Below are 72,089 nucleotides of genomic sequence, written 5' to 3'. Positions count from 1 at the left end.
AAATGGAGATGGAGAGGTACATCTATCTAGTGAATCACCTAGGGCTTGTCACTCACCCCCATGCCTTAGAACTTCCCCAACCAAGAAGAAAAGAAGAGTAATTGTGGTGGGTGACTCCCTTCTGAGGGGGCAGAAGGGCCCATTTGTCAACTGGATCTATCCCACAGGGAAGTCTGCGGCCTACCTGGGGCTCGGATTAGAGATGTTAAAAAGAAACTCTCTGATCTGGTGCAGCCCTCTGACTACTATCCGCTGCTGGTTTTTCAGGTTGGCAGTGATGAAATTATTACAAGGAGGGCAAGGGCAATGAAGAGAGACTTCAGAGCACTGGGACGTCTGGTTAAAGGGTCTGGAGCGCAAGTGGTGTTTGCCTCTGTACCTGGTACAAGCAAGGGTGAAGAGATAAATAGAAAGATTCTGCAGATTAATGTATGGCTACATGACTGGTGCCATAGGCAGGGTTTTGGGTTTTCAATCATGGGCTGCTGTATGAGACACCTGGTTTGCTGGTGGCAGGTGGGATACACCAGTCCCAGAGGGGGAAAAGGGTTTTGGGGCAGGGGTTAGCAGGGCTTATTGAAAGGGCTTTAAACTAGATATGAAGGGGGCAGGGGATTTAATTGGGCCTGTTAGGGACAAGCCCAAGAGAAACATGCTAGGCCTTGAAGGATGGCGGACTAGGGAGGACTATCAATCTATTGTTTCATTTGTGGGAAAGGATAGTTTAGACCCTGTACCGCAGGTGAAAAAGGGTACTAGGACAAGAGTTAGCAGACCTCACTCAGAGAGCTTCAGGTTAGATTCAAAGTGCAAGGGGGTCGTAGCTGAACTAGTGAGGCATTGTTCTACTATTAATGAAGACGAGAAGGCCTCCCACCTCCCAAGGGTGCCATCAGCATGCTCTGCTCGCTCTCTGGAATGCCTGTACACCAATGCACGCAGCATGGGGAATAAACAGGAGGAGTTAGAAGTCTGTGTGCGGTCTAAAGGTTGTGACCTAGTGGCAATTACAGAGACATGGTGGGACAGCTCACATGACTGGAATGTGCTCATGGATGGCTATGTCCTTTTTAGGGAAGATAGGTCAGCAAATCGAGGTGTTGGAGTTGCTCTTTATGTGAGAGAGCGACTAGAATGTATTGAGTTCTGTCTGGGGTCAGATGAGGAGCAAGTGGAATGTCTGTGGGTATGAATTAAGGGACAGACTGGTATGGGTGATACAGTTGTGGGGGTCTATTATAGGCCTTCTGATCAGGACGAAGGAGTTCATGAGGCTTTCTACAGGCAACTGGAAGTAGCCTCGCGACTATGTGCCTTAGTCCTCATGAGGGATTTTAACTACCCTGATATTTGCTGGAAGACTCACACAGCCGATCATTCACAGTCTAGGAGGTTCCTCCAGTGCATTGATGATAACTTCTTAATGCAAATGGTGGACAAACCAACTAGGAGAGGAGCGCTGCTAGATTTAGTACTCACCAACAAGGAGGGTCTGGTTGAATTGGTGATGGTCAATGGCAGCCTTGGCTGCAGTGACCATGAGATGGTGGAGTTTAGGATCCTGTGTGGGAGGAACAGAATACCTAGCAAGGCCACAGTTCTGGATTTCCGAAGGGCCAACTTTGGCCTCTTCAATCAACTTCTAAGGGACGTCTCATGGGAAAGGGTACTAGGTGGTAAAGGGGCTCAAGATAGTTGGTCAGCATTCAAGGACAACTTCTTCCAAGCTCAGGATCAGAGCCTCCCAATGGGTAGGAAATCAAGTAAGGGATCTAGGAGACCAGCGTGGTTAAACGTGGCAGATGAGGATTGGGTTAAGGGTCAGCTATGCAATCTGGATATCTATAAATCCATGGGTCCAGATGGAATACACCCACAGGTGCTGAGGGAGCTGGCGGAGGTCATCGCTAGACCACTCTCCATCATCTTTGGTAAATCGTGGGAAACGGGAGAGGTGCCTGAGGATTGGAAGACGGCAAATGTCACACCAGTCTATAAGAAAGGCAAGAAGGAGGACCCGTGTAATTATAGACTGGTCAGCCTTACCTCCATCCCTGGAAAGGTGATGGAACAACTTATTCTTGACGCCATCTCTAGGCATATTAAGGATGAGGGGGTCGTTAAGAACAGCCAGCATGGTTTTATCAGGGGGAAGTCATGTTTGACCAACATTATATCCTTCGATGAGGAAGTGACTAGGTGGAGGGATGATGGTAGAGCAGTAGATGTGGGTTTTCTTGATTTCGGTAAGGCATTTGATACTGTCTCCCACAGCATTCTCTTAGATAAGCTAAGGAAGTGTGGGCTTGATGATCAGGTAGTGAGGTGGATCAAGAAGTGGTTGAAAGGAAGAAGGCAGAGAGTTGTGGTCAATGGGGCAGAATCTAGCTGGAGGTCTGTGACTAGTGGAGTCCCTCAGGGGTCAGTGCTGGGACTAGGGCTGTTTAATATTTTCATCAACGACCTGGATGAGGGATCCGAGTGTACCCTCAGCAAGTTCGCTGATGACACTAAACTGGGAGGAGTGGCTGACACACCAGAAGGCTGTGTTGCCATTCAGCGAGACCTGGACAGGCTGGAGAGATGGGTGGGTAGAAACTTGCTGAAATTCAACAAGGATAACTGTAGAGTCTTGCATCTGGGGAAGAACAACCCCATGAACCAGTACAGCTTGGGGGTTGACCTGATGGAAAGTTGTCATGGGTTCAGCAGTAGCTCATGCTCTGCCAGGGAGGAAGGAGAGACAGGACACCTGACCCAGGCTAGGCAATGAGGTATTCCATACCATAGCACGTGATGCCCAGGATGCATACTGGGAAAGGGAGAGCTGGAGGGGTAGAGCTGGAGAGGAAGATGGAGGAGGGAGAACATGGTGCTCGGCCAGGCAGGGTGGAGTGAGTTATGGGTCGGTGGCTGGTGGGGTGTTGTATTCTTTTCACTTGCTGTTTGCTGTATTATTATTATTTGTAGTAGTAAATGGCAGTAGGGTTTTTGTGTTATGCCTTAGCAATTAAACCGTTCTTATCTCAATCCGTGGGGGCTACATTCTTTGGATTCTCCTTCCTAAATATCAGGGAGTTGGGGGACTTGGTTTAAACCACAACATTTTTGGCGCTCAACGTGGGGCCTGAAGGTTTGAGTTAAGAACAGATCTGAGCGGATTTATGGTCTCTTGTCACAATGCTGATTTATTGGCTCTTAGAGGTTTTTCTCTGGATCTCACAGTTTCAGGATTTTGCCAGGTACTTTAAGTATGGATTAGCTGCATTGGTGTTTATCAGTCATGGCGCTTGGGTAAAGTTTTTGTTTCACTGTGCTTTCTGTCAGAGGCTTGTAATATGGTGGGGCTCCGGCAGCAGGGGGGGATGGACGTGGCCATGGACTTGGACTTGTACCAGGACGTTCCACTGCTCTTTGCCATCCTTGCCCTTGTCCTCACTTCCGTCTGCGTGAGGCTGCGTGAAGCTGGGAAGGAGCGGCCCTGGGAGCTGCCGACGGCTGAGGCTGCCAGGGAGAGCGGCACGGGGAGCCAAACAGCTGTGGCAGAGCAACGGGAAGAGGTGGAGGAGGAGCAGAGGGAGGCAGTAGCTGAGCAGTGGGACCAGGCAGCGGGGGAGGTGAGTCCCGCGGCTGTTTCTGACCCCCCGACGGCCAAGAGTGTCCCCCGGAAGTCGCCCGCTGTGCCCCAGCAGGATGCAGGAGACCACGCAGCACTTCCCAGCAAGGCAATGGAGGAAGATCCAGACTCAGGAGAAGAGAAGCTGGTAGTGGGAGAACTGGCAAGCAGGGCAGCTACATCAGCCCCGATCCCAAAAGTTGAGCAGAGTCAGGTTTGGGTCTTTTCCAAGGTTAGACAAGTATATAGGAGCACCAGGGGACTGTCCCCAAGGCTGGACAGTCATGAGTGGCAGGGCATGTGGGACAGTATGGCCAGGTATCTGGTCCACTGGGCCCCTCCAGTGCTTTGGAAGCATTGGAAGTGGAAGGCACCTGTATGGAGTCCCTAGCAGCAAGCTGTAGAACTACTGAAGGGGATGGTGAATGATTTTGAGCCTGGTGGGCCCAGATACTTCAGGCTATAATTCCAGAGATGCAGCATAGAGATTGACTCATGATCAAGGGGTGGACTTAAGAGTGATGGTGTATTGGAAATGTGGGATCTGGGCATGGCGTGAATGGTATGGAATAAGGGGTGGATAATGTCATGGCTTCAGCTGTAGCTCATGCTCTGCCAGGGAGGAAGGAGAGACAGGACACCTGACCCAGGCTAGCCAATGAGGTATTCCATACCATAGCACGTGATGCCCAAGATGCAACTGGGAGAGAGAGAGCTGGAAGGGGGGAGCTCTGGAGGAAAATGGAGGAGGGAGCACGCGTTGCTCGGCCGGGCAGGGTGGAGTGAGTTATGGGTCGGTGGCTGGTGGGGTGTTGTATTCTTTTTCGCTTGTTATTGGCTGTATCATTATTATTTTTAGTAGTATTGGCAGTAGTGATTTTTGTTATGCCTTAGCAATTAATCCGTTCTTATCTCAATCCGTGGGGGCTATATTCTTTGGATTCTCCTTCCTAAATATCAGGGAGTTGGGGGACTTGGTTTAAACCATGACAAAAGTAATGAAGGGGAAAGGGATCTTTGGGTCCTGGTGGGTAGGAGGATGACCATGAGCCAGCAATGTGCCCTTGTGGCCAAGAAGGCAAATGGCATCCTAGGGTGCATTAGAAAGGGTGTGGTTAGTAGGGCAAGAGAGGTTCTTCTCCCCCCTCTACTCTGCCTTGGTGAGGCCAGATCTGGAATATTGCGTCCAGTTGTGGGCCCCTCACTTCAAGAAGGACAGGGAATTGCTTGAAAGAGTCCAGCACAGAGCCACAAAGATGATTAAGGGAGTGGAACACCTACCTTATGAGGAGAGGCTGAGGGAGCTGGGTCTCTTTAGCTTGGAGGAGACTGAGGGGTGACCTCATCAGTGTTTACAAATATGTAAAGGGTGGGTGTTAGGATGATGGAGCTAGGCTTTTTTCAGTGATATCCAGTGATAGGACAAGGGGCAATGGGTGTAAACTGGAGCATAGGAGGTTCCATGTTAACATCAGAAAGAACTTCTTTACTGTGAGAGTGACAGAGCACTGGAACAGGTTGCCCTGGGGAGTTGTGGAGTCTCCTACGTTGGAGATATTCAAGGGCCGCCTGGACAAGTTCCTGTGTGATGTACCCTAGGTTTCCCTGCTCTTGCAGGGGGGTTGGACTAGATGACCTTTGAGGTCCCTTCCAACCCTTGGGATTCTGGGATTCTGTGATTCTGTTACCCGCTCTGCTCTCATGCTGAAAATCAAAACACATCGCTGCACCAGATACTAAGAAGGAGAAAAATTGACTGCTACTTCTAAACCCAGGACAGACTTTAACCCTGTGGTAGTCCAGATGAGAGAGTCAGCTCCACACACACAGCCATGGGTGATCAGCTTTTCAAGTTCTACTGACAAAGTTGATAAAATTTCACTGTCTGCCAAGATATTAGAAGGCCAGTGCTCCTGACTCCAGGTCATCAACGTGGAGATAGAATGTCAGTTTCAGTATCATGAACAGGCAATTGCAGCTATTGCTGCATCAAGCCTGCACTGTGCTCAGCTTAGTTAAGGAGTATGGAAAGCAGAATATCATCCTAACATTATAACATGACTACAAAAAGTCATGTTACAATTACGCAGACCAGTGTCAAGTGAACCTCAACTCTGTTCACACTACCTGGACAGCCATGCACTCCTGGCAGTCTGTCTGCTGGGTATGAGGTGGACCTCTTCCTTTTCTTACCTGGGATAGGGCCTCACAGAGAATGGTGTGGGACTGTAGTTCTCAGGCAGGGCCAACCCCTTTCCTGTGGGGATTAATTAAAGCTAAGCATCTACAGTTGAAATCTGGGTGCATGTCAGATCCAGACCTTTGGTACCCTCATGGAGCCTGATCCTGACCACACCTGTAGACCCACATCCCAGCCAGGTCTCAGTCCATCCCAATTCCCAGGTAGCTACCTGATCCTCAGGATGGGGCTGTCCTTGGTGCCCCTACCTATCCTGGCCCTGTTTGACGTGGTAAAACCAGCTGCCAGACCCTACGCTAGACTCCTGGAAGCCCCCACTGCTCCCAGGGAACCGGTTGGTCTGTGCACATGTAACTTCACTGTTTAAGTTCCTGTCTTAGTTTCAGCTGGGATAGAGTTGTTTTTCTTCCTAGTAACAGGTGCAGTGCTGTGTTTTGGCTTTAGTCTGAAAACAATGCTGATAACAAACCCATGTTTTAGCTGTTGCTCAGTAGCACTTACCCCAGTCAAGGGCTTTTCTGTCTCTCATGCTCTGCCAGTGAGGAAGGGCATGAGAAGCCTCAAGGAAGCAGAGACAGGACACCTGACCCAAACTAGCCAAAGTGGTATTCCATACCACAGCATGTCATGCCCAGTATATCAACTGGGGGGAGTTATCCAGAAGGGGTGGTTTGCACTTAGGATAGGGCTGGATATCAGTCAGCAGGTGGTGAGCAATTGTATTGTGCATCACTTGTATTTATTGGCATGTTTTTCTTTCCCTTTCCCCTTTTAGTTTTGTAATCTCTCCCCTTATTTGTCTGAGTAGTAGTAGTATTATGTTGTACTTCATTTTAGTTATTAAACTTAACCTGTTACATTCTTTTGATTCTCCTTCCCATCCTGCCTGGGGAGGGGGAAGAGGAGAGTGGTTGAGTGATTGGCTGTGTGGTCCTTAGTCGCTGGCTGAGGTTAAAACCACAACAGTCCCTTATGAAATTTTGAATCACTATAGAAGCATGCTTGTTTTATGAAAATCACTTATGATTTTAGAATAATAATGTTTTCCCATGTGAAGCAGAATTTCGGCTATAACATTTTAAAAATATCACAACTTTACTGTTACATACCACTGTTGTGGTTTAAAACAGTGAACAGGAGCACTGAGTCAATGGTCTTCCCACACTTCAAAATGATAGAGCATTCATATGTATTTTGGAACTCTTGTCAACAGCAAAGAGCAAAGGAACATTATCAAGAGTGACTGCACCTACTGCTATCATTTATTATGTTGGTAGGATGAAGAAAAACTTAAAGATGGTAAAATTGCCATGAACAACTGAGTATATGGCTGCAAGGATCATGATTTGTTTGTTCTTTATTGTTTAGTACATATTTAAGGTTGTATTTGTTATTGATAACATCTTGAAAACAGCATTTGCAATTGGAAGAGTTTGGTTCAGCCATGTTTTTCTAGGCAGTCCTCTGAAGTTTTATGTATACATGTAGAGGCTTAAATATTTACAGTTTAGAAAATGGAGGTTAATAAGAAAAAATCCTTGTTTTCTAATAACTCTGAAGGCTTCAAACGTTTTTGTGAATATGACTGCTTTCCAATTATATCTATGCCTATACCTCAGGTGATGCATCTCCAGTATATTAAGTTGCGAAATTTAGGCTCTTGTGATGTTCAGATGAGGCCCCTGCAAAACTAATAGTCTTTCTTTTGTCTCAAAAAACTCGTTCTATTTGCCCTTTCTTCCCAAGCATGAGGAAAGACTTGATAAAGAAGTGAATTTTCTATTTTTTTATGACTTTTTAAAAAGTAAGTCTTCTAGTTTTATTTTTTATGCTTATTGATTTACCAGACTCATGTACTGGTGAGCCCTCAAAGAATACACTAACTTTAATTGCTTGACATAAATCTTTAGAAAGCACCTTTATGCAAAAAAAACTGTTTATAACACTGTTGTTCTAGAGGTATGATTATATTCATAGCTACCACCCTATTAAAAAACTATATTCAGTATCATTTATCAATGAATATATAAGATGATATAAATTTCACCTGGAATATGACTGCATTCAGCATAAAATGGCAAATGCATGTGTGATTTGTGTTGCTTAGAATGTGGATAACTTAATTTCTTGGTTGCTAGAATTTCTGTATGACCTTCAGGATTAGTTCCAGGTAAACTGTGCTGAAGCAATCTAGCCTAGATATACATAATTGTCTAAAAGCTTTAGTAATATCCATCAGTCATTTTATGTACATTTTATGACTGATGTATAACTTTTTTATGACTGTACAACAGTACAACTTTTACCCTCTCTTGTTTCAGTTTATACCCTTCATCTCTCATCCTTTTGCCATACACTGTTGTGAAGAGTCAGACTTCATCTGCTTATGAACATCTTCTAGGTGTTGGAAAGCTGCTATTCTTAAGGTTAATGAAGCTCCATTTCCTGTTCAAGAGTTTCTCTAGATCCTCAACAATTGCAGTAGCTCTCCAATGAACTTGCTCCAGCTGATCAATGTTTTTCATGTATTGGGTGGCCTGAAACTCAGCACAGTATTTTAAAAATATGCTGAGTTATGAGGATAAAATCTTCCCTTGATCTACTTGCTACGATCATGAGAGCAGTAACTCTGTTCACAGAATATTGGAGAATATTTTGTGTGTGATGGTTTTCCTAACATTAACCATATTCCTGGTACTGCAATATTAGCCTTTATTTTATTGTACTCGGCCTTTTGCCAGCAACCATTCCCTCTTACAGCCTTCCAGTTGCCATCTTAGAGACTTGTTGCTGCAATTAGGTCCTATTGAAGCACTCCCTGACCACCTCAGATGGCTGAACTCATTACACTTTATTAATATTTTTCTTTTATTTGGGTTTCAAAACTGTACATAGCAATCTAGACACAGTCAAGCATGATTTATCCTCAGTGAATACATGCTGGCATGCTGGCTATTCCCAGCCACTTTCAGGAGAGGAGAGAAGAGAAGGAGAGAGAAAAACTGGGAGAAACACAAAACCACATCATTTAAAGAAGTTTAAAAAAGAAAAGAAAAAAAAAAGGCTTTCAAGCTCAGTTTCTACATTCATATCCAGCAGAAATAGGACCACTTTTAAGAAATCAGGTTTGACAGTTTCTCTTTACATAAAGAATAAAAGAAACTTGAGCAGGGAGATACTGAAGAGTATTTCCATATTGACAAAGCCAGGGAATGTATTCACACTCTTTGAGTGTTCAAATAGCTGCTCTCTGTGTAACTAAAAAAAGGTGATTCTGGATCACTGACAGAACAGAAACATCCCAAATTCCTCTGTTCATCTGAAGAAAAAGAAGTCTGGCTCAATGACACTAACATTTTTTCTGTCATATCTGGGTTCTACTAAGCTCTAATTTCATATCTAAAAATACTTTGAGGGATGTTGTTATAATGTTCAAAGGTAGATAAAGGTATTCTACAAGAATTTTTTTACTTGTAAATACTCTTTCAGAAACTTATGAACAAGGATTATATTACAGGTAAAATGGATTCTTTTATTACAGATGAATTAAGTGTGTCAAAAGTTATAACAATTATTTTACATCTTTAGCCAATTCAATAGCTCCATCACACAGCAAGTAGATATCATTATAGACATAACTTTTTTTAGGTGCTTGGTTTAAAAATTCTTATCTGAAATTAGAATGAAATATTGAGCTGAAAAAAGGAACTTTTTTGGCACAGTGTGAAGAAAACCGACCAAAGTATTTTTAATGATAGGTAATTTTTAAACAGTCTCACTTGAATATCTCTAACATATTTTTCTGAGGTTTTTAGCTTAAAACCATCTTGTTAATTATTACTGTTTACTCTGTTGTTCTCCTCTACACATGCAGTTCATTGTCAAGCTTTACAATCAAGAACTCTTGCTCCTTTGCATGGGCTTTCCTCATCACAAACTCTAGACACTACTAACTGCACCAAAAAGCCAAGAATAACAAGCACTGTAATTCTTCTATCATTCCTCAGGATTTTGCATAAACCTTTTTTTTTTTTCAAAATATAGCTCATAATATGTCACTCAAATATGTATATTATGATTGTAAACATCAGATTTGGGGATATGTGTGGAGATTATTTTATGTACTTTTTTAAACTAGTTCATAAGACCAAACTAGCACACTGAAAAGCTGAATAGAAGTCTGAAATGAGAGAACCATCAGGAGAGATATGAAGTTCCCTTGGGGAATGCTCTCAGATGCTCTTTCTATCTTAAGTAAATCTTATCCTCAAGGTTTTTACATATTTAGAACTGCAGAATACAGGCAATCTCCCGAAAAGATGAAAGACCCTCTTTTTAAATGTTTAATGGAGAGAAATACTGAGATATATTTATACCAAGCAAGTTGCCTTTGTATGGTTGTTTTTAATCTAGCAACTTGAGAAAACATGCTATCCACCTCCAGTGATAAGATTTGGACCAACAAAAGTAATTTTTGATCTGTAGATTATGGCAGATTTTTTAGATGCTTTCATTTATGGGTTTGAAAGGTTTTTGTCTGAAGTAAACATATAAACTAGTTTATGGGAATAGCTCGTTAGAGCAATCTCAGTAATATTTTGCTCATACTTTTCTTATAATAGGAATAGAAGACAAAATTTTCAGCTGCTAACCTATTGACTCATTACAATTTTAGGTAGATAATGTATAACTTACCCTCTTTAAAGATTTTGATATAGGTCATCAGAGTATTGTTATATCTTCTGGTGTATTTAACCCATTATTTCATTTTCTTAAAATCATTGATACACAGTAAAGTAAGAACTTGCAGATGATACTGGTCATGTGTACTGTGCTAGTCTTGCTTCAAAGCCATGCATGATGACAGTGGTGGATGACCCTCAGGCCCTTTCTTTCTGAGACAGAGCAAATGCTTTGAGTTAGCAGTTGGTAGACTGTCCAAAACTGCATAGAAGTAATTCAAATATTAGATTTGGACAAAACTTCTTCAATAAGCATTATGCAGAGGACCACATCAAAATGTCTTCCTCCTTCCAGCCTCAATCTTTCAACATTAGCCTGACAGGTCATGCACCCTCATTGATCCTTATGTTACGCTCTGTTAGTCACATAGAAATATGGTATTGGCATAATCATTATCAATTAATTCCTACCTATGACAAAAGCCCCCCTATTTGCTCTTTAATGATCTGTTCAAGCAAGAACATGCACTTCATTAAAAAAAGCCTTAGAAAGCCTTTACTCATTGTTTATTGGGGGGGGGGGGGGGAGGGAAGGTGGGGGGAAACAAAAAGAAACAAATTTCCTGACTAATGTAACTGGAGGTATTTCTGCTGTTCTTTGCCCACCTTCTCTTTTCATGCAGTGTCTGCAGTTTTTGCCTTTCTGAAGTGGCTGCATGCTCTATTTCTACTTTACCCAAACACATGTAAATTATGGCAACCAAATCAAAATTATTGTCTCTGCATGCTGAGTCATAAATACAATTACTAATGCAGTGATTAATCCTGAAGATTTTCAATGCCTGTGAGGCCACTACACTGAAAGTCAAGAAGAGTTATTGCACCACATGATGATTCGGTTTCACACTTTTCTGAATATGTCTTTATGAAGACCTCAGAATTGCACATCAAGAGCGGTCTTGAACAGTAGGAGCTTTTTTTGTCCACTTAAACTTGTGGTATCTTATCTTAAGCCTTAGAAGTCAGATATGTTAAAGTGTATATTAAACAGTTAAAAAAGGATGTAGATGAGCTTAATTTGTAGGCATTTAAAATCTATTTCTTATAATGCGGATAAATGCTAAAAGGTGGGGCTTTTTTTAAGAAGCAAAATGTATTATTGAAGGTGTTATTCCTAAAAATAACTTTCATAAGGCAGGTCTGCCACAAATAACAAGAATTCCCAGTATTTATTCTTCCATTATTAAATGTAATTTGATTTTAATCTATTTCCTGTTGGAGACATTACAGGAAAGAACAAGTGTTTGTCAGAATTTTTCCCACAAGCATATCACCAAGACACTGAGTGCTTGCTGAAATCCCAAAATTGCAAAAGAGCTGTGACCATGTTTGTTCCTTATGTTTTTTGGTATCTTCCTTGCCTCTTGCTTATTTCAACTTTTTTTCTCTGAAAGAAAGGAGATCAAAAGCTGAGAGAGACTTTTGAGCTTTCACTTCAGAAACAGGATCAGAGTACTGGCAGAGTTGCTTCCTTGGTTCAGAGAGATTTATTTGCTTTCCTTTCATATCTTCACTGGAAGAGGAAGATATACTGGGTTTGAACTGAAAATTTTATTGCTGCCACTCTTTTATTGGCAAACATATGTTTGATAGTTTTGGTTGCAATTTCAACTCATACAAATTTAATCTCTCAGTAGGTGTGCAAGAGAATGACTTCTTGTGAAAGCAAGTCTAAAGAAATCATTACAGTGTTTATAATTATCTCTGTTTTAAGATATTTTAATTCAATGCACTTGCAGTTAAGATATGAAATTCTGTTTAAAAATATTCCAAACACTGGATTTTTATGAGCATTTCAACCTAATGACCATATGTTACAGGAGTCCCAGAGACACTACCCAAATTATTTTCAATGTTTATATTCTTAAAAATTATAATTTCATTTTTCTTTTATAAAAAATACTTTATGATTTACAAGTACATGACACTCTTCTGGTAGATTAAATATTCTATACTGGGATCAGTTACTCATTAACAATAACATATATTTGTAAAGACACACATACTAGATACATAGCAAAGTTACAAGACACAATAATTTCCTTGGATTAGTCTCTAAACACTTAAACAGTTAGGAAAGGAAAACCATTTCCTACTTACTCCTTTTTTAAAGGTTATTTGAAATTACAGAATTTTTAAAGGGAGAAAAAATAGTTACACGGGTCTAATTTTGGAATTACTGTAGTGCATTTAACTGCAGCCTTTCCTTATGAAAGGAAAGAAGACAGAAGAGAAGAAATATGGATATTGGCTGTCTTCCTGATTTGGTGTTTGAAGAAGCTATAATAAAAAACTTTCAGACAACTTCTCTGTATATCATGTACATATCACTGCATAAGAATTATTTTATTATTTTCTCTAGCTACCACGAGTTTAGGAATTGGCTTCTTCCTCCAAAAAAAAGACCTTGTGAATTTTAGCTTTACGACTGTTTCTTAGTATAATTAGAAGAAGATGACTGTTAAAATCTCAACAGTGTTACGATGACCTCAAAGTTTTTCCAAGTTTTATTTAAAAAAAATTGTAAAGTACTGGAATATATAGTAATTTATAAGTATTTATTTTATTCTTCTTTTAGGATGAGTGAACATTATAGGCAAAGATGCTCTAACACTGTTTAAGAAAATTTGATACTTTTTCTTCTCATGAAATTTTATAGAAGATATTTTTCTCCTTTTTCCTTTCATAGAGGAAAACTGTTAGTGTCCCATATTTTAATTTCAAAAGACCTAATTTTAAGGGTCATGTTTGTGAAGTCTTACTTGTCCTAAGACATGACCCCCCAAAAAAGTATAATTAGTGTGAGCATTCTATAGCTCCAAAGAACCCAGGAAGTAAAACAAATTGAACAAGAACGTGGCTGGGAGTTTCCTTGTCTGCACAGAGGGGGAAAGTTTTCCTAGACAGGTCTTAGAAAAGGTGATGGATTTAGAGTATTTTCCCTTTATGTAGATTTACAGCTATATTTTCAGTTTCTATTTCAAGTTTCTTCCAAATGAGATTGGAAATTGCCCAGATATTAATCACGCTTCAAGTATATAACAGACAATTCAACTTCAACTCTAACATTACTACTACCATCCTTAAGGTTACACAATTATGTATTACATGACATTATACATCAGTCTAAGAGCATAATGACGTAATAAATAAAAGCTGAGAAAAAAAGAAACCTGAAGGCATTAATTAAAATAGTATTTACAAGAGATGAAACGACACTTATAGTAAAATTTTAGGCCTCAATCTAGAATTATTTTTAATATGTACCCCTATCACAGTAGGGGCAGTCACTAACGTCTTGTAGAGACTTAAGATCCATCAGTGTGAAATACTTTCATGGAAGCCAGGATTTTCAACTTTGATGCAAGCATTCTGAGGTTTATAAAATGTAAATCTGGTTGAAAAGTGCACAAAAGCAAGATCAAGGATGCGATAGAAATTCACTTAATAGACCAAGATAGAAAACTTTTGCAGTTAAAAAAAGGAGTTTGAAATTCTGAGTACAGTAATTTGTTTGAGGAAAGAAATGAATGCATTATGGTGATATTAATGCATTATGATTAATACTACCAGTCAGGTAATCAAGTAGGTTAATCATTACAGCACCAAATAACCAGACTAATAATAGCTGTATAAACAAATACTCTGTTCTAATTATTTTCAAGAAGGAATATACACTAACTTACCTTCCAAGAAAAGGTTTCCCTTTCACTTCCTTTTCACTGGAATTATCTATTAACTGTGTCCTTTTCTCTGTAGATATTACATATACTCAGAGAATAATAGCAGGAATATATAAACAATTGCTTGACATCTATGAACCAACAATCCCAAACACACTCATTGGGCATACAGATATTAACATTCAAGTGTTGATGCAATACACCTGCTATTTTCCAGTTCCTTCAGGCCAAAATCCTGCTAACGCCTCTCAGCATGAATCCAATGTGTTTGGAATGTGACCAATTAATTTTGCAAAAGAAGAGCATCTGTGCAGGGTGTATGTCTCTGACTTCCATTTCTTTCATGCCGAATATATAGTACACTCTATCTGTGGAAACAGGTCTGTTCAGAAAATACCATACAGAAGTGTGGGAACCAGGAAGTTAAAGAAAAGAACAATTTTCAGCTGGTGGGAGGGAACTGGATATAAACCTAAACTTACTTCTAGCATTTTGTGCTTATAATTTTTCTTTTGGACTGTCTTTTGAATGTTTAAGAATCAGCACAACTGCACATTCCCTGGGAGCAAGCAGCCGAATCTTAAAATGAGTTGAAATAATAGACTGGACTTGGGTGGAACTTTACTTTTCCAAATCCAAGATAATGATTTGGGAAAACAAAAAAAAAAAACAAACAAAAAAAAAAAAAAACAAAACCAAAGAAACCTATTTAACTAATAGATAAGGAGGAAATGGGAAAGGAGATTTTCCAATTCATAGGTTACATTCTAGCTCACTGTAGCCACAAGGGAATGGTAAGTAAGCTATCATCATTGACAGGTAGCTGTGTTCTGGGGACTTCCTTTCTAAAGAAGGTTCATGGTTATTAAGGTCACAAGGAATAACATGGCTCTGTATATCTGGAAGTGGTAAACAGGAGGAAAGCCTAGACTCTTTTGCACACCTCCACACTGTTATACTATGTAGCTCACTGACACCTTGTAAAACTGTGCCTAAAGCAGCCTTTGAGCCTCAGAAATTCCTGTTAACTGACTAAGCCTGTATTTTTCCTTTATGGGTTTGCAGAAAACCTTGTCCTCCATCACTATAATCACTAGAGTGACTATTCATTACAGTGTCTATTAATATCTATTGCAGTGTCTCTTTAGTGTTTAGCAGAAACAGAGACATTTCCTACCAAGGACTCATCGAGTCCAACATACTTTTCCTGCCCTTAGCCAGGATCAGATACTTAAAGAAGTTCCAGGCTTACATAAAGAAATTCTCCAGTCTTTTCATCTTTTGCTTTTAATATGCTTTCTATGGTTGGTGCTGTAAATACCGTTCAAGAAATGTTGGTCTTTTTTCCTTTTTCTTTTAGGCATCTATCATCAATTGTATCTTATTGTAGTGTGTCCCATAGGTTAATTAGGCAATTGTATTAATAAGTGTTACTATTTACAATTTTTTTTAGTTTGCTGCCAAGTTATGCATATTGTTAGTCAAACTGTGAATATTTAAGTGTTTGTGACCTTTCTTCTTAAATTAATTTCTCAAGCAACCTAACCATGTTGGTTATTCTTCTCTGATCTTCATTCAGTTATTTCCTTTTCCCTCACATCCTTTCCAATCAGGTACCAAGACACTGAGAAATGTATAAAGTATTCTAGACACAATCATAACAGACCTGATAGACAGTGACTAATAATTTCATGATTGATTTACTTGACATTTTGGCATATGATACCAAAAACTGTATTGATCTTGTATTATTTTTCTGACTTAAATATCACATTTAGAGCTGGAGGAGAAATGGCAATACTCACAGAAAATTTTCAAAAGTAAAGTGTTTTCTTTTTAAAAATCAAACAATTAAAATTAAAAAAATGAACTAGTAACACCCCCCTCCCCCCCATATTGGTTTAAGTCAGTAGGAATATTTTATTTTGACATTTTCTAAATGCTGCAATTTTAGCTTTCTAAATGATGAGCCAACTATAATTAACTATCATTTTTACACAGAAAACTAATCTTTTTGAATGTACGTAAAAGGTCAAAGTAGGATATTTTAACAATTCTGAAAGATGTATGAAGCAATAAGATGCTGAAAAACTTTTTTTTCCCAGGACATTCATAGAATCAACAATTCAACACATATAAAGAAAAAATTCAGTGGAAATTTTCTGACCATATTTAATCATACTGGAAATGAATTTTTAACTACTTCTTTGTTTTAACATTATTATTATCATCCATGTGTCATCTTTCTACAGACTATTTCAGACTTTTTCCAGTTTAACTTTGAGTTCTTTTCAAGTTTTTTCTTCTAATGCTTCTGTACCTTTCTAGTTACATTTGTGTGCTTTTTCATAGATACTCACTACACTTTCAATTGCAAGTTTCATTAATATGCTGTTTACTCTCACTTCCAGATTGTTAATGAAGATGTTTAATAAGACAAGAGCTGATTCTTTCTCCTGTGGCAGTGTATGACGCTTCATTTCACCTTAAAACATTACCGTTCATGGTTATTCTTTGCATTGCCTCAGCCAATTTTTATCCACAAGCCTTTATGCCTATGTCTAAGATTTCTTCAGATAATATGTCAAATGTTTTACAATTAAAAAAAAAAAAAATCCTTTTTCTCCCAAACCCAATAGCCTAGTCTGCTCTCTCTATCTCTTTTGACAGTTCTATAAAAAATAAACTTGTTTTTTGTTGAACAAAATGAGTTTCAACACTATGCTGCTTGCTGACCACTATTATTAATGTGCTATATATGTAGGCAATGTAATTCCATGCACTTTGCATGACCCTGGAAACTAAAATATACAGCAAAGCTTTAGAAGAAGGGTGACTTAATCACAAGAAATGACTGGAGTCCAAAGCACTCCTGTCTTTTGAGCGCCCTGACCCCTAGCTGTATTCTTTTGTTCTCCTTCCTTCATAGAATCATAGAGTCATAGAACAGTTAGGATTGGAAAGGACCTTAAGATCATCCAGTTCCAACCCCCCTGCCATGGCCAGGGACACCTCACACTAAACCATATCACCCAATGCTTCATCCAACCTGGCCTTGAACTCTGACAGGGACGGAGTATTCACAACCTCCCTGGGCAACCCATTCCAGCGCCTCACCACCGTAACAGCAAAGAACTTCTTCCTTATATTCATAGTGGACAACGTTTCACACTAGCCTAAGGATTTGTTGTTAGGGAACCTTTGTGGTGGCTTGTTATCTGTCAGGTACAAGGAGAAATTCAGATGTCTCTCATTTTTAGTGTAAACTCAACCTTGATTGTTACTATGATATGAAGAGAACATAAGCAATCTTTTCATACAAGAGATTGACTCGGTCAATTAATTACTTTCAGAAAGGGGACAATGGTTATGAATCACATAACCATGTAGATGAAGGTAAATAGAAGGGATACATTTGAATTGTATGCATTAACACAGATTTAACCTTAAGGCTGTTTGGTTTGGTCTGTTGCTTGGGGTTTTTTTTGTTTGTTTATTTGTTTTTTGGTTGTTGTTTTATTTGCACCTGCCTTTAATTCTTCAGAACTTATCTGTCAGGTCCTCATCTGTTGCAAGCCAGCCATAGCTAATTTGATCCCACTTGGCAAAAAGTTTGAATCTGTAAGCAAATTTATTGAGCCCAAAAAAACATCTCAGAGGATCACACTTCTTTTTGATGAATGGTTATGAAACCTTGATACTGATTTAGAAAACTGGGAGTCAGGAAACAAGACTGACATATTACATCAGTTCAACCAGTTCTTCCTTATCAGCAAGAAGGGAACAAAGTAATTTCTGGTTATGAATCTGGCTGTATGCTTATTACCTTTACAAATCATATGTTTTTTTTGGATACTTACAGGGTATTTTGTAACCTGTATAAACCTTTTGAAGAGTTTTACTGTGAACTTCATGGAATTTATTCCATTGAGGTATTGGCATTTGTTGTTTTTCAATTTCATTGATTCCTTGTAGATCATCTGTGCCTAGGGGTACTGCATAAGATGGCCTTAGTTCCCTGTAGCTAAATTCCCATTGTAGGATTACATAAACAGCTACGCTGATTGAACAAGTATAGCTAAATATGCAAATATATAATTATCAAGATCAGGGCATTAATAAATATATTCGTATTGGTATATCAGCAGTTTATTTTTTAAAGTAGTCAAAGGGATGAGAAAACCCCATGAAATAAAGCGCCACTTAGGGTAGTAGAAGCTCTTGGCTATATGAATATGCTAGATTGTATCTAGTAGTACTAGCATGATATGATTCCAACTTGGACATAGAACATTGTTAAAAATTCTTTCTTTACCACTGTTCTTGAACCTTCTTTTTACTGTCTGCCCAGAGGAAAAAAAAAAAAAAAAAAAAAAAAAGGAGGGTAGAAAGACTGTAAGTACATTTTAATTAATAGTTTCATATCAGAGAAGCAAAAATTATAGTCTTGTATCTCCCAGCTTTTTGTTTTTATATGTTACATATCTCACTATTTTATAAACTTTTTGTAAAAAAAATGTGCAAAATGTAGTAAAAAGTGTGGAATTTTTCTTTCCTTGGTGTAGTCAACCTTTTTGAACACCTGAATATGCCCTAGAATAAGACATTTAAAAGAATATTGAACTGCACAATAAAGGCTTTTCTTCTACGAAACGTGTGCTTGAGTTATTTTACTCAATTATTTACAGATGACAGGATAACGACATAAATTGATAAGAAAAAAAAGAAATTCTGGACAAAGATCAAGAGCCATTTCTTCATGCAGGGAATTACAGCTGTGTTAGTGTTACATAATGGTGTTCAACCCAGTTGGGCTGGAAAAATAGAAAGGGAAGCCATTGAATAATCCATTAGAATGCTCCCTGTGGAGTAATAGAATTTAAAGAGGAAAAGAACCAATGCTTCTGCACCTTCTTGGTGAGTAGCTTTAAAGAAAATGTCTAATTTAGTATATTTATTTGCCTGCAGTTTTGATCAACAGTTCTTTGGTTGAAGTACTCATCATCAGTGAGAAAAATTATAATAAAATCTAGTAATCCCTACAAAGAATTCTATATAAGTCAAAATCAGAGATGTTTCAAAATCAGAGATGTTTCAAATACATCTAAGGCACTGCAAAAATTTAGTGCATGTCACATCTATAAGTCCTGTGTATTTATGGTATCATACTGTTGGTAAGAGACCTGGTAACTCTAAAATGCAGAAATTGCTAAACCCAGTATTTTAATTGAATGCTGATAAATTACTGATTTTTACCTCATCCAGGAGCAGACTTCTAATGAAAAAGCATAGGCTTTTTTGTTTTGTTTATTTTCTTCTGTGATACTCATTATTTCATATTGCCAGTGTAAAATCTTTAAGACACAGTCTCATCGTATATGGAAAGTTGTGTAAACTGTTGTGCTATAAATCAAATGCTCAATGGGAGTAAATCTGCACCATGTCAAGAAAGTTCAGCTTTGTATTGTCTATAATGAATATGTTTAAATACTAGTCTGAACCTTCTTTTGGATCAGAAATATTTATAAGTTTATTCTGCTGATGAACCACACAGTTTATTTCAATTCAGTTCTCTGAGTTAGGAATTCATGAACACCCTGAAATTTATCTGTTTTGCCTAATCCTACCCAATAGTTTGAAAGAAACCGTATCTTGTTTCCAACAAAAGTGCTAGATCCACGGTCTTCATAACACTTATGGCAACCAAACACAAGGATTTCTTGTTGGCCCAAATGTTTGGGGTTTTAAATTATTTTTTTATTATGATAGCAGAGATATATGCATAGAGAAACAATATTATTAAATGAAATTAACCACAAATTAAGCAAAATCTGCTGTGAATGTAGTAATCAAATGGTTTGGGTTGAAAGAGACATTAAAAATAATGTAGTTTCAACCCCCTCTGCCATGGACAGGGGCACCTTCCAGTATACCAGGTTGAATCAAACCCCATCCAATCTGGCCTTGAACACTTACAGAGATGGGGCATCCACAGCTTCACTGGGAAACCTGTTTCAGTGTCTCAACACTCTCATAGTCAAGTAAAACAGAGGTAAAAGTACTTAATAACTGTATATATATTATCTTTCCACATGAGAATAAGCTATAAAATTATTACAATGAGAAGATTATATTGTTTTAACTGTAATGTCACAGAATAAAGGGTTTGTTTGGGTTTTTTTGTCAGTCTAAAGGCAACGTTGCAAAATTGTAAGTTATAAACGAAACATATGCAAGCAAAATCTGGTTCTTAGTTAAAATTTATAACTCCTAAGACTGATACAGCTGAATTTATACTCCTCTTGTGTTTCTCAATGCTTTGTGTAGATTTGTAAGACTTCAGCATGCAATATGTCATATTCATGTGAAATGTGAAAGCACATCAAATAATTATTTAGAATTTCCACTGTCCTCATCCTCACTATTATTTTTCTAATAATTCACAAATGTACAGCACTGTAGTCCAAAGATTATCTACTCTAAGTTCTGCTACAATTGTTGAAGCCTATAAATACTCTTTTAGTGTAGACCCACACTGCTTTGCCCTTCAGTAACGGATTAGACACATCAGAACATTATTTCCGATATCTACCAACACATCCACCTAGCTGCTGTGTGTTACTGATTTGACAGTTGTTTGTTTTTGTCTGTGAACAATGAATTAATCTATCACATGTTAATAGAATTACAAATACAATTTAAGAAAACAATCGGTTTCCTTTCATAATATAAAAAGTAGGATAAAGCTTTGCTTTAGTTGGGATAGTATGAAAAACAGAGTAGACTGATTAAAAGATTGACAGCCTCAGTAAAGAATATAGAAACAGTGGATCTGTCTTTCGAGAACTGACATTATCACTGTGATATTTGATTAACATCAGGCTGTGTTTTACCCCAGGTAGGAGTTCCAAATACAAATAACCTCTTGTCAGCTAGTTACACTTCATTTCAGCTCAAGTAAAAGCTGATACTCAAGCATAAGTTGATACTCAAGCCATTTAGTCTCCCAAGTTAATTTTATTATTTATATCTCAATAAAAGAGTCTAAGTTATCAAAGCAAACCAAGCTTGACATTCTCTTATGTCTATGGGAAAGTAGTCATGATGTTCTCCAGGTCTAGCAGGAAAACCAATGTTTTAAGTTGGAGATGTCCTTTGAATGTCCGGTAATCTTTCACCATTTCTTACAAATATGTACATATTAGTCTCTAATCTGCACATTAGTCTCTAACACAGTAAGGCTAGCTGCTCCTCTGTGTTCTTGAAGTGTGCACTTTATTGGTCTCTTATTTAACTGACAATGGGTTAATGAAATACTAAAACATAATGGGGCTAACTCGGACATATATAAGAATCAGTCTTAAGTATATTCACCCTCAGATTAGATGATATTCCTAAACATTTCAGTGTGCAAAAGCATCTATTATTTTTCTGATTTAGGGTGAATATTTTTTTTAAACTTACTCAGTATTTCTGGGTGGGATTTTTAGGTAAACACACCTAGATTATTTATGTCTTCATTAATCAATTTCATATTCCAAATATACAATCCTGTCTGTTTTAAAGTGTTAAATATTTATTTTAATAAAACTGTCTGGATGGCCACACGCAAAGAGTTGTCATCAATGGCTCAGTGTCTGCTGGAGACCAGTAATGAGTGCTGTCCCTTAGGGATCGGTGTTGGGATCAGTCTTTTTCAACATCTTTGTCAGTGACACGGACAGTGGGATTGAGTGCGCCCTCAGCAAGTTTGCTGATGAAACCAAGCTGTGTGGTTCGGTTGATACACTGGAGGGAAGGAATGCCATCCAGAGGGACCTTGATACTCTAGCGAGGTGGGCTGATGCCAGCCTTATGAAGTTTAACCGTGCCAAGTGCAAGGTCCTACAGCTGGGTCAGAACAATCCCAGGCACAGCTACAGGTTGGACAGAGAAGAGATTAAGTGCAGCCCTGTGGAGAAGGACTTGAGGATGTTAGTAGATGAGAAAATGAACATGAGCCGGCTTCAGTGTGTGTTCGCAGCCCAGAAAGTCAACTGTATCCTGGGCTGCATCAAAAGGAGCATGACCAGCAGGTTGAAAGAGGGGATCCTATCCCTCTACTCTGCTCTTGTGAGACCTCACTCGGAGTATTGTGTTCAGTTCTGGTGTCCTCAACATAAAAAGGACATGGAAGTGTTGGAGCAAGTCCAGAGGAGGACCACGAGAATGATCAGGGGACTGGAGGACCTCCTGTACGAAGACAGGCTGAGAAAGTTGGGTCTGTTGAGCCTGGAGAAGAGAAGGCTGCATGGAGACCTCATAGCATCCTTCCAGTATCTAAAGGATAGCCAGAGAGGTACTCTTCATAAGATACTCTTCCAGTATCTATAAGGATGCCGGAGAGGTATTCTTCATAAGGGACTGTAGTGATAGGACAAGGGGTAACAAGTTAAAACTTAAACAGGGGAAGTTTAGACTGGATATAAGGAGGAAGTTCTTTACTGTGAGGGTGATGAGGCACTGGAATGGGTTGCCCAGGGAAGCTGTGAATGTTCCACCCCTGGCAGTGTTCAAGGCCAGGCTGGACAGAGACTTGTGTAGCATGGGTTATTGTGAGGTGTCCCTGCCCATGGCAGGGGGGTTGGAACTAGACGATCTTAACGTCCTTTCTAAACCCTAAGTATTCTATAATTCTATGATTTGATGATCTGAAAGACTATTTGGGTTTAATTTATGTCATTTATCTTTATGTAAGCCACTAAATTTCTTTGTTAATTTTTCATTTTCCAATACTTTTGTTGGAATTAATAATTGGAATCATAGAACAACGTCCCTGCATTCATCCCAGGCTGCCTGTCCTTGCTTCCACGTTTTATAAGCCTCTTTTTTCCTGTGAATTTTTCTCAGCAGCTCCTTATCCATCCAAGGAGGTCTCCTGGCCCTCCTGCTGCACTTCCTTCTAGTCGGGATGCAACACTCCTGAGCTTGTAGCAGGTGATCCTTGAATATCAACCAAGAGTCTTGGGCCCCCCTGCCCTATAGGGCTATATCCCCTGGAACCTTGCTAAGCAGGTTCCTGAAGAGCCCAAAGTCTGCTCTCTTGAAGTCCAGGGCAGTGACCTTTCTGCATGCTCTCTTCATTGCCCTGAGGACCTCGAATTCAACCGTCTTGTGATCACTGCATCCAAGACTTCCCTGGAGAGTCACATTTCCAACGAGCCCTTCCCTGTTGGTGAGCACGAGGTCAAGCAGGGCACCTCTCCTCATCGGCTCCTCTATTGCTTGCAGAAGGAAGTTTTCTTCCACACAATCAAGAAACCTCCTGGGTTGCTTGTGCCGGGCCATACCGTCACTCCAACAGGTGTCAGGGTGGTTGGAGTACCCCATGAGAACAAAGGCCTGTGAGTGTGAGGATTTTCTTATTTGTCTGTAGAATTCTTAATCCACAGGTTCCTCTTGATCAGGCGGTCTGTAACAGATCCCCACAATAATGTCTCCCATCACTGTTTTCCCCTTAACCCTGACCCACTGTCATGGGTTCAGCAGTAGCAGTCATTTTCTGTCCTTCTTGGTAGCTGATGCGGTGCTGTGTTTTTGACTTTCGGGCTGGGAGCGGTTGCTGGTGGCACATACATTTTGAGTTACTGCTCAAATGTTTGGTTTTGTCCAAGGCCTTTTCTGAGCTCCTGCTCTGCCAGGGAGGAGGGGAGGCTGGGAGGAGGGAGAGATAGGGTGCCTGGCCTGGGCTAGTTGGGGAGGTATTCCATACCACAGCACGTCATGCTCGGGGAGGTAACTGGAAGTTGGCAGGAAGGGGGGGAGTCAGCTTTCTTCCGGGTTGGGCTTATTTCGGCGGGTGGTATCATATTCTCTCTCCTTGTTTATTTCCTCTATCATTGATTTTTTAGTGGTAGCAGTAGTGGTTTGTGTTATACCTTAATTGCTGGATTGGTTTTTATCTCAATCCGTGGGAGTTATATTCCTCCGGTTCTCCTCCCCATCCCTCTGGGAGTGGGGAGGTGGGGGAGAAAAAGGTTTGTGCGGTACTGCGGGAGACTGAGGTGGGGTTTTAAACCACGACACCCACAAACTTTCTGTTAACTGCTCACCTGTCCCCAGACAGAATTCCATACTCTTCAGCCTATCCCTAACATAAAGGGCAACTCCCCCTCCCCTCCTACCAGGCCTGTCTTTTCTAAATTATCAAGAATCTAGTATCAAAGATAACTGTGTCCTGCAGAAGACTTCAGAACAAAATCCAGAACAAAGGAAAATGTTTCCATTTGCTATTCAAAGCTCGTACTGTTAACTTCATGAAAAGACTCAATGTTGTCTCAGCTCTCTGCACTGGTGAGTGATCACACAATTTGCATATTTGTACATCCAGGGATCTTGATCATTAAGCCTTCAGCAGATACGTTCCAATTTTTAGCATGAGATGTATTTTCTAAAAACTCTGAAGTAAAAAAGAAGGACTGGTATTCATTGGCCTGGAAAAAAAAAAAAAAGAATCATATCCGTCATTCATGGTGTCATGATTCAACCCTGGTGGGCAACTAAGTACCACACAGCTGCTCCCCCTCCTCTCACCCTCTCCAGTGGGATGAGGGAAAGAATTGAAGGAGTGAGAAAAATCATGGACTGAGATAAAGACAGTTTAATAGGTAAAGCAGAAGTTGTGCAAACAAGCAAAGAAAAACAAGGAATTAGTTTACCAGTTCTCACAAGCGGGAAAGTGTTCATCCGTCTCCAGGAAAGCAGGGCTCCATCACACTTCTTTTGGAAGAAAAATGTAATCATTCTGAGCATTCCCCCCTTCCTTTTGACCCCCTGAAGAATGGGGGAAAGCATGACATCATATGGTATGGGAGGTCCCTTTGATCAGTTAGGGTCAGCTATTCCTGCTGTGTCCCCCTCCCAACTTCTGTAACTTTAGACTAGTCACTGGTGAAGTGGAGAGAGGAACAGGAAAGGCCTTGACTATGTGCAAGCATGGCTTTGCAGTAACTAGAACATCCTTGAATTATCAAAACTGTTTTCAACACAAACCCAAACATAGCCATGTACTACGTACTATGGAGAAAATTCACTCTATCCCAGCCAAAACCAGCACAAATGGCCACCTGTCGTGGTTTAAACCAAGTCCCCCAACTCCTTGAGAGGTAGGAAGGAAAATCCAAAGAATGTAGCCCCCACGGATTGAGATAAGAACGGTTTAATAGCTAAGGCATAACACAGAATCACCACTGCCATTACCACTACAAATAATAATGATACAGCAAACAACAAGTGAAGAGAATACAACACCCCACCAGCCACTGACCCATAACTCACTCCACCCTGCCCGGCCAAGCACCTCCTCCATTTTCCTCTACAGCTCCCCCCCTCCAGCTTTCTCTTTCCCAGTATGCATCCTGGGCATCACATGCTATGGTATGGAATACCTCATTGCCTAGCCTGGGTCAGGTGTCCTGTCTCTCCTTCCTCCCGGCCTCTCCTCCTCCACCTGACTGAAAAAAAACCTTGAACAAAAAACACCCTCAAAACATGCTCAAACCATGACACCACCCTAAAAAATTGCAGTTCAACATAAGAAATATGATTCTTGATTGCTTTATTAATTCCATTAATTGGCAAGGTATGGTAGACAGGCATGAAACAATGATATGTAAGTATAACAGTGAATTTTACAGTAAGTATAACAGTGAAGGGGTTGCCCAAGGAAGTTGTGAATTCTCCACCCCGGCAGTGCACAAGGCCAGGTGGGATGAAGCCTTGTGTGGCATGCTTTAGTGTGAGGTGTCCCTGCCTGTGGCAGGGGGGTTGGAACTAAATGATCTTAAGGTCCTTTCCAACCCTAACTATGCTATGATTCTATGAATTTCAAACAATTATTAGATTGGTTAGATTTTGCAACTAGATTCAGTAACATTTAGACTACACTCTGGGTTTCAAATTTCAGATATAACAAGAGGATTATAGACCTAAACATTGCAACCTGCTTAATCAAATATAAACCATAAAGCTAGAAATTTAATTTTTAGAAAGAAACTCGAAGTCTTTGATCCCATGGAGTTATAGATTTTATTGAATTAAAATTTATGTTGAACTTAAAGATTCATTTTTAGATTATTTTGAATCATTTTTTGAAGCTTTTTTACAGGAATAATTTTACACGAGGAACTGTGAAAACAAGGAGGCATTTCTTCCCATGAAAAACTACCCTGTTATTTTAAATTATGAGAAAGTATTTGTTAGCACAGTCACAATCTTAATCTTTTAAGCTTAGCAGCAAAATTGATTAAATCCTTCTAGCTAACTACTTAATTAATTCTACCTTTATAAATTTTGCTGTAATTTAGCATTGTGATTTACTTATCTATTACTACAGATTATTAGTAACTATTGTATGAGGTGAGGAATCTTAGCATATGGAAGGTATATGGTTTGTCAGTGTTCTTTGTTCATTAGACAAAAGCTAGTAAATATACAGGGTAATAATACAAAACCATGAATATGAAAGATATTAGAATAAGAGAGGTAATAAGAACGAGCATTAAGATAAACTAGGATATGATGATGAGGTGAGGCTGTCTATACAGGCCCTTGACCTGCAAGAGAGTACAAGAGATAATGAAATTAATCATTTATGCTGAGGTGGAGTACATATTACCAAGTGGTCTATTTAAGTAGAAACTATTGCCTGTAGAAATCCTGTCTCTTTCTTGTTTTTTTTTGTTTTTATGGGGTTTTTTTGTGTGTGTTTTTTTTAAGAGGTTGGGATGTAAAAGCTATAAAATCCTTGAAGGTTAATGAGGGGGGAGAAAAATAGGTATTATGACTAAATCACTTGAATTTCCTGAGAAAATATATAGTAGTTTTAACATCTTTGCTACAGCCATCACAAGCAGAGCAAGCTTTGCTCCAAGCACCAAAAGACAAGCAAGTCACTGAAATCAACTTTTTCAAGGTATATTTCTCACTATCTCATCACAGACAGAAGTGTTGTATTGGATTTCTTGTCACTTAGTTGTGTTCATCTCACATTTAGACATCTTCATCTGAGCTGGTCTACAAAGGAACTCTATCTTAGAGAAAAATAGGCACTTGTAACATTTGACTTATCTGTCTTATTTCAAGATGAGATGAGCTAAACCTTAAACATCTCTCCACCAACTAGAAAAGGAGTCACATATAACTAATTCAACCACTGTCATCTGCAGTATAGACATATATATTTCATTAATTGATCTCTAGTCTTAGAATCTGTTTTTCCAGCAATGTACAGCTCTCACTGCATCTGTGCCTCACTTCCCCGCCTATTAATCAGGAATAATATCCTCTCACTTCGCAGGAGTTTTGTGAAAGTAAATTAATTACTATTTGTGAAACATTAGATGTTATAATAATCACTGCCATAAAAAAAACCCATGAGGAAATTAATAATTCTCTCTCCCTCACAGTGTTTGAATAGTCACCTAAGGCAACACAGCGAATAATGATGAAAAAAACAAAATATTAAATAGCTACTTATTTACTGAATACAATTAATTGCGTGTTCTGAATGAGGCAAGGGTCTCATGGACAAAACTGTACATGAGTATCTAAGTAAAATCTGCATTATACTAATGTAGAGGAGCACAAATTAAGATTCCAGAGAATACTTACATTCTAGTCTGTTCCAACTTTTGAGTGCTTTTCTTTGCAGCTACTACAGTCTTTTACTGTAGTTTTTAATACGTATCATTGAGCTTGAAGGCGAAAGTCACTTTCACAATTTATTAATTTTTTGATGTTGTTTTCACATGCCTGCAAATAAAGTTATATCCACCTGCACAGAAAGTACATTTGTAGCACAGTAAAAAACACTAAGCATTATATGTGATTGAATTACCTTGTTAACTGTAAAGGTAAATAAGCTTAAGATCTATATGCATGGATTAACTCAGGGATTCTGCCTACACAGAAAAAAATAAAAAATCATGGAATACTTCTCCATGTGATAGATAGCAAAACCAAAAGGTGAAACACATGGTCTTATTTTTCTACTTTGGGGGAGAGATAGAAAAAAGACAGGGTATAATCAAGAACAGTCAGTTATTGTATAGTGTTTGTCATCTGGGTCTACTTAACATATTCCAAATATTTCAGTAGATTTTACTAAACTGCTAGTTAACTGTATCTTGAGAGACAAAATCTATCTACTAGAAAATAATTCTGAACAAGTTTGATTCACACTTGCCCTTGTACAGAACAGATTTTATTCCTCAAATTATACAAGGTCCCTGTACTATAGTACATTATGTACCTCTTCCCAGAATATCTGGGACATATCTTTTCTGTAAATCAACAGTATTCATGCCTGAATAATAATTCTAAAGCATTCTTGATTCATATTATTATTATCACAGATTATTTCACTGTCAAAAGTCCTCCCCCTCATATTGTCTTTGGCATTTGCTTTGCCTTGTATAAATAGAAACCATGTAATAATAAAATAAGCTTTTATTTCCTTTTATGTTTCAAGAAACCACTTTACCTCTGAGTAGATTGATCCATACTCAGAATACACTTGTATGTATTTTCTTAATGGAAAGCTGTTTAATCACTCTGAAAGAAGTTAACATATTTCTTTCTGTCGTTTATGTAGCTGCTTCCAGGTGTCGCTAAAGGGCATTGTTCAAATCAAATTACACTAGACATCATATTGCATATCTGCTACATCATTTAGTTTTAAAAATGTAAATGTGTGTTAACTGTCTTGTACACTGTGGTCTTTTTACCTTTTGACAAACATTTATGTTAGAATAGAATTACAGTATTTTTAAATGTTTGAAGATATTTCTGATATCTAAATGTGAATGCTTTCTTCAGTGTACCTATTAAAGTTCTCTCTAACCTTTCTCTTCATTTTAAAGCAAATTGAAATTTAAATACAATATCAAAACATGAGCCAGTATCAGTCTGTGAAATCTACAGGGTTACTATTGTTCAGCTATTGTCTAGAAAGTAGATGCTGCAACTTTTTCAGTTGCTTCCTAATTAGAATCTAGAGATACATGTTTAAATGCAGGTGACAGTCAGATATGCAGGAACATTTCCCCTTCCAGTTTGTATTCTGCCTAAAGTGAGTCCCATGCTTAGTCACCTCTCTCTTTTCAGCTGCAAATAAAGGTTATAAATTCCATCCTTGCTGAGAAAAGCATGACTTCTAGATATTTCAGTGCTGAGCATCACAATGCTTATGTATGTTTTGGGATCTTTACCAATGCACTTTACATCAAAGAACAGTTATAAGTAGTAAGTAATGTGCTTCCAAAGGCACTGATGACATCCTCAATAAACATGGAGATCTACTGCAGGTATGATTCTCCCTTTCCTAGAAGTTTATTCTGTAACCCTTTAACCATTTTTCCATTATTGCACAAAAGTTACTTTTACCTCCTATGTGAATCAGCTCAAGTTTTCTAATAATTTTAATGGCATCTACCAGATAGCGTTAACCAAAAAAAACCCTTTTGATTTCTCATGGCTGTAAGCATATAAAATATTCTATTGTTTTTATAGGGAAAATGTTTATTCTTTAGGTTAAGGTTTTATCTTAATATTTAAGGTAGCATTTTCATAATAGAATGCTTTTTACATTTTCAAAACTATCTGTGGGGTATGCACACCCACAGTAAACTCAATATTTAGAGATACTATCAAATCTCAATTGAAGTTTTTCTTCTATGATTCAAGTGTTAAAACATTGGCATCTAAAGAAAAAGTCTGACCTTGCTGTCTCTGAGACTTCTGTTTAAATAACTACAGGCCAGATGAAATTGGATTTTTCTAAGGTGGGTATTTAGTGGAGTAATTACTCCTCTTTTTTTCTGCAAGATAAATATTCATGGTGGTGCCTCACAATGCTATCACATGACCTGAGAGTGAGAGCTGCATAAAATGTGCAGAAGCATATCCCTGGCACAACCAGTGCAAAAATACTCATTAAGGAGAGGCAAGACCAGCAGTAGAACAAGCATTGTGTCACTTCACATCCTTGGCAGACAGATGACTTTTACTACCCTAGGTAAGTCATGTCATTGCACATGTCATCAAGAGTCATAACAATGTCATATATTTAACTGACAAACCTCCAACTCCTTACTGAGCATTTATGGAAGGTGAATAAAACTATGTCAGCAGGGAAAGTGGCTGTCATTTGACAAACTGAATTTCCTACCTGAAAAAGTCATATGAAATGCATCAAAATGAATGTTTGCTGCAGATAGGTTATAGCTCTCCAAGACAGGTATAAAATGTGACTGTATTATGCTGCAGACTTCCTTCTTTTTATGTCTCCACCCCTCAAAGCAGGGGTCACCTATCTTTCCCAGGTGATACAACAACCTGTGTTTTTCTTTCCTCAGTTAAAAATTAAACACACCAGTAACAAGTCAAAAGGAGCTCAGAGAGGCTGAATTTAAGTCAGATTACTCCTGATCTGATAATACACAAGTATTTTGTGTGTGAGGCAAGATCTCCTGGTTCCCAATAATGTAGGTATTCAGGCAGATACTGTGTTTCACAGATGTTTATCTCATCTGTCATCCCTGCTGCTCACTCAATTTCAGTGAATGAGTGTAATGGCTGTGAGACTATGCTATCTGGGTATTTGAAGTATAAAATAAGAACGATTTTCAAAGAGCTCCATTGCATGGATATCTCAACTTTACATAATCAATAATGTTATTGAAAATTTTTCTACAATATGTGAAATATTTTCTTCTGTAGAATAATCACTTTCACCTTAAGATACACAAAGTGAGTCAGAAAAGATATTCATAGTCTAGACAAAGAGCATACCAGAAGTACTATAAAAATGGTTTTGTAAAAAACCCACCACCTTTTATGTGTATCTCTACATATATCTTACAGATGCATTACTATGTGAATCTACGTATTTAATTTCCTAACAGTGAACCCAAAGGATACCATCTCAAAGTAAATGTGTTTTACCTCTTGATTCTCATATTTCAGACAACCTGAAATATAATCCTAGTATTTTGCTTACAAACTGAGTAGTAGCATTCTATAAAGCACAATAACAAGGACAGACTAACTGCAGCACTGCTAATGCCATCACTTGAAAAAGAACAGAGGTGAAGAATGGTTTGTGTCATTATATCTCCTATGAGGCACCTAAGGAAGAGGAAAATCTAAATGAAGCCCCTTGCTGAAATGGTTTGTCCTGGTTTGAGCAGTAGCAGTCATTTTTCTCCTTCTTGGTAGCTGGTGCAGTGCTTTTTGACTTTCAGGCTGAGAATGGTTGCTGATAGCAAGTACGTTCTGAATTACTGCTCAAATGTTTGGTTTTGTCCAAGGCCTTTTTCTGAGCTCATGCTCTGACAGGGAGGAGGGGAGCTGGGAGGAAGGAGAGAAAGGACACCTGACCCAGGCTAGCCAAAGAGGTATTCCATACCATAGCACGTCATACCCAGGATGTAACCGGGAGAGACCCGGAAGGGCTGGAGGGATGGAGGAGGTATCGGTCGGTGCTCGGTCGGGCACGACGGGGTGAGTTATGGGTCGGTGACTGGTGAGGTGCTGTATTCTCTTCACTTGTTGTTTGCTTTATCATTATTATTTGTAGTAGTAGTGGCAGTAATGATTTGTGTTATACCTTAGCAATTAAACTGTGCTTATCTCAATCCGTGGGGGCTACATTCTTTGGATTCTCCTTCCTAACTCTCCGGGAGTTGGGGGAGCAAGGGGGGGAGTGAGTAACGACCTGTGTGGACTTGGTTTAAACCACGACAGATTTCAGATAATATTATTACTTGACATTTGATTCACAGCAAAATATCTTTTCTAGTTAGGACCTGGTAAGATCTCTAGGTGAAAACCTTTTAGGTCCTGAGCTGTTTCCAGGGTCTGTGAGAAGGAAACATTGCCTCCAGGCAGGTGAAGACTGATTTAGAAACTTCTTAAACTAACTGGATTTGAGAACGGATGGGTATGTCTGAGGATGCTAAGGGAGCTGGCCATTGTCATTGTAACACTCGTGTCTATCCTTTCTTAAGAGCTATAATAACCAGGGAGGTACCTGAAGACTTGAAAAAGGCAAATATCACCCCATCTTCAAGAAGGGAAATGTGAAGTTTTAGAAGAATTACAGGAATGACCTCAGGCCCTGGGAAGATTAATTCCAGAAAAATCATCCTGTAAGTAATTTCTGAGCCAGTGAAGGACATGAAAGTGATATGGAATAGCCAATATGGATTTACCTAGGCCAAGTCAAGCCTGAAGCTATGCTGTGGCTTCATATGATGAGATAACTGGCTCAGTGAACAAGGGGAGAGCAGTGGATAATCTTTATTGTGATTTAAGCAAGGCTTTCAGCATGGTCCCCCATAGTATTCTGACCTCCAGATTGATGAGATGTGGACTGTATGCTGGGAAAAAACTGGCTGGACCACTGGGCTCAAAGATCTGTTTTCCAGTTGGTGGCAAGTACTGACAGCCTTCAAACTATTATCATCTGTATTAATGGTCTGGAAGATAAGACCAAACATACCATCAGTGAATATGAAGATCATGCTAAGCTGTGACAAGTCGCTGATAACACTGTGGAGTAAGACCGGTATTCAGAGGGATCAAATGGGCTGGTGAAATGGGGAGAAGGAAACATATAGTTCAACAAAAGCAGATATAAAATCTTGCACCTGGGACATAATAATACCATGCAAGAGGAAAAGCTGGGGACCAGGGAGAAAGCAGCTTTGCAGGAAAGAAGCGAGATTCCAGGAAGACAAGTTGAATGTAACATAGCAGAGCACTCTTCCAGAGGACTATGGAAGGTGGGGTGAATATGCTATATTAAATGAAATGTTTCAAATAAATGCTATATCAGACTAGCAAAATAAGATAGGTAAAGTCCTCATTACTTTGTCACAAACTTACATAGAATAATCAGCAAAATCTATTTATGACTGTTTACTTATACATAAACCCAAGGCAATATATAGCTTTATACTTCTTCAAGTATTTAAGCCTAAATAAATAAATAGAATATAAAATATCAACATAACATAACACAACTACACATCTGGTTGTATGTACAATGTCTTCAACATTTTTCTGGAAAATAGTATGTTCCATAACTAAATAATTTAAGAATGGAATCTACAGTAATTACATTGGTTTCCAGTGGAATGACATTTTCAGCTTTAAAGAAGAAACACTAACAAAATTATTTGTTTTGTAAATATAACTAACCAAAAAGAGAATCCAAAGGAGACAGTAATATATTGTTCTAGGATGCTAACAGGAATAAATTGACCTTAGAAACTTGTAGGAGTTTAGCCTGGAAATATGTATCATTACCTGGACTGGGCTCATAGCTTCTGGATTAATTTCAAAATTTCTGTCATTTGGGAAGAAGAGAACATAGAATCATGGAATAGTTAGGGTTGGAAAGGACCCTAAGATCATCTATTTCCAAACTCCTGCCATGGGCAGGGATGCCTCACACTAGAGCATGTCTCCCAAGGCTCTGTCCAGCCTGGCCTTGAACACTGCCAGGGATGTAGCATTTACCACATATTTGGTCAAGCTGTTCCAGTGCCTCACCACCCTAACTGTCCTGGGTTCAGCAGTATCAGTCATTTTTTCTCCTTCTTGGTAGCTGGTGCAGTGCTGTGTTTTGACTTTCAGGCTGGGAACAGTTGCTGATAGCAAGCATGTTTTGAGTTGCTGCTCAAATGTTTGGTTTTGTTCAAGGCCTTTTCTGAGCTCATGCTCTGCCAGGGAGGAGGGGAAGCTGGGAGAAAGGAGAGAAAGGACACCTGACCCAGGCTAGCCAAAGAGGTATTCCATACCATAGCACGTCATACCCAGGATGTAACCGGGAGAGACCCGGAAGGGCTGGAGCTCTGGGGGGATGGAGGAGGTATCGGTCGGTGCTCGGTCGGGCACGGTGGGGTAAGTTATGGGTCGGTGGCTTGTGAGATGTTGTATTCTCTTCACTTGTTATTGGCTTTATCATTATCATTAGTAGTAGTAGTAGCAGTAGTAATTTGTGTTATACCTTATTGTATACCTTAGATATTAAACTGTTCTTATTTCAACCCGTGGTAGCTACATTCTTTGGATTCTCCTTCCCAGCTCGCCGGGAGTTGGGGGAGCAAGGGGGGAGAGTGAGTGAACAGCTGTGCAGACTTGGTTTTAAACCACAACACTAACAGTTAAGAGTTTCTTCCTTATATCCAATCTAAACTTCCCCTGTTTAAGTTTTAGCGCATTACCCCTTGTCCTGTCATTACAGCCCCTAATGAAGTGTCCTTCTCTGGCATCCCTGTTGGCCCCCATCTGATATTGGAAGGCTGCTAAGAGGTCTCAACGCAGCCTGCATCTATAGATGCAACCCTAAAAATATGATGATTTTCTCCATTACATATTTGCATATAAGAATTGATTTTTCAAAGTAACTGTAAAAGATATACTCTAATGTTAGATGATCCCCTTCAGCAATAAAGGAGTGTGATTATTGTGAAAGGTAATACACTTCCATCTTGGCAGAATATTTTGAAGACTTCTTGTCCTGGTTTGAGCAGTGTCAGTAATTTTTTCTCCTTCTTGGTAGCTGGTGCAGTGCTGTGTTTTGACTTTTGGGCTGGGAACGGTTGCTGATAGCAAGCATGTTTTGAGTTACTGCTCAAATGTTTGGTTTGTCCAAGGCCTTTTCTGAGCTCATGCTCTGCCAGGGAGGAGGGGAAGCTGGGAGGAAGGAGAGAAAGGACACCTGACCCAGGCTAGCCAAAGAGGTATTCCATACCATAGCACGTCATACCCAGGATGTAACCAGGAGAGACCTGGAAGGTCTGGGGCTCTGAGGGGTGCAGGAGTTATCGATTGGTGCTCAGTTGAGCAGGGTGGGGTGAGTTATGGGTTGGTGGCTTGTGAGATGTTGTATCCTCTTCACTTGTTATTTCCTTTATCATTATTATTTGTAGTAGTAGTAGCAGTAATATTTTGTGTTATACCTTAGCTATTAAACTGTTCTTATCTCAATCCATGGGGGCTACATTCTTTGGATTCTCCTTCCTAACTCTCTGGGAGTTGGGGGAGCAAGGGGGGGGGGAGTGAGTGAACGAGCTGTGCAGACTTGGCTTAAACCACAACACTTCTAAATGTGGTTAGTTTATAAATCTAAATTTTTGTGCTAATTTGAATCATAGTATCAATCCACTACATTAAGCTGTTGTTTAAAAGCTAATAGAACAGACAGTAGAATCATATAATACAGCCATTACAAAACCTATGAGGGGGTTTCTTCTTTCTTTTTTCTTTTTAATTTTATATTACAAAGTATGTAGGCTTCACACCAATTTAATCTGAGGCTAATTTAGGGGAAATGCTGAAACACTCTTTCCTAAGTAAGAATACCCAGAAATTGGAAATGCTTTAAGAATGTTGTACACAGGGAAGATCAAAGATGAAGGCAGAGTATGTTTTACAAGGGTAAAAAAAATCTAAATTATAAAATTGAGGTTCTTATGCTAAGGAATATTTTTATTATAGAAAGGGCATATTTTACATGCTATAAATTCATGCTAAGTAACAATATGGTTGACTACAAAAATATGTGAATGGGAATTATGTGCATACACATGTACGAGTTTGGTGGAATTGATGGTTCTTCTGTAAGCAAGACTTTGCAGGTACTGTTACAGGATTTTCCAGAGGTAGAAAGTATATAGTCAGAGTGACGAACGAGCTATGAAAAAGTTAAACAGGATAAAACCTGAATATGAGAGTATATTACTATCAATATGTCTATTTTCTCATTCCTACCTAGCCCTACACTGTGTCTATCATTGGTCAAGTGGATCAGTTAGCTTTTAGTGTAAGTAAAGTCTACTTTTGGTTTAGATTTGCATTTTCCTTGTAAATTTACACATAAAATGCCATAACAAAGGTGGAGGTGGTGAAGGCTGTAGGAAAGGTGATTCAGAGGATATTTCAAGGCTTAATGTTACATTGTTGCAGTCCAGAGGCTATTAGCCTGAGGATTGCAATGACTTTAAATACAGCAACTATTGTTTAATTCAGCTTATACAGTGTAGTGATTATCAGGAAGTGGCACATTTTTTCTTACTGTCTTTCTTGAAAATCCGGAGAGCTAGATACTGTATCACTAAATAATAATAATAATAACAATAATAATAAAATAATAAAATCTCAGCATTTGAGGTAGGCTTACCATGCAGGATTGATGGATCGTCCTACGGTGTATTACAGAAAGAACTAATAATAATGGCTAATTAACCAACTTGTGCATATTGAGCCTGGAACCTGGAAAAGAAGTCAGGATAAATGTTGCATATGCCATATAAGAGTGAATTTTTTTACAACTTCTTTTCATGAGGGGCTTTTTCAAAAGCCATAGTTTTAATTTCCTCAATTTACATAACCTTTATTTTTTATTTTTCTGCCTCAGCAGCACAAAAATCTCTTAGTAATATCATGGTTTTAATCTGAATTAGGCTGGTCTGCCTTATGTAAATAAGTTCACACCATAAGTTGTTCTGTTAAAGATCTTGCATGCATGGAGTCCCGTAAGATAAACCTGAGGTTACAAACTGCATGTTTCCTAAATATTTCACAAAGATATTTCTATCTGTCATTTTTAAAGTAGATATGGACATTTGAACTTTTTGGTCTTTTCCAATACTTGCAGTATTTTGGGTATTTTTTCTATAAAGCAAGAATTTATTCTTCTAAGAAATGTCTCCAGACACTTGTTTCAAAGGGGAATGACTAATGCTTATTATCCCTGGATGACATTCCCAGATTTTTTTGTTGAAATGTATGTATTCAGGATAAGATGGTTCTTCTGTGAGCAGGACTTTGCAGGTGCTGTTACAGGATTTTCTGGAGATAGAAAGTACAGTCTGAGTGACAAAGAGCTATGAAAAAATAGACACACCAGAGGATAAATTCATAAATGGTGTTCTATCTGAAAGAGAATGGGGGGAAAAATTCCTCAGACTTTTTACCACTTCACAGGTACTATGCACTCTCACTGAGCTACTGTTTCTAATTATGTTTTAAGTTACTGTAACAAATACTTTCAAGAAAGAATATTTTTAATTCATGTTTTACTATGTGCATAAGCAAACTTAAATATAAGACAATAACAATGAAACTATAAAACATTTTGTCTACTAATCTGCTTTAATTTCTTGTAGTATGTGTATATGACAACTGGGTAGAATGAACAAGAATTATACTGCAAGGCCACTGTTGTAAAAACTGTTAAGATTCATGGTAGCTCTCAGCTTACTTTGGAAACTTGGTTTCAAATTTACTGAGCAGTGTCATGGCATAATAACTACTCACTGCTGAGCTACCCAGAACAAAAAGAGTGTATGGAAACTCAACTTGTTAGTAAACATGCAGTATTTGAATGAATGTATAATAAACCAATGGTGAAGTGTGTTGCTTGACATGCAGTACAGTCACTGTTTCTAAAAGACTCCATATGAATAGTGTATAAATAATTAATTCTTCACTTAACAGTAAAAAGAAAGGCAAAACCTGGTCTGGCTGAGTTTTGGAAGATAGATTTAGATACCTAAAATGAGAAAGCCAGCTGCTATGGATCCAAGGTAGTTTACAGTTCTTCAGCTCAACAAAAAGGATTGCAAGGATCTTAACTGCAAACACCTTTTGGAAATAGTATCAACTGAGACAAGTGGGTGCTAGATAGGTATGAGGGCTGTTTTAAATTTTAGGACATAGTTTTATGTTTAGAATATGTTTGGATTGTGGAGTATTAACAAGGGCTCACATTTGCAATTTGTGTAGTGGGAGCTTGAGATCATTACATATGTAAAGCATAGATATTTGCAAATACATTTCTACACACAGTAATTTCCTCTGCTTAAGATACTTATTGATAACTTTTATGACCAAATAATTATTGACTAACTCTAGAAGGCCACATCAGATTTGAGACCCATTGGTTCAGTGTATTGAAAAATATTCCTATTTGTCTCATGTTCTATGGAAAGAAGAAGTTTCCAAGACTCAAGCACTTTGAAAGCCTTCTTCCTTCAAATCAGGAAGGAACTTGAAAGTTCATTTTATATATTTTGTTCCAGCTTAAAGATTTAACTTCATTCAGAATTATAGTAGACTCTTAGGAAGGAAAGCAGAGCACTTTCACATCATTTTAGGCACTGTTTATAAGAGAAATATTTTTAGTTGTGGAAACAAAATATACTCTTAATGGAAGAAGTATGTATCTATATGTATATATGAAGTCATAAACCATCACTCACTGAGAGAAGAAATACTGGTTTCATATATTCAAAATCACTGACATAGACTTGAAAACTGAGCCTTCTATTTAACTGGCAGATTGCCTTTCAGGAGAGAATTAAGGAGGGATGTGTTCTTTACATGTTTGGTTGTTTCTTGAAAAACTTCATAAGTGACTATAAATAGACTGCCAAATAGATTTGAACTCATATATTTTATTTAATTTCAAATTGTCTTTCTATGATGTTTTTACATGCTAAATTATTTATATTTGTTCAGTTCATACCACTTCCCTGCATTTCTGTAACTCCTTTAAAGACAATACAGTGAAACTACAATTGAGCTGGACACCTTCATACTTGAACACAGTGACTTGTGCACCACTTCAAGACAGACATCTGTCTTTTTGACAAATATGCTCCAGTATAACCAAAGCATAATAGGTGTTAAACTGTATTTGAGATCATTTAAGGAAAGTAGAATAATGCATTTGTGTGCATTTTCATCTCATTTTCAAATATATAAAACACTGCATTGGCTGATAGTTTCTTGTCAAGAAATTTCCTTGGGTTTAAAGACTCATTAATCTCCTATTTCATTTGAACCATAATAAAGAACATGATATTCATCAAGTGTAATATATTTCTTAGTGGCCCTCCTCTGGACTCAGTCAAGCAGGTCCTTGTCACTCTTGTGTTGGGGGCCCAGACCTGAGTGCAGTACTCACTCAGTGAGTGAGGTAGAGTCTCACCAGAACAGAATAGAGTGGCAAATTCTCCTGCTTCTACCTGCTGGTCACGCTTTCTTTTGATGCAGCCCAGGATATGGTTGGTTTCTGGGCTGTGAGTGCACACTGCCGGCTCATGTTGAGCTTCTCTTCAGCTAACACCCCCAAGTTCTTCTTCTCTTCAAGGCTCCTGTCAATCCATTCTCTGCCCAGCCTGTATTTGTACATGTGATTACGCTGACTCAGGTGTAGGACCTTGCATGTGTCTTGGTTGAACTTCATGAAGTTGGCATTAGCCCACCTCTCAATGTGTCAAGGTCCCTCTGGATGGCATTCCTTCCCTCCAGTGTATCAACTGAACCACACAGCTTGGTGTCATCAGCAAACTTGCTGAGGGTGCACTCTATCCCACTATCTATGTTGTCAACAAAGGTGTTAAACAGCACTGGTCCCAGTGCCGACCCCTGAAGAATGCCACTTGGACATTGAGCCATTGACCATAGCTGCTCTGATTATTTCTCTGTGTTTTTCCCAGGCCACCCATCCTTGCTTCCACCCTCTGTAGGCCTCCTTTTTATGCTGGACTTTGTTCGGGATATCCTTGTTCACCCATGCAGGCCTCCTGGCATTCTTGTGTAAAAGCAGCTAGATCAATTTTAACAATCGAACAATGAAATTTACTAGTTTTCAAAATTGGAAGAATTTTAAACAATTAGAAATAATTTAATTCCAAATCCTGAACCTGATTTAGAAATAAATTCTTAAGAAATAACTAATTTAAGTAATGTGGTTTCATGATTTTTTAAATCTGTTTCTCCCACTTCTGTACAAGTCACTAATAAATTATGGAGTCTTGACTCTACACATGGAAATTAAACTGAAGAAAATAACACTGCAAATACAGCCCATTTATATTTAGCTGTTAAACTCTTTGAGTTGTAAAAGAGTTACTAGATAATTTATTGTGGAGTGACTTAAACTGGAAGAGGCAATAAGCAGAATGAATTATTCATTTGTAAGTTCATGATAAAGCAGCTACATTTCAGCTGCTCTTCTGTACTGAGTCCATGCTGACTTGCTGACTTAATGACTTATAAGTACTGAATGCTGATATACGGAGATTGGTCATGTGAAAAATAATTTATCTATTACGATCAATGAGAATGTCTTTGATTATTGTAAACAGATGACACACTATGCTTAGTAGTGTTCCATTCAAAACAGTAAATGTTTTGGAACTCAGCTGTACCTCACCATTAGAAGGCAGATTAGCTTAATAAAAAAATATTTTAATCATTTCAGTTTAACTCCCCCATCACTGCAGTAGTTTAAAGTGACCAAAAATCTGTATCATAATTGAGAAATTATAATGAAATGCTGGAACCTTTCATTTTTTTTTTTTAGGGAATGTATGCATACATTCAGGCACATGTAAATAAATTTAAAAATACATACATACCTATGTGCATTGACAACATTGACAGTAGAACATGGTAATACCTAGTTTTCAGTTTATTTCTGACTGTATGCTATTTCTTAAAAAACTAAATATGATATGATTGAGTAGCTAACAAAAAGCAGCAGTCTTCAAATAGCTCAATAACCACATGAATCCAGTAATACAGAGGATGGCTGACCACGTGCCTTTCCCACCTGTGGCCTTGCACATTCTATAAATAATATTAAGCAGTTGTTCATTCAAGTAGTCTATCCAAACTGAAACATAATCAAAGTTTGGTAAAGATATGGTTGCTGTGGGAATGTATAGAAATGTGCTCTCTGCCAATGTTAAACAGTATGTTGCTCAGTTCCTTAAACTAAAATCCGCAGAGCTTCTGAAATTAATCTGCCGGAAAGCCAAATGAATCCCTTGATTTGATTCTTTTCATGTTGAAGATCCTTGATTTGTTTCATGTGAGATTTTCATTTAATGGTTTGAAGGAATGAAAGAGGGAGGTGCACAGACAATGGACATCATTCATTGCTGTGACAAGTTTAATTCCTGAAATAAATGAATAGCTTTTACATTGAACCTTGAAGCAGCTGGCTGTATTTTGACTTTGTATTTCCCTCCTGGTGTTTAACAATGAGACCTTTCTGTCTTTCTTAGATGGTTCACATTTTAAAGTAAAAATAGGATGACTGATGCTACTCTGTACCCCTTGTTTATTTTTTTTTTTCTTCATTTTTTTGGTATCTTCCATTAGTTCCATAATAGCTGTTCTGGAAGTGTTTTGTTTTCCATTCTTTAATCAAGCAGTGAAATGTGGCACAAGTATCATAAACAAAAAATTAATTACTGAGTACATTCTATCTCGTTTCAGGAGTGGTTTTGTTACGTAAAATGCTCAATTACATTTCCACTTTTTACAGAATGCTCAGCTATTGTGTAGCAATTCTTTGTCTGTTTGGTAATAAAATTACCTAGCAGCTAATAACAGAACATTCAACAACAGAAAAAGGCTCAACATTTAGATAGGAGCTTCCCAATTATTTACATTTTTTTTGGCAGGTAGGAAGCTGTGTAGGCTGTCTGTTGCCTTCTGGCTTTGATAATATTTGTTTAAAACCCTTGTTAGTCTCTCCCTTCCTGGTAATCCACTGCCTTTTTCTCACCCCCCATGTATGATGAGCTTCACAGATGTACACAAAACCTGTTATCCATGTTTAAAAGAAGAAAGAAAAAGTTTTGTTTATGAGACTGCCTCACATGCCTGTTTGCTATCCTTTAGTGATTTAGAATTTTAGAATCACAGAATGGTTTGGCTTGGAAGGGGCCTTAAAGATCATCTAGTTCCAAACTTATTGCCATGGACAGGGACATCTTTCTACAGACCAGATTGTTCAAAGACCCATCCAACCTGGCCTTGAACACTTCCAGGCAGCCACAGCTTCTCCGGGCAAACTGTTAAAAGTGTCTCACCATCCTCATAGTAAAAAATTTCTTCCTAATATCTAATCTAAATCTACCTTCTTTCAGTTTAAAGGCATTAGCCCTTCTAACACTGCATGCACTTGTAAAAAAGTCCTTCTCTAGCTTTCATGGGCCTCTCTTCCCTCCAGGGCTTTATCCCATGATACTCTACCAAGCAAATCCCTGAAGAGACCAAAGTCCAGGGTAGTGAGCTGGCTGCACACCCTCCTCACTGCCCTAAAGATTTTGAACTCCATCGTTTCATGGTCACTGCAGCTAAGGCAGCCCTTGAGCTTCACATTCACCACCAGCCCCTTCCTTTTGGTGAGGACAAGGTTCAGCATAGCATCCAACCTTGCCAACCTTGCCAAGTGTAAAGTCCTTCAGCTAGGTCAGAGCAGTCCCAGGTACAGCTACAGTTTGGGCAGAGATGAGATTCAGAGCAGCTCTGCAAAGAAGGACTTGGGGGTGTTGGTCAATGAGAAAATTAACATCAGCTGGCTTCAGTGTGAGCTCGCAGCCCAGAAAGCCAACTATATCCTGGGTTGCATCAAAAGGAACATGACCAGCAGGTCGAAGGGGGTGATCCTGCCCCTGTACTCTGCTCTTGTGAGACCTCACTTGGAGTACTGTGTGCAGTTCTGGTTTCCTCAACAGGAAAAGGACATGGAAGTGTTGGAGCAAGTCCAGAGGAGGGCCACGAGGATAATCGGGGACTGGAGCACCTCCAATACGAAGACAGGCTGAGAAAGTTGGGTCTGTTCAGCCTGGAGAAGAGAAGGCTGTGTGGAGACCTCATAGCAGCCTTCCAGTATCTAAGGGGGCTTATAACGATGCTGGTGAGGGACTATTAATTAGGGACTGTAGCGACAGGACAAGGGGTAACAGGTTAAAACTTAAACAGGGGAAGTTTGGATTGGATATAAGGAAGAAGTTCTTTACTGTGAGGGTGGTGAGGAACTGGAATGGGTTGCCTGGGGAGGTAGTGAACGCTCTATCCCTGGCAGTGTTCAAGGCCAAGTTGGACAGAGCCTTGGGTGACATGGTTTAGTGTGAGGTGTCCCTGCCCATGGCAGGGGGTTGGAGCTTGATGATCTTAAGGTCCTTTCCAACCCTAACTATTCTGTATTTCTATGATTCTATGATCCTATGATGATTCTTTCTCAACTTTGGCTCTTCTATCACTTGGAGAAAGGAGTTATCATCAATTTATTCCAGGAACCTCCTGGATTGCTTATAGTGTGCTGTGTTGTTTCTCCAGCAGATATCTAGGTGGTTGAGGTCCTTTATAAGCCCATCTGCTCAGTCTTCCTGGTCATATGGCCTGTAGCAGAAATGCACTGTAATGTCACCTGCCCTCCCCTCCCTTTAATCCTGATCCATAAACTGTCAGTCAGGTCCTCATCCATCCCCAAGTGGAACTCCATATGATCCAGCTGGTCATTGACATTGCTATTCAAATACTATGGCTTGTGTAAATATCTAATCCAGGTTGGTGAAACAGGCTATTCTTGTTTTGGTATTTGATCTAATTCTTTAAATTTCTTTATTTTATTGCTAATAAGGAGCCTAATAAGGAGCCCAACACTTCTGATTCTATGGGTGTGACAAATGTTACTGATTTTTTTTTAACCAAGATCATATATTCCATTCTATATTTAAACCATGCACATTAAGTGTTTTACTATCTTGTCTTTTGACTAGTTTCAGCAGCAGGGTACATTCCCTTTGAGTCAGATGGCAAAGGAAGAAATGCGGACAATCTAGACTTCTGATCAGCATAGTTTTCAGTTTTTATCAGACATATCATTGCTTAATATTAGCTTCCTTATTATTCTGGATGCTTTATAAATATTAAATGAGATGGGCAAGATATGTATTACTCAAAAGAACTGTCTGCCATATATAGTAGCTGCAAGGAAAATGATACAGACTCCTAACATACCCAAGAGATCTGCAAAAATAATTACTTCCACAAAGATCCTAACTTTATATACCATAAAAGATACAATGGTACTTAAAATTACTTATCATCCAAAAATTCTGGAAAGATCTGAATACATACTGCCTATACCTAGACACCTTACTGAGGTTCATCAACAGCCATTCTCTATCATTTGCTGAGGTGAGTAGCTGGAGAGAGGACGCCTGCAACACCGAAGCAGAGCGGGGAGAGATCAGTGTCTAGGAGCTTCACCACAGAGCAAGAAGAGCCACTGAGGAGGGAGCCCCAAGTCCTCAACAGGACTTGCCCAGGAGCTGGCAACTCAGCCTACCAGAGGAGCTGACTCACCGGGGGCGGAGCCAGGAGGAGTGGCACCAGCTGCGAGTGGTTAAAAACCTACCCAGGGAGCGCAGCGACCTGGAGCGCGGCAACCAGAACGGGCAAACAGAGCGGATCGAGGCAGTTTGCACAGCAGTTTGCGCAGGCAGGCAAGCGGGCTAACCGCCTCATCAAGAGGACTCGCCTGGAGCTCAGGAGGAGGAAGGAGTGCTTGTTTGTGTGGAGAGACGTAGATGGATCGATCGACCAGATAGATCATGGTTACAATATGATCAAAAGCTGTAGTGAGGAATAATGTGGGTATCCAGACTGAGCCTTCCTGCACACATGTGGCCATTCAGGTCTCTTGCTGCAGCGAATGCCTGAGCCTGGCACTTGTATTGAAGGGAGCCAGTGACACTGCTTGTGTTCACTGTGAGCAAATAAATGATTTGCTCAAGCAGGTGGTTGAACTGAGAGAGGAGATAGAAAGGTTGAGAGCCATCAGGGAATGCAAAAGTGAAATAGATTGGTGGAGCCACAGCCTAAGGCAAGGGCAGAGGGAAATGGTTGAACAAGTGATGGAACCCCTTCCCTCCTACCATCAGACGGAAGGAGAGAACTTAAGGGTACAAGGACGTATGGAGGGAGGTCCCTCCTCGGAGAGGTAAGCAAAAACCCTCACAATCCCTTCCTCCCTCCCAGTTGCCCTTGAATAACAGGTATGAGGTCTTGGAACTACAGGGCCAGGTAAATGGAGATGGAGAGGTACATCTATCTAGTGAATCACCTAGGGCTTGTCACTCACCCCCATGCCTTAGAACTTCCCCAACCAAGAAGAAAAGAAGAGTAATTGTGGTGGGTGACTCCCTTCTGAGGGGGCAGAAGGGCCCATTTGTCAACTGGATCTATCCCACAGGGAAGTCTGCGGCCTACCTGGGGCTCGGATTAGAGATGTTAAAAAGAAACTCTCTGATCTGGTGCAGCCCTCTGACTACTATCCGCTGCTGGTTTTTCAGGTTGGCAGTGATGAAATTATTACAAGGAGGGCAAGGGCAATGAAGAGAGACTTCAGAGCACTGGGACGTCTGGTTAAAGGGTCTGGAGCGCAAGTGGTGTTTGCCTCTGTACCTGGTACAAGCAAGGGTGAAGAGATAAATAGAAAGATTCTGCAGATTAATGTATGGCTATGTGACTGGTGCCATAGGCAGGGTTTTGGGTTTTCAATCATGGGCTGCTGTATGAGACACCTGGTTTGCTGGTGGCAGGTGGGATACACCAGTCCCAGAGGGGGAAAAGGGTTTTGGGGCAGGGGTTAGCAGGGCTTATTGAAAGGGCTTTAAACTAGATATGAAGGGGGCAGGGGATTTAATTGGGCCTGTTAGGGACAAGCCCAAGAGAAACATGCTAGGCCTTGAAGGATGGCGGACTAGGGAGGACTATCAATCTATTGTTTCATTTGTGGGAAAGGATAGTTTAGACCCTGTACCGCAGGTGAAAAAGGGTACTAGGACAAGAGTTAGCAGACCTCACTCAGAGAGCTTCAGGTTAGATTCAAAGTGCAAGGGGGTCGTAGCTGAACTAGTGAGGCATTGTTCTACTATTAATGAAGACCAGAAGGCCTTCCACCTCCCAAGGGTGCCATCAGCATGCTCTGCTCACTCTCTGGAATGCCTGTACACCAATGCACGCAGCATGGGGAATAAACAGGAGGAGTTAGAAGTCTGTGTGCGGTCTAAAGGTTGTGACCTAGTGGCAATTACAGAGACATGGTGGGACAGCTCACATGACTGGAATGTGCTCATGGATGGCTATGTCCTTTTTAGGGAAGATAGGTCAGCAAATCGAGGTGTTGGAGTTGCTCTTTATGTGAGAGAGCGACTAGAATGTATTGAGTTCTGTCTGGGGTCAGATGAGGAGCAAGTGGAATGTCTGTGGGTATGAATTAAGGGACAGACTGGTATGGGTGATACAGTTGTGGGGGTCTATTATAGGCCTTCTGATCAGGACGAAGGAGTTCATGAGGCTTTCTACAGGCAACTGGAAGTAGCCTCGCGACTATGTGCCTTAGTCCTCATGAGGGATTTTAACTACCCTGATATTTGCTGGAAGACTCACACAGCCGATCATTCACAGTCTAGGAGGTTCCTCCAGTGCATTGATGATAACTTCTTAATGCAAATGGTGGACAAACCAACTAGGAGAGGAGCGCTGCTAGATTTAGTACTCACCAACAAGGAGGGTCTGGTTGAATTGGTGATGGTCAATGGCAGCCTTGGCTGCAGTGACCATGAGATGGTGGAGTTTAGGATCCTGTGTGAGAGGAACAGAATACCTAGCAAGGCCACAGTTCTGGATTTCCGAAGGGCCAACTTTGGCCTCTTCAATCAACTTCTAAGGGACGTCTCATGGGAAAGGGTACTAGGCGGTAAAGGGGCTCAAGATAGTTGGTCAGCATTCAAGGACAACTTCTTCCAAGCTCAGGATCAGAGCCTCCCAATGGGTAGGAAATCAAGTAAGGGAGCTGGGAGACCAGCGTGGTTAAACAAGGAGCTGCTGGGCAAACTCAAGTGGAAAAGAGAATCTGTGGATTATGGAAAGAGGGGCTGGCCACTTGGGAGGAATATAGGACAGTTGTTGGAGGATGTAGGGAGGCAATTAGGACAGCTAAGGCCTCCTTGGAAATTAAACTTGCTAGTCCTGTTAAGGACAATAGAAAGGGCTTCTTCAAATACATAGCAAATAAAACTAACACAAGAGGCAATATAGGCCCGCTGTTGAATGAGGTGGGTGCCTTGGAGAAAGAGGATACAAAGAAGGCAGAAGTGCTGAATGCTTTCTTTGCCTCTATCTTTACTCCTGCAGACTCTCCCCAGGGGCCCCAGATTCCTGTAGCCCCAGAAGGATTCAGGACAAAGGAGGAGTTTGCTTTGGTAAATGAGGATTGGTTTAAGGATCAGCTATGCAATCTGGACGTCTATAAATCAATGGGTCCGGATGGAATGCACCCACGGGTGCTGAGGGAGCTGGCAGAGGTCATTGCTAGGCCACTCTCCATCATCTTTGGTAAATCGTGGGAAACGGGAGAGGTGCCTGAGGATTGGAGGATGACAAATGTCACGCCAGTCTATAAGAAGTACAAGAAGGAGGACCCGTGTAATTATAGACTGGTCAGCCTTACCTCCGTCCCTGGAAAGGTGATGGAACAACTTATTCTTGATGCCATCTCTAGGCATATTAAGGAAGAGGGGGTTATTAAGAACAGCCAACATGGTTTTATCAGGGGGAAGTCATGTTTGACCAACCTTATAGCCTTCTATGAGTAAGTGACTAGGTGGAGGGATGATGGTAGAGTGGTAGATGTGGTTTTTCTTGATTTCAGTAAGGCATTTGATACTGTCTCCCACAGCATTCTCATAGATAAGCTAAGAAAGTGTGGGCTTGATGATCAGGTAGTGAGCTAGATCAAGAAGTGGTTGAAAGGAAGAAGGCAGAGAGTTGTGGTCAATGGGGCAGAATCTAGCTGGAGGTCTGTGACTAGTGGAGTCCCTCAGGGGTCAGTGCTGGGACTAGGGCTGTTTAATATTTTCATCAACGACCTGGATGAGGGATCCGAGTGTACCCTCAGCAAGTTCGCTGATGACACTAAACTGGGAGGAGTGGCTGACACACCAGAAGGCTGTGTTGCCATTCAGCAAGACCTGGTGTCATGGTTTGAGCATGTTTTGAGGGTGTTTTTGTTCAAGGTTTTTTCCAGCCAGGTGGAGGAGGGGAGGCTGGGAGGAAGGAGAGGCAGGACACCTGACCCAGGCTAGGCAATGAGGTATTCCTTACCATAGCACGTGATGCCCAGGATGCATACTGGGAAAGGGAGAGCTGGAGGGGTAGAGCTGGAGAGGAAAATGGAGGAGGGAGCACGGGGTGCTCGGCCAGGCAGGGTGGAGTGAGTTATGGGTCGGTGGCTGGTGGGGTGTTGTATTCTTTTCACTTGCTGTTTGCTGTATCATTATTATTTGTAGTAGTAAATGGCAGTAGGGGTTTTGTGTTATGCTTTAGCAATTAAACCGTTCTTATCTCAATCCGTGGGGGCTACATTCTTTGGATTCTCCTTCCTAACTCTCCGGGAGTTGGGGGACTTGGTTTAAACCATGACATTTTTGGTGCCCAACATGGGGCCCGAGGGTTTGAGATAAGAACAGATATGAGCGTATTTATGGTCTCTTGTCACAATGCTGATTTATTGGCTCTTAGAGGTTTTTCTCTGGATCTTGCTGTTTCGGGATTTTGCCGGGTACTTTGTGTATGGATTGGATGTGTTTGTGTTTGTCGATCATTGGGCTTGGGCTAAAGCTTTTGTTTCACTGTACTTTGTGTTGGGGGCTTGTAATACGGTGGGGCTCCGGCAGCAGGGGGGGATGGACGTGGCCGTGGACTGGGACTTGTACCAGGCCGTCCTGCTGCTCTTCGCCGTCCTTGTCCTTATCCTCATCTGTGCGAGGCTGCGTGAAGCCGGGAAGGAGCGGCCCCGGGAGCTGCCGGCAGCTGAGGCTGCCAGGGAGAGCGGCACGGGGAGCCAAACGGCTGTGGCAGAGTAGCGGGAACAGGCAGGGGAGGAGCGGAGCAGGGAGGTAGCTGAGCAGCGGGACCAGGCAGTGGAGGAACCGAGTCCCGCCGCCGTTCCGAACCCCGCAGCGTCCGAGAGTATTTCCCGGAAGTCACCCGCCGAGCACCAGCAGGATACAGGAGACCGCGCAGCATTTCCCAGCAAGGCAGAGAAGGAAGATCCGGACTCAGGAGAAGAGAAGCTGGTAGTGGGAGAACTGGCAAGCAGGGCAGCTACATCAGCCCTGATCCCAAAAGTTAAGCAGAGTCAGGTTTGGGTGTTTTCCAATGTTAGACAGGTACATAGAAGAACCAGGAGACTGTTCCCAAGGCTGGACAGTCATGAGTGGCAGGGCATGTGGGACAGTATGGCCAAGTATCTGATCCACTGGGCCCTCCAGTGCTTTGGAAGCATTGGAAGTGGAAGGCAGCTGTGTGGAGTCCCCAGCAGCAAGCTGTAGAACTGCTGAAGGGGACGGTGAATGATTTTGAGCCTGGTGGGCCCAGATACTTCAGGCCATCATTCCAGAGATGCAACATAGAGAAGTCTCATAATAGAGGGGTGGACTTAAGCGTGATGGTGTATTGAAAATGTGGGATCTGGGCATGACGTGAATGGTATGGAATAAGGGGTGGATAATGTCATGGTTTGAGCATGTTTTGAGGGTGTTTTTGTTCAAGGTTTTTTTTCAGTCAGATGGAGGAGGGGAGGCCAGGAGGAAGGAGAGACAGGATACCTGACCCAGGCTAGGCAATGAGGTATTCCATACCATAGCACGTGATGCCCAGGATGCATACTGGGAATGGGAGAGCTGGAGGGGTAGAGCTGGAGAGGAAGATGGAGGAGGGAGAACATGGTGCTCGGCCAGGCAGGGTGGAGTGAGTTATGGGTCGGTGGCTGGTGGGGTGTTGTATTCTTTTCACTTGCTGTTTGCTGTATTATTATTATTTGTAGTAGTAAATGGCAGTAGGGTTTTTGTGTTATGCCTTAGCAATTAAACCGTTCTTATCTCAATCCGTGGGGGCTACATTCTTTGGATTCTCCTTCCTAACTCTCCGGGAGTTGGGGGACTTGGTATAAACCATGACACCTGGACAGGCTGGAGAGTTGGGCGGGGAGAAACTTGACGAAATTCAACAAGGATAACTGTAGAGTCTTGCATCTGGGGAAGAACAACCCCATGTACCAGTACAGGTTGGGGGTTGACCTGCTGGAAAGTAGTGAAGGGGAAAGGGACCTGGGGGTCCTGGTGGATAGGAGGATGACCATGAGCCAGCAATGTGCCCTTGTGGCCAAGAAGGCAAATGGCATCCTAGGGTGCATTAGAAAGGGTGTGGTTAGTAGGGCAAGAGAGGTTCTCCTCCCCCTCTACTCTGCCTTGGTGAGGCCGCATCTGGAATATTGCGTCCAGTTGTGGGCCCCTCACTTCAAGAAGGACAGGGAATTGCTTGAAAGAGTCCAGCACAGAGCCACAAAGATGATTAAGGGAGTGGAACATCTACCTTATGAGGAGAGGCTGAGGGAGCTGGGTCTCTTTAGCTTGGAGGAGACTGAGGGGTGACCTCATCAGTGTTTACAAATATGTAAAGGGTGGGTGTCAGGATGATGGAGCTAGGCTTTTTTCAGTGATATCCAGTGATAGGACAAGGGGCAATGGGTGTAAACTGGAGCATAGGAGGTTCCACGTTAACATCAGAAAGAACTTCTTTACTGTGAGAGTGACAGAGCACTGGAACAGGTTGCCCAGGGAGGTTGTGGAGTCTCCTACGTTGGAGATATTCAAGGCTCGCCTGGACAAGTTCCTGTGTGATGTACTCTAGGTTTCCCTGCTCTTGCAGGGGAGTTGGACTAGATGATCTTTTAAGGTCCCTTCCAACCCTTGGGATTCTGGGATTCTGTGTTTCTGAAATCAGCATATGGCTTCCTTGTGTAGTGAAGTAGACATTTCTAGAAGGCTTTCTAGAACTAAAATATTTTTGTTTGGATTTCTTTTTTGGGAACACCACCTCACATTTAAGAATTTAAATATTGACATTGGAGGTTCACTATAGGATATAGTTTTGAGATGTTTATATGTATTTTATTCTCTTCTTCAAGTTCTTGCTTGGTATTGTATTTAAAAACTTCAGTGTGGAATTTATTTTAACATGGTGGCTAAACCACTAAAGATTATGTGAACATTCTTTGTATTTTTTTTATTTAAAGTAATTATCCTGATACAAGAAAGCAGTTTACATTATATAGAATAAGTAATCATTTTTCTAGCAACAAAATAATTATAGAATCATAGAATAGTTAGGGTTGGAGAGAAACCTTAATAGAAACCTTAAGATCATCTAGTTCCAACCCCTCTGCCATGGGCAGGGACACCTCACACTAAACCATTTCACCCAAGGCTCTGTCCATCCTAGCCTTGAACACCGCCAGGGGTGGAGCATTCACAGCTTCCTTGGGCAACCCATTCCAGTGCCCCACCACCCTCACAGTAAAGAATTTCTTCCTTATATCCAATCCAAACTTCCCCTGTTTAAGTTTTAACCCATTACCCCTTGTCCTGTCACTACTTTCCCTAATGAAGAGTACCTCACCAGTATCCTTATAGTCCCCCTTCTCATATTGGAAGGCTGCTATGAGTTTTCCATGCAGCCTTCTCTTCTCCAACCTGAACAAACCCAACTTTCTTAGCCTGTCTTCATACAGGAGGTCCTCCAGTCCCCTGATCATCTTCGTGGCCCTCCTCTGGACTTGTTCCAACACTTCCATTTCCTTTTTATGTTGAGAACACTGGAACTTGTTAATTAATGAATTCATAGGAGAGGTAGAAGCAAACACTTGATTTCTTCATTCTGAATATTCTCTATTCTTTTGTCCTAAGTAAGCATAAATTAAATAAAAGGGAATCAAATGATAAAATAAACATATTAGACTTTTAAGTCATATGTGATAGATATTTACTTTAACTCTTGCTAGGACTTGATTCACATGCCATACAACAGGCCAAACCTGTTAGAAACTTCTCATTTTTAGTAGATTTGCTTTGGATTTGCTTTCATTTAACTGAGAATATCCAACAATACAGTATAAGAGTATTCGTCTTCTGTACATAAGAAATGCCTCAAGTGTTTTAAAAATTTATCTTAAATATTTTCATATGATCTGTAAGGCATCGACTTCCACAATGCCTTGTAGAAATTCCATACTATAAGAGTCAACTGATAGGCATTACTCTCAATAAATGTGGAATAATTATGTGTATGATTAATTATAACTTCCCTTAGTAACCGAAACATCAGAAGTGGTTTAAAATAGAACTAGCTCTTCAGGTTCTTAGAAAAATAATGAAAAGAAATATAGAAGAATATACATTTAAAAATTAATTTTACTGATTTTTTTTCAGACTCTTTTCAGTGGTGTTTTGTGGCTCCATTTCAGAACAGAGAAAAACAAACAAAATCTAAAAATCTAACAGTATAATAAATTATAAAACTTACGGCAGCAATGATTGAAAAGCTGTGTTTCTATTCTCTCTGTGCAATGGGCAGTGAGCTTTCGTTTCATACATCATTTATAGTTTCAGTGTCTCTACAAAGTCAGTACAAACCTTTTAGTCAAAGAAAATCAGATGTATATATATTTGTTCTGAAGGCGAAAAACTCCTTTTTTATTTTATTTAAGAATTTTCATTGAAATCTCTGGTTTTCAGGAGAAAACCTTAAATAGGCTAACACAGTCTCTCTTGCTATGGTTTAAATATTCCCAGGATTATTCACTGCCTTAAAATGTGGGTGTATATTTAGTTTTTCAGGAAGCTAAGAAAAATTCACTTTCCCCCTTTTTTTGAAGTTTAATGTCAGATAGTGACATGTTCTCCATGGTGAAAAACAGGGCTAGTATTTTTATTTAAATCTAGAAACCCAGAAAAGCAAGCTACTCTTTACAGTTTTAAGACCCACTAGTCTGTACTGGTACCTCCACAGCAATCTAAGATATAATTTTCTTTCAAAAAGCCTTGAAACTTTGCCAAAATGAATCTTTTCTGTGTATTTTCTTCAAGTTTCTGCTCCAGGTTTTCATGTTCTCCTGAAACCTAGCTTAACATGCTGGCTTAAAACACCTTTCTTAATTCCAGACACAGCAATGTTAATTATAGGCTTGTCTAGTCCTCCATGCCTCCTCTCTTGTTTCTCCACATTGATTAAATATTTTCCCAGCTATTATCTAACAAAGCACTTTGTTCTTGTCTTTGAAATTCTACCCTAGGACTGGTTACTAGCAAGATACAACCAAATAATCTCATATAGTCTTAAGTCTATAGCAGCATATTATCAGATCCAAAGCATAAGCTGAAGTATTGAAATGGCATAACACTGAGTTGTTAGTTGGTTAGTTGATCAAACCAGTAATCTCCCATGCATCACATCAACAGAGCTGGAGGGCTGGCATCATCCCTAGTGCTACTTTCATAGTTGTGTTGTTAGTACCATAGAAAACAGGACTAGAAGAAGAATTCCTAGGTGATGTGCTGCATCCCCATATGTCAAATCAGGATTAATTAAGCTCAATATCACTCAACAATGTGCTCTGGCATCTAAAAGTGCCAATGGTATTCTGGGGTGCGTTAAGCAGTCAAAAGAAATTATTTAACTGATAATCAGTCAAAAGAAATTATTTTCCTACTATACACAACTGTAGTACAGCCTCACCTCTAGTACTGTGTGCAGTTTTGGTCTCACAATATGAAAAAGATGTAAAAATATTAGAATATGTTCAAAGGAGGGAAAAAAGATGGTGAAAGGACTAGAGGGCTTGATGTCTGAGAAACAGCTGAGAATATTAAGTTTTTCAGCTTAGAAAAAGGGAGACTGAAGAGTCACCTTACTGCTGTCTATCCTTCCTCATGAGAGGGGGCAGAGAGGGACATGCTGATGTCTTCTCCCTGGTGTTTGCTAGTAGAACATGAGAAAATTGCCTAAATCTGCCCAGGGTAAGTTCAGATCGGATATTAGGAAAAAAGCTCTTCACTGAGATGGTGGTCAAGCACTGGAATAAGTTACCCAGAGAAGCGGCCATTGCATGGCCTCTCTGCGTCCAAGAAGTGTTCCTAAATATATCATTTAGGTTGACACGTGTGGAGTCAGCAGCTGGACTTGATGGTCCTTGTGAGTCCCTGCCAAGCCAGGATATTTTGTGATACTAATTCTGCTTAAACTGAACCAGAGAAGTGTTTTTTCTTATTTATAGCTAAAAATCTTTAACTATCTTATTTCCATAGACTGCTTAAGTAACTAGAGTGCTTAGCTATCTCCCCATCAGGATACCTTTCTTATTGTCCAGGCTTAATCTTCCTGGCCTATTATTTCTTGTCTTGCTCTTAGTGTAGAAAGTAATTTTCTCCTTTGCCACAACAAAGGAATTATACAACATATTCTATAATTTGTTGTACAATTCTGAAATCTGTTTTTCGTTATATAATACCAGCTATTACACTGGATACAATGTCTAATACTAGATTTTGCATCGAACACAATTTCTAGAATACAGTTTTCTGCTCTACCTAATCCGACATGTTTTTTGAAGTGAGGTCCCCATATGTGGGTAGGTTAAAAAAGAATTGCATTACAGTTGTGTCTGTGTTAGTCAACTGAAGAGAACAAGTGTTCATTCCATGACCCTGAGGTGCACCAGCAAGAATCTAAGTACACTAATTAATTCCCCAAGGCTTTTTGACAGGGTCCCTCTATCCAAATTGCCTATTGGGAGTGGTACCTGACCCTTTCTAGCCCTAAAACTATGCCTGGGAATTTCCTTGGTGAAGACTAGTTGGACCAGCTCAAAGAAAGCTAAGGGTTATGTTGGTAGCTAACATTAGAGATTACTGAATTCCAGTGAGAAGGTCTGTGACCTGCTAGGTTGACAGATCAGTTATTTTTTTCCTGTGCCCCAGAGTTATACACTTTATTGTAACACTAGTTAGCCTCTAGTCTCCTACATCTCATCCCTTTCTGCAGTGAAGAATGGCAAGATACGTACTATTTACCTTGAAAAGCGATGGATAGGACTTGTTTTGGGATCTTACAGATGGGAGTTAGCAAACTCTCTACAGGAGCCCATTGTAGAACTAGCCTGGATTGCTTCAATAGACAAGTCCTAGCATAACTTGATTAATGCCAATTTTATTAGCCTCTAGGTTCGTCATAGAAACATCCCAGTGATCCCAAGACCAACACTGCTTTGGTAATGATTATCTGAAACAGCTTGAGCTGTTAGATAGCAGCATGTAGCATAAAAGGAACAGCTTTAGTAGCCCAGAAAGAACAGAAAAACTGACTTTGCTATCTTGTAGAAAAAAAACTTGCAAGTATAAGAGGAAAAGCATGCCAAAGGGTCTATATGTTCATAAAAGGTTGCAAAAAAAAAAAAAACCCAAAACATATTCTCCATGTGAATAATAGAAAAAATAAAAAATGGGGTTAAATAATAGAGGAAAAAAAAAAAAAACAAAATATTAAAGTTCAAACATTAGATAAACCATCATAAAAAAGAAGGGTAGTGAAGCATTTGAACAGATTCTCCAGAGAGCCTAGAAAGCTTTTATTACTCAAGGTGTTTCAGAACAAAGTAGACAAATGCTAGTCAAGGATGACACAGAAGTCTTCGTGATGAAACAGCAATAGAATCAACAACCTGAGGTCATTCCCACCTTATTTTTTGGGGGATAAACACGTATTTCTTTACTTATCCACTACAACTCTTCAGTTACATTCTGCAGTGAAAGACAATCTAGTCCACCTGGATTAAATACTTGTAACTCTCCCTTCTGTAGTTTATTTCAAGCTATTAATCTAACTCATCAACAGCATTGTGTTCTTATAATCCTGAATTCCAGACTCCTTGCTTATTTACCTACCTTACCTGTATAAGTATACTTAATTTCAACTTTCAGGTCATAATTTTGTATGGTATTAGGTCCAAGTATATGATTATGAGTGTTCAACACATATCAACTACATATACCCTCTCAGTAATCACATAAATTGAGAATTGCACAGCCTGAGCTGGGTGTCACTTGCTTAACCCATGCACCAGAGGCAGTCACTGCTGCTCCCCTGCTAGGGGTGCTGGAGGCCACTGCTGCAGCTGCAGCTTGGGAGAAGAAAGCGGGGTGTGACAGGGAAAACTATAAATATAGCATTGAGCAAAGCCCAAGACTGAGTAGAAAGAAAACTTTAACGTCACACTTCTCTCAGAAGAGACCTGCTTAAGCTGACAAGCCTTTGTCTCCCATCCTTCTTGGGAGGGGCTGAAATATCAACCTTAGGACCCAGGACTCTGGAAGGATAATTGTAACACCAGAGGAAAGGAATAGCCACCAAAAAAAACTCCTGTCAAACAAAACCAAACATAATTTAACTGCATTATTAATGAGACTATGGCCTATAACATGACGTTAACAACACACTTTCAAATGATTTCATCTAGTACATATCTTCCCCAGATCATAAATATTTAAATTAAATCAAGAAGAATAACACTTCAAAACCAAAAATCTTTGTATGGATCACTTCCAGTACTGTCAATGTGAAGCTGTGTCATATTTTGCATGCTGTTTTTCATGTTTCTGATAGTTAACAAACTAAAGAGTCCTGAACTCTAGAAAGCTGTGACCACTGTTACTGCTTTAGCAGGAAGCAGTATCTCTGGGCAGTTCAGTCTAGTGAAACATCAACTATAAATATATCATTTTGCTTTTTACTGTGTGTGTTACAAGCCAGGTGGACATCTGATGCTTGAACATAGTCTGGATTGATAGAATATTGAGTAGAGACCATAAGGTACGATAAAAATATTTTCTGACTTATATTGCGATACTTATCCCATGTTTAGTTACATGCTACCAGTTGCTAAGTGCACATGTCTATATAGAATCATAGAATACTTAGGGTTGGAAAGGACCTTAAAATCATCTAGTTCCAACCCCCCTGCCATAGGCAGGGACACCTCACACTAAACCATATCACCCAAAGCTTCAACCAACCTGGCCTTGAACACCGCCAGGGATGGAGCATTCACAACCTCTCTGGGCAACCCATTCCAGTACCTCACCACCCCAACAGTAAAGAATTACTTACTTATATCAAATCTAAACCTCTGCTGTTTAAGTTTCAACCCATTACCCCTTGTCCTATCACTACAGTCCCTAATGAATAGTCCCTCACCAGCATGCCTGTAGACCCCCTTCAAATACTGGAAGGCTGCTATGAGGTCTCCACGCAGCCTTCTCTTCTCCAGGCTCAACAGCCCCAGCTTTCTCAGCCTGTCTTCATACAGGAGGTGCTCCAGTCCCCTGATCATCCTTGTGGCCCTCCTCTGGACTTGTTCCAACAGTTCCATGTCCTTTTTGTGTTGAGGGCACCAGAACTGCACACAATACTCCAAGTGAGGTATCACAAGAGCTGAGTAGAGGGATAGGATCACCTCCTTCGACCTGCTGGTCACGCTCCTTTTGATGCAGACCAGGATACAGTTGACTTTCTGGGCTGTAAGTGCTCACTGAAGCTAGCTCATGCTCATTTTCTCATTGATCAACACCCCCAAGTCCTTCTCCACAGGACAACCATGAATTTACTTTTTGCCCAACCTGTAGCTGTGCCTAGGATTGCTCTGACCCAGCTGTAGTACCGTGCACTTGTCATGGTTAAACTTCATGAGGTTGGCATCAGCCCACCTCACAAGCGTGTCAAGGTCCCTCTGAATGGCATTCCTTCCCTCCAGTGTATCAACTGAACCACACAGCTTAGTGTCATCAGCAAACTTGCTGAGGGCGCACTCAATCCCACTGTCCATGTCACCGACAAAGATGTTAAACAAGACCGGTCCCAACACCGATCCCTAAGGGACGCCACTCGTTACTGGTCTCCAGCCAGACATTGAACCATTGACCAGAACTCTTTGCGTGTGGCCATCCAGCCAGTTCTTTATCCACCCAGTGGTCCACCTATCAAACTGATATCTCCAATTTAGAGACAAGGATGTTGTGTGGGACCATGTTGAAGACTTTGGACAAGTCCAGGTAGATGACATCAACTGCTCCACCCTTGTCCATTATTCCCGTAGCCCCATCATAGAAGGCCACGAAACCGGTCAGGCAGGATTTCCCACTAGTGAACCACTGATGGCTGTCACCAAGCACCTTGTTGTTTTTCATGTGCCCTAGCATGCCTTCCAGGAGAATGTGCTCCAATATTTTGCCAGGCACAGAGGTGAGAGTGACTGGTCTGTAATTGCCTGGGTCATCCATTTTCCCTTTCTTGAAAATGGAGGTTATATTTCCCTTTTTCCAGTCACCAGGAACTTCACCTGACTGCGATGATTTTTCAAATGTAATGGACAGTTGCTTTGCAACTTCATTCGCCAGTTCTTTCAGGACCCGTGGATAGATTTCATCCGGTCCCATGGACTTGTGTGCACTCAGGTTCTTAAGATGGTCTCGAACCAAATCCTCTCATACAGTGAGCCCAAGTTCTAGATTTTCACAGTCCCTGCATTCATCTTCCAAGACTTCGGTGCTGCGGTCAGAACTTTTGCCAGTGAAGACTGAGGCAAAGAAGTCATTCAGAACCTCAGCCTTTTCCAAATCCTGTGTAGCCAGTTCTCCCAAAAGCTTCCGGAGGGGCCTATGTTGTCCGTAGCCTGATTTTAGCTGCTACATACATACAAAATCCCTTCCTGTTATCCTTAACATGCTGTCATGGGTTCAGCAGTAGCTCATGCTCTGCCAGGGATGAGGGAGAGATAGGGCGCTTGGTCTGGGCTAGTCGGGGAGGTATTCCATACCACAGCACGTCGTGCTTGGGGAGGGGACTGGAAGCTGGCTGGGAGGGAAGGGGTTAACACGCCGGGCTGGGCTGGGGGAGGCAACTGGAAGCTGGCCAGGAGGGGAGGGAGGAAGCTCTCTCTCTCGCTTCCGGGCTGGACTCGTGGCGGCGGGTGGTATCGTACTCTCTCCCCCTGTTTGTCTCCTCTAACATTGATTTGTTATTGGTACCGTTAGCGATTCTGTTATACCTTGATTGCTGGACTGATTTTACCTCGATCCGTGGGAGTTGTATTCCTCTGGCTCTCCTCCCCATCCCTCCGGGAGTGGGAAGGTGAGGGGGGGGGAGGGGAAACAAAGGGGGAGCTGTGCAGATTTAGTTTAAACCACGACAGTTTTTGGCGCCCAACGTGGGGCTGCAAGCCCACGAAATAACAACAAATCTGACAGGATTTATAGTCATTTGTCACAATGCTGTTTTATTGGCTCTCACAGTTTTTTCTCTTGATCTCACGGTTTCAGGATTTTACCAATTACTTTTCATATATATTAGCTGTGTTAGTGTTTATCAAGTATGGGGTTTGGGCTAAGGTTCTGATCTCATTGTACTTTATGTTAATGACTTGTAATACAATAGAAGCATTGATCATGAAACTGATCTGGTTTATGCTCCCAGTATGGTCACCAACTTTATATTTTGGGAGGTATATAATAGAAGTGCTTAGCAATTTCACATCTTTTTTCTCCTTCTCGGGCGGTCAACCTGTGAAGGAGACATTCTTCTATCCTCCCAGTGTTCTCTCCAGATGGTCTACAACATCATTTGAGGGTTTTGAAGTTTTTGAATGGCCTTTTAATACTGTTGAGACTTGTATGGTGATTGTGATGGGGATCACCATAGTAGCACACATACAGAGTGTGTTTTGCTCACAGTTATTTCATCTGATTTCAAGAGTTAAGCGGAGTCAGGTCTGGTCCTGTATTGGGGTTAAACGACGAAATAGGAGGACCAGGAGATCTTCCCAGATGCTGGACAGTCATGAGTGGCAGGGTGTGTGGGATAGTATGGGCAAGCATTTAGGTCAGTGGGCCCCTCCAGTACTTTGGAATTTTCTCCCGAACAAGTGAAGAATCTTGAAGAATTAGTAAAACACCTAAATGAGGTGTGTTGTCATCCTGGCCATACCAGAGATGGACAAATTACAGCAACGTGCTGGGGCTTGGCCTATGCTTATAGGGCCTTGATCGACACTATCCAACCCCTTCAAAAGGAAAAAAATGTCCTGGATCTGAGAGCAACACAGAAGTCAGCGCAGCTGTTCCAACTCCAAGTACAGCAGCTACACCATCCCCAGCGGCAAGTACAGTTGCTACCCAAACTTCAGCTGTGACAGACAGTGCAGCTACCCCAGTAACGAGTACAGCGGCTATTCAACCCTCGACTGCGACAGACAGTGCAGCTATCCCAGCAACAAGTACAGTTGCTACTCAAACTACAGTGATAATCACTGCATCTGAACTAGAGGATCAATTCGTACCAATATCAGCTGCTCCTGTACACAAGAGAAAAACCAGAAAGGAGGCAAGAAGGAAGAGGCAGGATGAAGAAACTATGCATCCACTACCTGGTCTAGTATCTGATCAGGGGTCATCATCACACGACGAAGAAGAAGAAGAGATGACTTCTCGATCTCGGACCTCAACTGAGCTGCGGAATATGTGAAAAGATTTCACCCGTCAATCAGGGGAGCACATCATCACCTGGCTGCTCCGATGTTGGGATAATGGGGCCGATGGTCACGAACTAGCAGGTACAGAAGCCAAGCAGCTGGGATCAGTTGCTAGAGAAGGGGGAATTGACAAAGCAATTGCAAGAGAGAAAAAGTCCCTCAGTCTTTGGAGGCGGCTTTTGGCAGCTGTTAAAGAAAGGTTCCCATACAAGGATGATGTTATGAGTCGTTTGGCCAAGTGCACTACTATAGACAAAGGCATCCAGTCGCTGAGAGAATCAGCTATCGTAGAGATGATCTACCACACCAAGCCGAATAATGGGAATGTACCCATAGACCCAGATGAAGTCGAATGCACACGACCCATGTGACGAAAGCTTACACAAAGCGCACCGTCGTCATATGCCCATCCATTGGCAACGTTAACCTGGAATGACATAGCACCACTAACAGTGGATGAAATGGTTCATAAACTCCGAGAATTCGAAGATAATCTTACTCCTTCCATCATCTCAGCTGTGGAAAAACTGTCTCAGGATCTCAAACAGTTGAGGGACGATCTGTCTGATTTATCTAGCTCCTCACGCGTGCCAACACGCGTTTCAGCTATTAAGAAAAGGCGTCCTATTGCTCGAGAGAGAAAATATATAAGATACACACCACGGGCCACCCTATGGTTTTACCTGCGGGATCATGGAGAAGACATGACAAAGTGGGATGGACAACCTACTTCAGCCTTGGAGGAACGTGTGAGGGAATTGAAGAGAGGAGCAAGGGCCATGACTGATCGCCCCATGAGAGCTGCAGCTTCAGTCTCTGGTGAACAGGTTCCCAGATGGAGCGGAAGAGCTGATTTTACTCCAGCTCCTGTGATAAAGAAGAATAATCCCTTTCAACATGACTTAGGTGTCCAAGATTGTGACGACGATGACTATTTGGGGGGCCCTGCCTCCAGCCAGGTGGAGGTAGGGGACAATCGTATTTACTGGACTGTGTGGATCAAATGGCCTGGCACATCAGCCCCACAGAAGTATAAGGCTCTAGTTGACACTGGTGTACAGTGTACCCTGATGCCATCGAACTGTCAAGGGGTGGAACCCATCTATATTTCTGGAGTGACAGGAGGGTCCCAAGAGTTGACTGTACTAGAGGCTGAAATTAGCCTGACTGGGAAGAAATGGCAGAAGCACCCCATTGTGACTGGTCCAGAGGCTCCATGCATCCTCAGCATGGACTACCTCAGGAGAGGGTACTTCGAAGACCCAAAAGGGTACTGGTGGGCTTTTGGTATTGCTGCTTTGGAGACTGAGGAAATTGAGCAGCTGTCCACTTTGCCTGGTCTCTCAGAGGATCCTTCTGTTGTGGGGTTGCTGAAAGTCGAAGAACAACAAGTGCCAATTGCGACCACAACAGTGCACCAGCGGCAATATCGCACCAATTGAGACTCCCTGATTCCCATCCATAATCTGATCCGTAGACTGGAAAGGCAGGGAGCGATCAGCAGGACCCGCTCACCTTTTAATAGCCCCATATGGCCAGTGTGAAAGTCTAATGGAGAGTGGAGACTAACAGTAGACTATCGTGGCCTGAATGAAGTCACACCACCATTGAGTGCTGCCGTGCCGGATATGTTAGAGCTGCAGTATGAATTAGAGTCAAAGGCAGCCAAGTGGTATGCCACGATTGATATTGCCAATGCATTTTTCTCAATTCCTTTGTCAGCAGAGTGCAGGCCACAGTTTGCTTTTACTTGGAGGGGTGTCCAGTTCACTTGGAACCGACTGCCCCAGGGGTGGAAACACAGCCCCACCATCTGCCACGGACTGATCCATTCTGCACTGGAACAGGGGCAAGCTCCAGAACACTTGCAATACATCGATGACATTATTGTGTGGGGTGATACAGCAGAAGAAGTTTTTGAGAAAGGGAGGGAAATAATCCAAATCCTGCTGAAAGCCGGTTTTGCCATAAAACGGAGTAAAGTCAAGGGACCTGCACGGGAAATTCAATTTTTGGGAATAAAATGGCAAGATGGACGTAGACATATCCCTACAGAAGCAAACAATAAGATAACAGCAATGTCTCCACCAACTGATAAGAAAGAAACACAAGCTTTCTTGGGTGCTGTGGTGTTCTGGAGAATGCACATTCCAAATTACAGTTCAATCGTAAGCCCTCTCTATCATGTGACCCGGAAAAAGAATGATTTCAAATGGGGTCCTGAGCAACAACAAGCCTTCGAGCAAATTAAACGCGAGATAGTTCAGGCAGTGGCCCTTGGACCAGTCTGGACCGGTCCAGATGTGAAAAATGTACTGTATACCGCAGCTGGGGAGAATGGTCCTACCTGGAGCCTCTGGCAGAAAACTCCAGGGGAGACTCGAGGTCGACCCCTTGGGTTTTGGAGTCAGGGATACAAAGGCTCTGAGGCCAGCTATACCCCAACGGAGAAAGAGATATTGGCAGCTTATGAAGGGGTTCGAGCTGCTTCGGAGGTGATTGGCACTGAAGCACAGCTCCTTTTGGCACCCCACTTGCCAGTGCTGGGCTGGATGTTCAAAGGCAGGGTCTCCTCTACACATCATGGAACTGATGCTACTTGGAGTAAATGGGCTGCACTAATTACACAACGAGCAACTAATTACACATAGGAAATCCCAGTCGTCCAGGCATTCTGGAAGTCATCATGGACTGGCCAGAGGGCAAAGATTTTGGAATGTCACCAGAGGAGGAGGTGATGCGTGCTGGAGAGGCACCACCATATAATAAATTGTCAGAAAGTGAAAAGCAGTATGCCTCGTTCACTGATGGGTCCTGCCGTATTGTGGGAAAGCATTGGAGATGGAAGGCAGCTCTATGGAGTCCTCAGCGACAAGTTGCTGAAACTGCTGAAGGAGAGGGTGAATCGAGTCAGCTTGCCAAGGTGAAAGCCATCCAGCTGGCCCTGGACATTGCTGAGCGAGAAAGGTGGCCAGTACTCTACCTTTATACTGACTCATGGATGGTGGCAAATGCCCTGTGGGGGTGGTTGCAGCAATGGAAGCAGAGCAACTGGCAACGCAGAGGTAAACCCATCTGGGCTGCTGCATTATGGCAAGATATCGCTGCCCGGGTGCAGAAGCTGGTGGTGAGGGTACGCCATGTAGATGCCCACATACCTAAGAGTCGGGCCACTGAGGAACACCACAATAACCAACAAGTGGATAAAGCTGCTAAGATTGAAGTGGCTCAGATGGACTTAGATTGGCAACATAAAGGCGAATTATTTTTGGCCCGGTGGGCCCACGACACTTCAGGCCATCAGGGCAGAGATGCAACTTACAAATGGGCTCGTGATCGAGGGGTGGATTTAACAATGGACACTATCGCCCAGGTTATTCATGAGTGTGAGACATGTGCTGCAATTAAACAAGCTAAATGGTTAAAACCTCTTTGGTATGGAGGACGATGGCTGAAGTATAAATATGGGGAGGCCTGCCAAATTGAATATATTACACTCCCACCAACCCGCCAAGGCAAGCGCTATGTGCTTACCATGGTGGAAACAACCACAGGATGGCTGGAAACATATGCTGTGCCCCACGCCACTGCCCGGAACACTATTCTGGGCCTTGAGAACCAGATTTTGTGGCGACAATGCACCCCAGAGAGAATTGAGTCAGACAATGGGACTCATTTTCGGAACAACCTTATAGGCACTTGGGCCAAAGAACATGGCATTGAGTGGGTATATCACATCCGCTATCATGCACCAGCCTCTGGGAAAATTGAACGGTACAATGGGTTGTTAAAAACTACACTGAGAGCAATGGGTGGGGGAACTTTCAAGCATTGGGATACACATTTACCAAAGGCCACCTGGCTGGTCAACACCAGAGGATCTGCTAACAGGGCTGGCCCAGCCCAGTCAGAACTTTTACATATTGTAGAGGGGGACAAGGTCCCTGTAGTGCACATGAGAAATTTGCTAGGGAAGACAGTCTGGGTTACTCCTGTTTCAGGCCAAGGCAAACCCACTCGTGGGATTGCTTTTGCTCAAGGACCCGGATATACTTGGTGGGTAATGCAGGAAGATGGGGAAGTCCGATGTATACCTCAAGGGGATTTGATTTTAGGGGAAAACAGCCAATGAACTTAATTATACGTTGTTGCTTGCTGTGTAATATTTTTATAGTCCATCAACTAGATGTCTTCAGGTCACCAGCGACTGGCCCTGACTTCCCTCTAACCATCATCCCAACAGAGAGTGAACTTTGATAGAATGAGATGAGTTCTGCAGTAAAGGGATGATCAACATCGGCAGGCAACAATCCAGCACTGCACACAGACTCTCCTGCTACAAAAGACTATTACAAACCTAACATCATGGACCAAATGGACTCAATAGCATTATAGGGATTGGTCCATGTATTAAGCAATGATTTCTTTCTATCTGTCTGGGTGTACGCAGATGTATATATACATGTATATATATATATCTATATGATGGTATATTGAAAATGTGGGATCTGAGCATGACGTGAATGGTATGGAATAAGGGGTGGATAATGTCATGTGTTCAGCAGTAGCTCATGCTCTGCCGGGGAGGAGGGAGAGATAGGGTGCTTGGTCTGGGCTAGTCGGGGAGGTATTCCATACCACGTCGTGCTCGGGGAGGGGACTGGAAGCTGGCCGGGAGGGAAGGGGTTAACACGCCGGGCTGGGCTGGGGGAGGCAACTGGAAGCTGGCCAGGAGGGGAGGGGGGAAGCTCTCTCTCTCGCTTCCAGGCTGGACTCGTGGCGGCGGGTGGTATCGTACTCTCTCCCCCTGTTTGTCTCCTCTAACATTGATTTGTTATTGGTACCGTTAGCAATTCTGTTATACCTTGATTGCTGGACTGATTTTACCTCGATCCGTGGGAGTTGTATTCCTCTGGCTCTCCTTCCCATCCCTCCGGGAGTGGGAAGGTGAGGGGGGGAGGGGGGGGGGAAACAAAGGGGGAGCTGTGCAGATTTAGTTTAAACCACGACAGATGCCTAGCTAAGTTTAGCTCCAACTGGGCCTTAGCTTTCCTAACTTGGTCCCTAACTACCCGGAGTACATCCCTGTATTCATCTCAGGCCACCTGTCCTTGCTTCCACCTTTTATAAGCCTCTTTTTTCCTGTGAATTTTTCTCAGCAGCTCCTTATCCATCCAAGGAGGTCTCCTGGCCCTCCTGCTGCACTTCCTTCTAGTCGGGATGCAACACTCCTGAGCTTGTAGCAGGTGATCCTTGAATATCAACAAGAGTCTTGGGCCCCCCTGCCCTCTAGGGCTATATCCCCTGGAACCTTGCTAAGCAGGTTCCGAAGAGGCCAAAGTCTGCTCTCTTGAAATCCATGGCAGTGAGCTTGCTGCACGCTCTCTTCACTGTCCTGTGGACCTCGAATTCAACCATCTCCTGATCACTGTGTCCAAGACTTCCCTGGAGGGTCATAATTCTAACAAGCCCTTCGCTGTTGGTGAGCACGAGGTCAAGCAGGGCACCTCTCCTCGTTGGCTCCTCTATTGCTTGCAGAAGGAAGTTTTCTTCCACACAATCGAGAAACCTCCTGGATTGTTTATGCCGGGCCGTACCGTCACTCCAACAGATGTCAGGGTGGTTGAAGTCCCCCATGAGAACAAAGGCCTGTGAGTGTGAGGATTTTCTTATTTGTCTGTAGAATTCTTAATCCACAGGTTCCTCTTGATCAGGTGGTCTGTAACAGATCCCCACAGTAATGTCTCCCATCACTGTTTTCCCCTTAGCCCTGACCCACAAACTTTCTGTTAACTGCTCACCTGTCTCCAGACAGAGTTCTATACTCTCCAGCCTATCCCTAACATAAAGGGCAACTCCTCCTGCTCTCCTACCGGGCTTGTCTTTTCTAAAAAGCCTGTAACCTTCACTCAAGTGTGTATGTGTCCTCATATACATGTACAAAGATTTCTAACACTATTTTAAAGACATTAGAAGAGCCCACATAACAAATACCAGTGATAAATGTTTAATCAAAGACCATTTCTCTCAACAAATGTTGATAGCCCTGTTTAGATATCATAAAATCATGGAATCATAGAATGGTTTAAGTTGGAAAGGGCCTTAAAGATCATCTAATTCCCACCTCCCTGCTGCAGGCAGGAACATCTTCCACTAGACAAGGTTTCTCAAAGCCTCATCCAACGTAGCCTTGAACACTGCCAGGGATAGGGCTTCTCTGGGCACCCTGTTCCAGTGTCTCACCATCCTCACAGTAAAAAATTTCTTCCTAATATCTAATCTAAATCTACTCTTTTTCAGTTTATAGGCATTAGCTCTTGTCCTGTCTCTACATGCCCTTGTAAAAAGTCAGTCTCGCTTCATTCCTCTGGTGCTCCAGCCACTTGATCACCTTGGCAGCCTTCTTCGGAGCTTTCTGCAGTCTTCAAGTATCTTTCTTGTACAGAAAATCCCTAAACTGGACATGGATCTTTGGATTTGGTCTCACACACACTGGATAGAGTTTGGTTATCTCATCAGTCAATCTGCCAGCTATGCTTTTATTAATTCAGCCCCATCTGTGGTTTTATTTCCACCCCTTGCATGGGTGCACTACTGGCTCATATTCAACATGATACGTACCATCTGGGTCAATCTGGGTCCTTTGCTATGAAACTGCTTTCTGCTTTGTTGAGTTCCCAACCTTTTCTGTCACGGACTTACTCTATCCCAGGTGCAAGACTTCTAATTTCCTTTAGCTGAACTTCATAGTTTTTCTTTCTATCCACTTCTCCAGTCTGTTGAGTCCTCTGAATAGCTTTCCTCCAGGATACTATTTGCTTTTTATGAATAAATAAAATACTTTGCTGCCAAATTGGTATTTACATGTAAGGGCCACACAAATACATACTTCATTTAAGATCCTAATTCTAAATTCAATTTAAAAAGTGGATACATCACACACAAATGAAAAATAAACGTGCATGTGTGTCTAAAGCAAAACTTTTATTCAAATTACACTGCAATTTTTGCCCCATGAAATTAACAAGTAATCTCAAGCATTTTAAGTTCTATGAGTTTTTTTTCAGCTGTTTCTGATAGTGAAGAAGAATCTTTAGTGTGAAAGTTTTCTGCAGATATGTATCTTCTGCACTTGGTTGCAGATAATAAATTAGCTCTGGGATAATCTACCAATACAGTCACGTTCATTTTAAGATTCTATTGACTCGTATATTTTATAGTTCACTGAAATTTTACTCTCCTTAGTATATGGCTGGCCATCAATAGCAAACATCAGTCTCACCATGTCAAACATAATGAAGAAAACAAAATAACTAATGAAGAAGCTGATGCTAGACACTCCTATCGGTTCTACTTGTATAGAACCCATGAGTTCTTAGGGTATAGCAAGTAAATCTGAATTTGACAGTGGCTGAGGTTTTTTTTTATTGTATTATTCATCAAAACATGACTCATGAAAAAGAATGCTACTAGTATAGGCTGCTAACCTGACCAAGTCATACAAGCTATGCCACCGATTATCATGGAAAATCTACTGTTAATAATTTTTTTAATCCTCTGCTACCGAATAAATTGCAGGTGAAAATCTAAGGTTTCTTGCACTCCCCAAAGAAATAAAAAAAGCCCCAAACTACAGATTATTAAGTAACTGAAAAGCATTTAATACTGATGAATCTTCTTTATTGTCTAAATAAAATCATGGACTCATAGAATAAACTAGGGTGGAAAAGATCTTTAAGATCATAAAATCCAACCATTACCCCAGGACTGCCAAGACCACCACTAAACCATATCACTGAGAGACTCATCCACACAGTTTTTGAACACTTCCAGAGACAGTGATTCCACCACTTCACTGGGCAGTTTGTTACAATGCCTGATCACCCTTTCTGTGAAGAAATGTTTCCTACTATCCAAACTAAATCTCCCCTGGCACAGCTTAAGGCCATGTACTATCACTTATTACCTGGGAGAAGAGACTGACCCCCATCTCACTACAATCACCTTTCAGGTAGTTGTAGAGAGCAATAAGGTCCCCCCTCAGCCTTCTCTTTGCAAAGCTAAACAATCCCAGTTCCCTCAGCCTTTCCTCATAAGACTTATTCTCCACACCCTTCACCACACCCTCCAAGAACCTCCTTGAATTCTTTCTTCTCTGCTGTGTTGTACTTCCAACAAATATCCGGTAGACTGAAGTCCCCCACAAGAACAAGGGCAAGCAAGCATGAAACTTCTCCCAGTTGTTTGAGGAGCACTTCATCTGTAGCTTCATCCTGGCTAGCTGGTCTATACCAGACTCCTGCCAGTATATCTGCTTGGTCAGCCTTACCCCAATCTTACCCACAAACATTCAGTCTTCTCACAACATTGGGTTCAAGACAGTCGATGTACTCCCTGACATACAACACAACCCTACCACCTCTTTTTCCTTGCCTATCCCTTCTGAAGAGCCTGTAGCCACCCACTGCAGCACTCGAATCATGTCAACAGAAACACCATGTTTCTGTGATGGTGTCCCTGCCCATGGCAGGGGGGGTTGGAACTAGATGATCTTGAGATCCTTTCCAATCCTAACTATTCTATGATTCTATGATTCTGTCACAATTTCCCTGTTGCACAGTGGCTTCCCGATCCTCCTGTTTGTTGCCCGTGCTGCAGGCATTGGCATAAATGCATTTAAGTTGTCCTATGGATATGAATTCCAACAACAGCTTGCTACCCTGTGGCTCATTTCTAGGGAAAAAAATATCTGTTAAAAATCTTTCACTGAATGGTTATGTCTTCTTGCTGAATGTGTTGTTTTCAGGATAGACAAAATCTATGCTTGTTGAATTTTCAAAAATTTGAAACATAGATTATATATTTTTAACAGATTATAGAGCTGTGTTCAAAACATTTTCTATTTTTTCTTTTCTCCTTCCTATCACTTATTTTCCTAAGCCTGATAATCTGCTCAATTATTAAGTGGTTAAAACTACACTACCAACTTCCTAAACTGTAAACTGGAACACATTTTAACACATTGAAGAATGTGTTTTAACAGGAAATAAAATTATTTTGCATTAGTGGATGAACAGCTTGTATTTTTTAACACTTCCTTTCACCTTCTTTTTGTCCTCTGACAGGATTAATAGACATTGTAGAAATTTAGAGGTGTGCCTGTAAAGGAAATAGGGACATATTTCTGTGTAAATTATAGTCTATTGGCTGCATTTGCCATCAAGTAGCCTGATTAAGAAGTCTAGTGCTCTTCTCATATACATTGTATCTTTTGTGATGCATACGATCACTAATAGATAAAAAGTTTGATAAAAAGACACCTAACTCTGACTTAATTTACTACTGTGCAGTCTATTTAATAATGATGTGCAACTAGAGATCATGCTGTTTTTACTATTACAACTTCTGGCACAGACTTATAAGACATACTTAGTTGTCTAATGGGCAGGTAAGTGCCTGGTAGGATTTTCAGTGTTTTCTAACCTTCACTGCAAGAGCAGTAAGGCTAATGAAAGGTTAGTGGCATAATAAAAATGTTCCTGGAGGCTTGTCTGCATTTTCAGGTAGCTAACTAATCTCTGAAATCAAGTTTGTTCTTCTTTGCCTGCATTTCCTATCACTGTTTTATGGCGTCGTGGATTTCTTCCAATTCTTTTCAGACTGACTCACCAAAAATTTGGCCTTCATGTATACAATTCAGGACAAATGTGGAGTTCCTGCAGTCATGGCCCGCTGTTTGTCCAGCAACATTATGGTTCTAGAAGCACTATCTTAACATGTGAAAGCATCAAATTCAAATGTCTTCACTGCTTGATTCAGACAAGTAGCATGTCAGCCAAGACATCATTATTTCTGTCTGGATATTGTCAGGTTTTCCTTCAGTCCTTCCTCTGTCTGAGGTTATAACATATATGGAAGTGTGGGGTGTTGAACTTTAGCAATGCTAACAAGCAAGACTAAAAAAGAGAAGCAGGAACTCTTGCCATCGTTCACATTCTGAAAGGAGCCATTGCTGAAGTCCTTGCTGAAATTTATGTTCAATGTGATATAAAAGAGAGGAGAGGGACACCCAGTGCAAGAATAGTTAGTGGGCAAGGTAACAACTTAGAAACAAATATTATATTTTATCCAAATGGGACACATGCAGGTTTTTCAAAAGTACTGTTCTTTTAGAAAAATAATTGCCTTAACAAAAGCTGTTGGCTATTTTCTGTGGGAACATGTGCAGATACGTAGGAAGGAGAACTTTTTTGTAAGCTTGGATATGCTATATGTCTGGCTAAGCCATTTAGCAAAGTAAGCTGACCTTGGATGACTGCCTGACACACACACAGCCACTCTCTCACTCCCCTTCTTCAATAGGACAGGGGAAAAAGTAAGATGGAAAAGCTCATGGTCAAGATGAAGACAGGGAGATAACTCACTGTTTGCCATGATGGGCAAAACAGCTTTGACTGTGGGAAGTTAATTTTGTTTCCAATGAAAAACAGAGCAGGATGGTGAGAAATAAAAACTAAACCTCACCTCCCTCTCTTCCCAGTCTAAACTTCACTCTTTCACTCTGAGTGGTGCAGGGGAATGGGAAGTGTGTAACGGTCAGGCCATAACAGCTCTTGTCTGCTGCTCCTTCTGTTTTGCATTTCCTCCACTCCAGCAGGGCTCCTCTTCATGGGCTGTTGCTTCCTTCAGGGCATGCCCACCTATTCCAGCATGGGGTCCTCCACGGTCTGCAGGTGTCTGTCTGCTCCATCTCGGATGCCCTTGGGCTGCACAGCTTGCCTTATCATGGTCTGCACCATGGGCTGCAGGGGAACCTCTGCTCCAGTGCCTGGAGCACCTCTTCCTCTCTTCTTGCTCTGACTTTGGTGTCTGCAGAGATGTTTCTCTCACATATTCTCTTATTTCTCACAACTTCAGTGCAGTGGTTTTCATCCTTTCTTAGGTATATTTTTCCCAAGGCACCTCCACCTCTGTTGCTGCACTCAGCCTGCCATGTGGTGGATCTGTTGGAGCTGGCTTGAACTGATTGTGTATGACACAGACTACCCATTTACCTTCATTTTCCTTAAATGAACATTAACTAGAATTAGGGAAACCTTGGATCAGAAAATCTCATCTGTTCCTGTCCTCCCCTGCTCTCTATTTTTAACTCAGGTCTGCTAGATACTGCTGACTATAAAACGAAGTGTTTCAAAGTCAGAAATTACTTGAAGTTATATTGGACTGAAGATTTTAAACACAGCATTTATTGATGCTTTTTTAACAGTGGTAATGTAAAAACAAATATTTCAATTTCATACTTCTGCTGAAATACTTTCTAATATAGAGATCTACATCCAGACTTTTACATGATAAGCAGCTGTATCCCATAGCCCCAGTCAGAATTACATTATGCTTCAAAATTCTAGTTTGGGTTCATAATTTTTTTCTCCAGTCTACATCTATAAATCATCATTCATGATATGCTTCCATGAAAATGAGCAAATATATGCCCTGGGACACCACA

This window comes from Melopsittacus undulatus, chromosome 3 (assembly GCF_012275295.1).
Source record: "Melopsittacus undulatus isolate bMelUnd1 chromosome 3, bMelUnd1.mat.Z, whole genome shotgun sequence".
Lineage (NCBI taxonomy): Eukaryota > Metazoa > Chordata > Aves > Psittaciformes > Psittaculidae > Melopsittacus > Melopsittacus undulatus.
Note: the sequence above shows the minus strand (reverse complement) of the source record.